The sequence below is a fragment of the Coregonus lavaretus genome, assembly GCF_964263955.1.
Source record: "Coregonus lavaretus genome assembly, chromosome: 9".
Taxonomy (NCBI): domain Eukaryota; kingdom Metazoa; phylum Chordata; class Actinopteri; order Salmoniformes; family Salmonidae; genus Coregonus; species Coregonus lavaretus.
In genome coordinates, this window is record NC_139996.1 from 33533036 (window position 1) to 33605124 (window position 72089).

The 72089-nt window shown below is 44.8% G+C and overlaps 3 protein-coding genes across 4 annotated transcripts in view; 1 reads left to right on the plus strand and 2 right to left on the minus strand.

The window, feature by feature from the left end:
- The window catches only part of LOC311134917 (cleavage and polyadenylation specificity factor subunit 5-like), a 6164-nt gene extending 5099 nt beyond the window's left edge, over positions 1 to 1065 (minus strand). The window contains exons 1-2 of the mRNA XM_084168683.1: positions 790 to 1065; positions 286 to 486 (exon numbers count right to left, since the gene is read on the minus strand). Coding sequence (XP_084024809.1) covers positions 286 to 486; positions 790 to 902 — 314 coding nt within the window. The 5' untranslated portion in view covers positions 903 to 1065. The remainder of the gene's footprint in view (positions 1 to 285; positions 487 to 789) is intronic.
- A 20983-nt stretch (positions 1066 to 22048) lies between these two features.
- Positions 22049 to 28415, minus strand: LOC311135251 (heat shock factor protein 4-like; the record flags this gene model as incomplete). Its single annotated transcript, XM_084169193.1, has 12 exons — positions 28287 to 28415; positions 26449 to 26557; positions 26123 to 26250; positions 25900 to 26024; positions 25224 to 25299; positions 24925 to 24992; positions 23771 to 23870; positions 23469 to 23590; positions 23142 to 23333; positions 22901 to 23009; positions 22635 to 22700; positions 22049 to 22108 (listed from the first exon to the last, which is right to left on the minus strand). Exons 1-12 carry the CDS (start codon positions 28410 to 28412, stop codon positions 22049 to 22051), a joined length of 1281 nt encoding a protein of 426 aa, XP_084025319.1. The 5' UTR covers positions 28413 to 28415.
- A 43246-nt stretch (positions 28416 to 71661) lies between these two features.
- Positions 71662 to 72089, plus strand: part of LOC311134775 (guanine nucleotide-binding protein G(o) subunit alpha) — a gene marked incomplete at its 3' end in the record, with an annotated part of 162661 nt that continues 162233 nt past the window's right edge. Inside the window, exon 1 of one of the 2 annotated variants that reach the window (XM_084168555.1) lies at positions 71662 to 72089. This exon is cut by the window's right edge and continues 27 nt beyond it. In XM_084168555.1, coding sequence (XP_084024681.1) covers positions 71999 to 72089 — 91 coding nt within the window. In that variant the 5' untranslated portion in view covers positions 71662 to 71998. The other variant, XM_084168556.1, reaches the window with a different exon arrangement.

A 72089-nucleotide genomic window follows, 5' to 3' on the forward strand; every position in this document is an offset into this window, starting at 1 on the left:
CTGCGCACACACACAAGACAATTCAGTTTCAGAAACACAGCTTGATCACTTTTTATTGACATTTTAATCTATGCTCCTGTCAGTTAGAAGTGTCAACATTTTCATTGTAAAATGCTTACACATTAGGCCTAAGTCAGTGGTTTGCCAGCAGAACAGCAACTGGTACCATGCATGAAAATGTATGCACTCACTAACTGTATGTCGCTCTGGATAAGAGCGTCTGCTAAATGACTAAAATGTAAAGCAACATTAATTCTGCAGAGGTAGGATGAGAAACCAACTCACAGTTTGAAGAAGGTTGTCCCCAACTGCAGTAGTAGAACGTGTGGTAGCCTGTGCTCGTGCACGATCAGAACCCCCTCCACTGCCCTCCTTATGCCTATCTTTTCGAACTCCTCGCGCATCCGCTCAAATCGAGCCCCCACAGAGCTGTCCTTCTCGTAAAGAGGTTCCTTTGTACCAAACGTGTAATTTGTAAGGGGATATCTGTGAGGGGCAATCACCATAACATTAAAACAGCTAAATTTGTCAACACATTGATAAGAGTTTATGCAGCTAGCTACGTAATTTTGGGTTCCGTATTAGGCTTTACTCCACAAATGGGAAATGTTTGTGTGCAACATGCAAGAGTACTGTGTGTGTGTGGTAGTTGCCCTGTTTTTTAACGTTACTGCATCACATTCAGAAACACTAACTAGAAACCCAACACTTACAATTAAATGTAACTAGTTTGTTAGCCTGTTAAATAACAGGTACAATTGCACTTCATAGCTATAGCTAGCCACGTACAAATTGATGGTTCTCTCCAGCGTGAGAGGTTTGGACAGCGGGCTCATTTCGATCTGGTTGAGTCCACGGCGTGGCCAACCGGTAGAAGATCGGTTGGGAGGTCCAACCGACATCGTTCCACTAAATTAGCAGGGTACAACTCTGTAAAAATACGAAAGCTAACAGTGCATAGAATGAAGAAAGAACATTAGATAACTGAACCAAAGATTCGGAACACTCCTCTTTCCTTCAAAACATAAACTATTTCCGGCCGCCTCAAATAATTACGACATATATGATGAGCTACGGCTGCCGGGATGCGTTCAGTTGGTTTAACATTGTGCTGCATTTTGCAACGGTACATACCAAATGACACACTTCCACAAACTCTTCTTAATCTTCTAGGTATGCTTTTTTCCGTTTGGTAGGTGTTGCGGTGTGCGACCACTGATTCTGGTGTGACCTGAAGCTGTGTAGCAGTACATGTTAGTAGTAACATTATACCCAATTGCGTCTGAGCAACTTGTTTGAAACAATTTCCATTCAATTAAACGTTGGCTATATTTCGTGCATCCTGAACGTAGCCCTGCTGTTTTAAAGACAACAGTCACTTTCCGGACAATTGAGGTATAAAAATAGAGAATGATAGAGGCCTCTATAGTGCCCAAAACGCAGTTTTAGCATGGTCAGCGCCATTGAGGGCTTCCACCATGCTTCCGCCATTTAAAAGTAGTCAAAGTATTCAACTGGGCAGGGATTCTTATGGATTGTAGCCCAGTGGAGGTCGGTGCCATTTAAGATGAGAGAGGAGGATCTTATTTTTAATGAGCATGGCCTTATTTCTATTACCGCATACTGGATGACTGTCATTCATATTCCATTCACCCAACTCAATGTACAGTAACTTTGATAGGTTTAGGCTACTACATGATACTCAAATTTTCCCTATACACATCATGAGGTTGCTACAACCTAGCCTATGAATGAAAGTTTGCAATGTAGGTGCACAGGTCTAGAGAACATTTTGAGTAATCAAGGTGAGAGACAGTGACGAATTCAATACCGCCTTGCACACTCTTGCCTTCATTTAGCCTATCTAGGGTGCAAACAAGAGTTTCTATTGGATAAATTCAGATATGTTTATCCCCATTTTGTCCCATTTGCTTCTGTTTAACCTTTTCACATGTGAGTTCCAAATATCTCTAACGGTCGCCCCAGCGTGACTTTTAAAAATGTCAGTCTGCACTCACTGTTCCAAAATGTGATTGTTACACAACAGGACAGTTAAACCGCGCTGCCCTCAAACCAAGACTTAATTTCAAATTATTTTCTAACATGTTTTATGTTCTAACAACAGTTTGAATTGATGTGTTGTCTGCCTCCTCATTATTTCACATAGAAGTAGCCCATTTCGCTGTTAAAAATTCAGACCCCTTGACCTTTTCCACATTTTGTTACGTTACAGCCTTATTCTAAAATTGATTTTAAAAATGTTTTTCCTCATCAATCTACACACAATAACCCATAATGACAAAGCGAAAACAGGTTTTTAGAAATTTTAGCAAATATATAAAATTAAAAAAACAGAAATACATTATTTACGTAAGTATTCAGACCCTTTGTTATGAGACTCGAAATTGAGCTCAGGTGCATCCTGTTTCCATTGATCATCCTTGACAGTGGAGACCCGTCATTCAGGGCTGGTCACCTGTTTTGAGCACACATCTTTAGCTAAAAAATTAAAAATATATATATATATATTTATTTGGCTTGCCTGTTTTGCATGTTATTTTGCCATTAATACGTGTCACACATAAGTTAGCAAACAATGTAAAAAAAAAGTTATTGAGTTAATGAAGTGCCTTCTTTGCTTTCTTGAGTAAGGCAGCTCCAAATGCAGGTGTTTCAGCCTAGCTCAGTGCTTTCTGTGGTGGTGGGGCAGCCAGTGGAAAATACAGAGCATAGGTGTCACTCATGGGGACACAACGTCACCGCCAAGTCTAAGGGTAGAGCTCGAAAATTCAAGCCCCTTGGGTGCTGCCATAGAGTTACAGTTGAAGTCGGAGATTTACATACACCTTAGCCAAATACATTTAAACTCAGTTTTTCACAATTCCTGACATTTAATCCTAGTAAGAATGCCCTGTTTTAGGTCAGTTAGGATCACCACTTTATTTTAAGAATGTGAAATGTCAGAATAATAGTAGAGAGAAAGATTTATTTCAGCTTTTATTTCTTTCATCACATTCCCAGTGGGTCAGAAGTTTACATACACTCAAATAGTATTTGGTAGCATTGCCTTTAAATTGTTTAATTTTGGCCCATTCCTCCGGACAGAGCTGGTGTAACTGAGTCAGGTTTGTAGGCCTCCTTGCTTGCACACGCCTTTTCAGTTCTGCCCACAAATCTTCTATAGGATTGAGGTCAGGGCTTTGTGATGGCCACTCCAATACCTTGACTTTGTTGTCCTTAAGCCATTTTGCCACAACTTTGGAAGTATGCTTGGGGTCATTGTCCATTTGGAAGACCCATTTGCGGCCAAGCTTTAACCTCCTGACTGATGTCTTGAGATGTTGCTTCAATATATCCACATAACTGTCCTTCCTCATGATGCCATCAATTTTGTAAAGTGCACCAGTCCCTCCTGCAGCAAAGCACCCCCATAGCATGATGCTGCCACCCCTGTGCTTCACGGTTGGGATGGTGTTGTTCGGCTTCAAACATAACGATGGTCATTATGGCCAAACTGTTCTATTTTTGTTTCATCAGACCAGAGGACATTTCTACAAAAAGTACGATCTTTGTCCCCATGTGCAGTTGCAAACCGTAGTCTGGCTTTTTTATGGCGGTTTTGGAGCAGTGGCTTCTTTCTTGCTGAGTGGCCTTTCAGGTTATGTCGATATAGGACTAGTTTTACTGTGGATATAGATACTTTTGTACCTGTTTCCTCCAGCATCTTCACAAGGTCCTTTGTTGTTGTTCTGGGATTGATTTGCACTTTTCGCACCAAAGTACGTTCATCTCTAGGAGACAGAACACATCTCCTTCCTGAGCGGTATGACGGCTGTGTGGTCCCATGGTGTTTATACTTGCGTACCATTGTTTGTACAGATGAACGTGGTACATTCACGCATTTGGAAATTGCGCCAAAGGATGAACCAGACTTGTTGGAGGTCTACAATTTATTTTCTGAGGTCTTGGCTGATTTCTTTTGAGTTTCCCATGATGTCAAGCAAAGAGGCACTGAGTTTGAAGGTAGGCCTTGAAATACATCCACAGGTACACCTCCAATTGACTCAAATGATGTCAATTAGCCTATCAGAAGCTTCTAAAGCCATGACATCATTTTCTGGAATTTTCCAAGGTGTTTAAAGGCACAGTCAACTTAGTGTATGTAAACTTCTGACATTATATGGAGTAATACATTATATGGAGTATAATGTATTTACAGTTTTATTTACATGTTTTCAAGTACTGGTGACAAATCATCCATTCCGATTATTGCATAGATTGTAATGGACACATATGATGTGTGTAAAATACTTTGAGCTAATGCTAAGCTATTTGCCAGCTATATGTGCCGCCATGTTTGTTGACATTATATAATGCATTCTGGGTGTCACATAAACATCTGTCAGACCAAAGATGTTATAACAAAATGAGGAGAAGTGATGGTTCGCTCACCTTTCGGGTGAACTTCCGGAAGTGAATGAAAGGAATTGAATGATGGTAGACAACACACCCCCTTCAACATGCAAACTGCAAACAGACCAAACTCATCTTGTCTCCACTTCTTATCTTTGGTTGACGCAAATAAACAAATATGGCGGTGCGCACAAACTACCCATAGTCGGATTACATTAGATTTTTAGAAAGTGTTTTACTCAATCACTTCGTGCAATGGTGAGCTCACCTGTGATGCGCTGAATTGTAAATAGTAATTGCTATTAGCTAATTCATATTATGGTTTCTGTCAGTCGAGAGTTAGCTAAATATGACCCCTTGTGTTACGTCAATCTTTCCTCAGTTAGTGCTAGGACTAATGTAGCCTACATTTTCCGGTTTGGATGATTGTGTTATGCTGTCGCTACTTCTGTGAATGACTGAACATTGCATCCCAAAAATAAACTGGTCACATTCAGGACATAACGTTGTAACGACTGTGTTTGTGCAAAATGTTTCTGTGAAAAAGCAGTTTGGCAAGCTCATATATTGCTGCTGCGTCAATCGAAACTGGATGTTCTAAATAAGCATTCTAATCACACCGGTTTAAGCATGCGCTGCAGGGACCACTGTAGAATGGTCACACCCGTGTGTTGATACATGTCAAAGGGTTAATGATCTTCTTGGCCTTTGTTCAACACCAGGCACTGTAGATGTCCTGGAGGGTAGGCAACGTGGCCCTGGTGATGCGTTGGGCTGCTTGCACCACTCTATGGAGAGCCATGCAGTTGAGGGCGGAGCAGTTGCCGTAACAGGCAGTGATGCAACCCGATAGAGTGCTCTCAATGGTGCATCTGTAGAAGTTTGTGAGAGTCTTAGGGGCCATGATGAATTTCCTCAGCCGTCTGAGGTTGTAGAGGCACTGTTGCACCTTCAATGTCAGTGTGACAAGACCATTTCAGGTCCTCAGTGTTGTGCTTGAAGCTTTTGACCTGCAGCCCTGTCGAAGAGGATGGGGATGTGCTCTCTCTTCTGTTTCCTTTAGTCCACGATAAGCTCATTCATTTAGTTGACGTTGAGGGAGAGGTTATTTTCCTGGCACCACCCTGCCAGGGCTCTAACATCCTCCCTGTAGGCTGTCTAGTCGTTGTTGGTGATCAGGCCTACCGACAGTGTCGTCAGCAAACTTGATTATTGAGTTGGAGTTGTGCGTGGCCACGCAGTCATGGGTGAACAATAAGTACAGAAGGGGGCTGAGCACACACCCCTTGGGGGCCCCCGTGTTGAGGATCAGTGTGGCGGAGGTGTTGTTGCCTACCCTCACCACCTGGGATCGGCCCGTCAGGAAATCTAGCTTCCTGTTGCACACAGAGGAGCTCAGACCCAAGGCCCCAAGCTTAGTGACGAGCTTGGAGTGCACTATGGTGCGGCGACAGGTGTGGTAGTGTCTTCCAACATTTGCCCTGAGAGTCCTACCAGAGATGATTTTGTACCGGTAGAACTGCGATTTTTGGAAAGAATGGATTCCTGCTTTTTGGCCGACCCCATACATTATGTCAAGCTGGTTAAAGGACAAACTGGGAATGGTTACATCTGTGAAAATGTCAAGAAGTGGAATTGTTTAGATTTTTTGTGTATCTGCCTCCCAGAGGAAGCGGCAGCTTGGTGCTCAAGCTGTATTTCTGTCTGCAATAAAGCCATTTTGTGGGGAAAAACTCATTCTGATTGGCTGGGCCTGTCTCCCCAGTGGGTGGGCCTGGCTGCCAAGTGGGTAGGCCTATGCCCTCCCAGGCCCACCCATGGCTGTACCCCTGCCCAGTCATGTGAAATCCATAGATTAGGGTCTAATTAATTTATTTCAATTGACTGATTTCCTTATATGAACTGTAACTCAGTAAAATCTTTGAAATGATTGCATGTTGCGTTTATAATTTTGTTCAGTATACTTGACTCGCCGTTTGACGATGACTGCTATAATATGTTCAGTATACGGTTGTCATAATATTTTTTTTAAACAATGTTTTGATCATCAATCTTTTTAGTTTAGGGTGACCACATTTAAAATACCCAAATGCGGGAAAAGAGGATGATTTTTGCAGGACAGTGTAGCCTGCATTAATATGTTTTATTTACATTTTACATTTTACATTTTAGTCATTTAGCAGACGCTCTTATCCAGAGCGACTTACAGTTAGTGAGTGCATACATTTTTCATACTTTATTCTGTTGATGAATCATGCTGTTTGTTCTCGATAATTGGGTGGTTTGACACAATTCGCTTCAAGAGGGTTTTTTCAAAGTCACTGAAATTCTCAGAACGTTTTATTTTACCTCTGTCCATTGTTTGGTTTAGGTGACTCCTCAGGTCAGCTCTAATTAGGCTTCACAAATATTAACTGGTTAGTCCTTACTTACCTTAGTCTGGGACTCCCTAGTCTAGAGCTAATTCATCTGAAGTTAACCTCTACGGGATCGGTGTCCCTATACTGGGACGGTTGCTGCTCAATATGCGATATGTGACTAGAACTTTCCGGGACATAGACATGTCTTATATGGGCAGAAAGCTTAAATTCTTGTTAATCTAACTGCAGTGTCCAATTTACAGGAGCTATTACAGCTAAAAAAAAGACCATGCTATTGTTTGAGGATAGTACACAACATCAAAACACTTTTGTCATGGCAACTGGTTTGATACATTCACCTCTGAAGGTAAATAATGTACTTACATTCAGTAATCTTGTTCTGATTTGTCATCCTGAGGGTCCCAGAGATAAAATGTAACATAGTTTTGTTTGATAAAATCCAATTTTATATTAAAATGTAGGAACTGGGTTCTACAGTTTGACCCCCTGCTGTCTCTGGCTTCAAAGTGTTTCCTTTCAAATGGTACCAAGAATATGCATATCCTTGCTTCAGGTCCTGAGCTACAGGCAGTTAGATTTGGGTATGTCATTTTAGGCTAAAATTGAAGAAGAAAAAAGGTACGATCCTTGAGATGTTTAAGCAAATATCTCAGAAAGCTATTTTTATATCTGGATGAATTTAAATAGAATTAGCCTAGTCTTGACTTAAATTAAACTCAGTCCGGGTAACCACCACTCCATGTTTAGCTGGAATTTAGCCCAAAGGATTTGAGAAATGTGATTGGTTGACGATAGGCCTATGACATTGGCATACGTCTCATCTTGCGCTGCGCAGAATATCAGATCTCAACAACGATTGGAGAATTGTTTAACATCACCAATACCACATCCTTATTATTTATATATTTTCATAAGTGCAACATGATGGCAAGAGACAGGTTGGAATGTCTGACTGGAATACAGGACAAATCTACCTTTTTTTTTCTAAGTTTGAATTTGTTGATAAAATGTGAGACATGATTGTTTGGTTGCAGGACAAAGGGCCAAAATGCAGGACTGTCCCGCACAATCTGGGACATTTGGTCACCCTGGACTGCAGTTGTGGAGTGCCATACGATCTGCACCCACCTCAAAAGACGAGGCATCCATTCGGCTTTGACTCAAAGCCATACATATGAATAAACCCCCAAAACGACCTTCATTTGCTCTTTTCACTTTGTGGACAGGAAACCTACAGAGTAGCACCATATTCCAGAAAAGTATCTTGGCTACGATACCCCGGTAAAGAAGAGAAGGCAACTACTGGTCAGGACGTCATCAATTCAAACAGGTATTGTGTGTAACATTACAGCTAACACTAGCTAGCTAGCTAGCCAAGTGGGAAAGGGGCTAACATGTAATCAAATAATATACTTACATACAGTAGCTACTCTAGCTATGTAAACATGATCCAACTCTGTGAACACATTGACCATACTAGTAGGCCAGCTACAATTAATGTTTGTCACGTGGTAGCCTATCAGTTTACTTTCTTTGCCAACAACAAGTTGCTAGTCAGTGTAGATATGAGAATATGCAATCAGGTTAGAAGAGGTAGCTAGCTACCTAATTTATTTGAGACACATTGTTTTGGTGGTATTTAGCTAGCTAGCTAACATAGCTAACTTACTTGTTTTTTATGTTTGAGTGTTGTGCCACGTTCATGTGATGACTGAGTGATCAGAGGTACGATTTGTCTACTTCAGAGGAAAAAATGTGGAGCATTCAAGTTCTCTGAGTTTGGAAGGAACGCAAGAATCCTTCTCAATCAATCAATCAATCAATCAAATGAATTTATAAAGCCCTTTTTACATCAGCAGATGTCACAAAGTGCTATACAGAAACCCAGCCTAAAACCCCAAACAGCAAGCAATGCAGATGTAGAAGCACGGTGGCTAGGAAAAACTTCCTATAAAGGCAGAAACCTAGGAAGAAACCTAGAGAGGAACCAGGCTCTGAGGGGTGCTGGGTGGAGATTATAACGGTACATGGCCATTAAGGCCAGATTTATCTCACCATTGACAGCCAAAATCGCTGCAATGTTTGTTGCCATTTTCAGTGGTGCGTGACGTCAGAGTTCAGCACGTGGGACAGATAAGGGTCCAGAGATCATACCCGAGTTTCCTAGTCATAATTATGAGTTGGATGGGCGTTCACATGCATTTTCCCAGTAGGAAGGATGTATTTACGAGTTCCCAACATGACCTGAATGCGGCATTGGTAAAGTTAGCAAAATAAGTAGTTGACATTATTTACATTTTTACAGATGATCGTCATGGTGATAGTTTACCGCAAATCTGTAACTTTACTAAAGATGAGGATGACCAGATCCAGATGCAAACTGCGGAGACTCTAATCAAATGGGAAGATTCAGCATTATCTGATCCCTGCTACACGACAAAATTGCCTCCAAACAAATCCACCTGTCATAAACAAATCCAATGTAACGAAGTGGCCTCAAATACTGATGACCTGATGAGGCAGAATCTCAACCTAATCCAATGAGATCTTGCAGAGAGTTTTTTTTCTGTTTCCCAGAGTTTTGTTAGCAGAATCGTATCCCACTGGATGAAGGTAATGAAGGAGCAAAAATACCTAGAATCTGTACTTCTTGTTAACTGCCTTGCAAAAGTATTCATCCCCCTTGGCATTTTTCCTATTTTGTTGCATTACAACCTGTAATATAAATTGATTTTTATTTGGATTTCATGTAATGGTCATACACAAAATAGTCCATATTGGTGAAGTGAAATGAAAAAAATATATAACGTGGTGCGTGCATATGTATTCACCCCCTTTGCTATGAAGCCCCTAAATAAGATCTGGTGCAACCAATTACCTTCAGAAGTCACATAATTAGTTAAATAAAGTGTGTGCAATCTAAGTGTCACATGATCTCAGTATATATACACCTGTTCTGAAAGGCCCCAGAGTCTGCAACACCACTAAGCAAGGGGCACCACCAAGCAAGCGGCACCATGAAGACCAAGGAGCTTTCCAAACAGGTCAGGGGCAAAGTTGTGGAGAAGTACAGATATGGGTTGGGTTATAAAAAAATATCCGAAACTTTGAACATCCCACGGAGCACCATTAAATCCATTATAAAAAAAATGGAAAGAATATGGCACCACAACAAACCTGCCAAGAGAGGGCCACCCACCAAAACTCACGGACCAGGCAAGGAGGGCATTAATCAGAGGCAACAAAGAGACCAAAGATAACCCTGAAGGAGCTGCAAAGCTCCACAGCGGAGATTGGAGTATCTGTCCATAGGACCACTTTAAGCCGTACACTCCATAGAGCTGGGCTTTACAGAAGAGTGGCCAGAAAAAAGCCATTGCTTAAAGAAAAAAATAAGCAAACACGTTTGGTGTTCGCCAAAAGGCATGTGGGAGACTCCCCAAACATATGGAAGAAGGTACTCTGGTCAGATGAGACTAAAATTGAGCTTTTTGGCCATCAAGGAAAACGCTATGTCTGGCGCAAACCCAACACCTCTCATCACCCCGAGAACACCATCCCCACAGTGAAGCATGGTGGTGGCAGCATCATGCTGTGGGGATGTTTTTCATCGTCAGGGACTGGGAAACTGGTCAGAATTGAAGGAATGATGGATGGCGCTTAATACAGGGAAATTCTTGAGGGAAACCTGTTTCAGTCTTCCAGAGATTTGAGACTGGGACGGTTCACCTTCCAGCAGGACAATGACCCTAAGCATACTGCTAAAGCAACACTTGAGTGGTTTAAGGGGAAACATTTAAATGTCTTGGAATGGCCTAGTCAAAGCCCAGACCTCAATCCAATTGAGAATCTGTGGTATGACATGACTTAAAGTTTGCTGTACACCAGCGGAACCCATCCAACTTGAGCTGGAGCAGTTTTGCCTTGAAGAATGGGCAAAAATCCCAGTGGCTATAGGGGGGGGGGGGGGGGGGGAATAGTTATGCACGCTCAAGTTTTCTGTTTTTTTTGCCTTATTTGTTGTTTGTTTCACAAATAAATTAATTTTGCATCTTCAAAGTGGTAGGCATGGTGTTTAATCTAATGATACAAACCCCCCAAAAATCCATTTTAATTCCAGGTTGTAAGGCAACAAAATAGGAAAAATGCCAAGGGGGGTGAAGACTTTCGCACGCCACTGTACATTTGAAAATACTATAATTTCATGATAGGCCTCTTTTTGGTAAAATATTCCACCCCTCCCTCTTCCCCACACGCAAACGAGAGCGCTTGTAAAATGCTCACTTTTATTTTTTAACAACTTCTGTTGTCATTGCATACGTAGCATACAATTTTTGTTTCATTGTGACTTTTGTCCAGTTCTGCCCATGTACAACACTGTAATTGCAAAGCCATAGACAATGATGCATTATGACCATGGATTTATTTTGTTACAGCAATGATGATTCCTCAAAAAAATAAAAACACTTTGATAAGTCTGCAATCTTGATAAGCATTATGTATATTTAAAACATCCGATCGTCAACATCCGATCAGTGCAAATGAATAAAAATGAAATAAAAATACACCAATTGAATGTAAAGTATCACTCCTTGCAAATCAGAGAAACACTCATATTTCAGTAATAAAGAAAACACTGATAAATACTAAGTCTAAATTAACACTGCTAAATCTAATACAATGATCATTCTTAGTGCAATTTCAATTATACGCCACCTTACATTTTCCTCTTCTAAGATTATAGCCTACAGGTGTTACTTATCATGATGCAGCCTCTGATACAGTTACTTTCTACATTCCAGTGGTCATTGATGTATTGCAACCTTGTGAATTCTCACAACTCTGTAATATTGCACAGTATAGTATTATCAGTTCAAAAGGAAGATTGTTAAGACCTGGGCTGTTTTCCATGTGGATGTGTCCTCCACAGTCAAAGGAAGTTCACTGGTGTTTTTTCAGATTCTAATGGTTTTCAGAAATTCCATATTATCTGAGGAATATGGGAATATAGGATGTCTATCAAAATCATATGAGCCTGCTCAGATCATTGAGAAAGAGGGTGGGGGTTATTGCACCCCTCTCCTACCATCAGTCCACGTCCATACCTTCTGGAGTTTGTATAAGAGATATACACTACATTACCAAAAGTATGTGGACACCTGCTCGTCGAACATCTCATTCCAAAATCATGGGCATTAATATGGAGTTGATCCCCCCCTTTGCTGCCATAACAGCTTCCACTCTTCTGGGAAGGCTTTCCACTAGATGTTGGAACATTGCTGCGGGGACTTGCTTCCATTCAGCCACAAGAGCATTAGTGAGGTCAGGCACTGATGTTGGGCGATTAGGCCTGGCTCCCGTTCCAATTAATCCCAAAGGTGTTCGATGGGGTTGAGGTCAGGGCTCTGTGCAGGCCAGTCAAGTTCTTCCACACCGATCTCGACAAACCATTTCTGTATGGACCTCGCTTTGTGCACAGGGGCATTGTCATGCTGAAACAAATGTTTGTCTATGGAGATTGCATGGCGGTGTGCTCGATTTTATGCACCTGTCAGCAATGGGTGTGGCTGAAATAGTCGAATACACTCATTTGATAGGGTGTCCACATACTGTTGTATATATAGTGTATAATCCCAATATGGGATTTGGCCTGTCTCTGAAACAAATGGAGGCATCGTAGAGTCCAAATGCTCTAGAGAGGCTCTTCATCTGTCTTGAAATCAAACCTTGCTTTGCCTCTATCCACCACTAAAATCAATGGAAGGTCATAAAGTTTATGTATAATAAATAATGTTAAACTAGTCAGAAAAAAAGAGAGATGTGGTAGCTAGAAAGTTATATGGATGGAAGAAAAAAATACACAAATAGATGGACATGGGTTTAGTGACACCAGAACATCTCTTTCCTCTCTGTTTAGCGAGTCTACACAGTGATCTTATCTAAACTCCAGCTGAAGTTGGCTCATCTACCTCTTGTTCTAATTTTACTAATGCACAGTATGAGTTATATACATCCTAGTAGTCATCATAGACAAATTGATAAATATCAAAGTTACTCTTGTGCACAGGAGTGCACAAAAGCACTGTGTTTCAAGGGAAATATATGGATTGTGATTAAGAATAAATTGTGCAAAACAGCAATATATGGTGTCTTCATTGTTTTTTCAAATGGGAAGTCTATCATCAAATATTTCCTAGACCTCTCACATTAAAACATACAGAAGATACATTTCTTTTGAAATACAAATATAGTATTTGCCATAGGAATATAATAAAAATATGATTTTCATACAACCAAATGGGCTATTTAGGAAATAAATCAGCGACACAAGCAGAAACTCTCCCACACAGACTAAAGTGCTTACAAACTTGGGCCACCGTGGTATGAAGCATATTACCGCTGGCATGATGGCAGAGAATAGTGGAACTTGGTGGTTGTACTCCAATTCTGTGCTAGGAATTTATCCTTGAAATGTCACCTGTTCGGTTGGTCTTTCATGAGTTGAAGTCCCTCAGTCAGGCACTCCAACTGTAGCTCAGTCCAGCTTTAGGAGAGAAGCCATTGCTTATGTCAGGATGTCCTGCAGATCAGCCTTTGAAGTGACAAGTGCCAGGGTCTCCACCAATAATACTGTTGAACTTCAGTGAAGGAAGTCTGAATAATTCCAAATAGATTCAACTCTGGTTCTCTGAAAAGCCATACAGTGCTTCTGAAAACAACTCCCCAGAGCTGGAAGGTGGGCCCACAGAGCTCTGAGTGACAGGAATCCCTCCTGCTCTGCTCACATTGGGTCAGGTGCGTTGGATCTAAGACGTGACGACCGGCAATGGAACACATCTGAGAGCCTTGAGGAATGTCTTGTTTTCTGGCCAAAAGCGGAAACACAAAAGAAAGAAAAGTCAATATTTGCTATTATTGCCACACACAAACTGAGCTGTCCATCAGTAGCGGTGTGTGTGTAAAATCACCGGGGAAGCCAAGCCAGGAAAAAAATGCCATATTACAACTTATGTGTTGTGATAATTGCGTTGTTTGCTCTATAACCTGTTAGTTCATATGCCTTCATACTGTGAAATATAGGCCTAAGGCCGAGAAAATAAGAAGACACAATGGCAGAATAAATTCAACCACACCTTTGTTTCATCACAAAACCAGAGAGCAACATCTGTCTGGTGAAGTCCACAAAACATATTGCATGTAACAAACAGTTATGACCTACAGGATGGTCAAGCAAGTTCATGTTTTTGACATTTTCGGACTACTAAACAACTATTGATTTAGAACCACGAGTTACCGCAAGTCGCAAAGAAAACAGGCGCTGTACAGTTGAACAATATATGGCAAATAGAAATCCAATATGGATGGTGTTAAGAGATAGATGGGAGGGGTTGAATGGAGCTGAAGGTTGGGACTAGTAACAACTAATAACAACAAGATAACTAATGTAAAACATACTGTGTCCATAATAGGTATATAGGTTATAGGTTAAGAACTTTTGTGAAAGAAAACAGTTTGAAAGATATGGCATATAGAAGCAAACCGGATGGACATCATGAAACTGATCGGAGAGGTTGAGGGTAGAGGAAGTTCAGGAGCAAAAACAAACAAAATAGAACTATTGTAAAATTGACTGTGTCCATAAAATGTATATAGTATGACATTTCACATTCTTAAAATAAAGTGGTGATCCTAACTGACTTAAGACAGGGAATTCTTACTATGATTAAATGTCAGGAATTGTGAAAAACTGAGTTTAAATGTATTTGGCTAAGGTGTATGTAAACTTCCGACTTCAACTGTACATTTTATGGACACAGTCAATTTTACAATAATTCTATTTTGTTTGTTTTTACTCCTGAACTTCCTCTACCCTCAACCTCTCCGATCATTTTCATGATGTCCATCCGGTTTGCTTCTATATGTCATATCTTTCTAACTGTGATCTTTCACAAAAGCTCTCAACCTATAACCTATATACTTATTATGGACACAGTATGCTTTACATTAGTTATATTGTTTTTATTAGTTGTTGTTAGTTGTTATTAGTCCCATCCTTCAACTTCATTCAACACCACCCATCTATCTCTTAACACCATCCATATTGGATTTCTATTTGCCATATATTGTTCAACTGTACTGTGATGTTTCACAAAAGTTCTGAACCCTTCTATTCTCATTGTTTCTACAGATTGTAAATAGAAAATAAACATTTTTGCTAAAAGTATTATTATATTATTGATCGATTGACTATGACTTTTCAGATCACCCAGTAGTGCTATCTGCAGGGTTAGCTCCAGGTAAATATTGCAATCCTTCAGCCATTCCTGGACCTCTAACCAATAACAAGCTACAAATGGACAGTACCAAAACAAATGATCTAATGATTCTGTCTCTTCGCAGCAAAATCTGCAGAGCTGGGAATATTGTATCCCCCATATAAATAACATTCTATTGGTAGCAAGAATTTTGTATAATGATTTAAATTGAAAAATTCAAAGTTTTGAATCCGGCGTCGTTTTGCGTATCAGTTCATAAACCATTTGCCATGGAATCGGTACGTCAAAAATCTCTTCCCAACTATTTTGCAATCTATATGGGACGGCTGTCAATCCTTTGGTCCTTAAATGAAACTGGTATACTTTTTTATTTATCACCATTTTCTTTAACCAATTATGGTCTTTAATGCAGGGCCGACAGAAAAGTTCCTTACTTTTTCCCCCTTCCACTTTCCTCTACCATTTTTGCGGTAATGCTGCAATTATTTTGTTGTAATTTTGGGTAGAGCAGACATTTCCAAATGTTTTTGTTAGCTGCATGTGTGACATAACTCCACCAGTCCTACCTACGATATTATTTATAAAGATTATACTTTTATTTTTATTTTTATAAAAAATATAATGGGTTTTTATCAATTAGTATATTTGAGTTTAACCACAATATTTCTTGCATTATTTGTTCTGTCGTTTCTGGAGGATTAAATTGAAATTGCAACCAACTTTCTATGGCTTGTTTTAGAAATAGTGATATTTGGGAGATTATTTCCTTTTCAAATAGCTGAAAGTGAGAGGTTGTAATCTGTATAAAGGGGAGAAGGTCATTCTTGAACATGGGGTGAGACAATCTTACTAATTTGCTAGAGAACCAGTTCGGATTTAAGTATACCTTTTGTATGACTGAAGCTTTAGTGATAGGTCTAATGCTTTAATATTTAATGATTTATGTCCTCCGAATTCATATTCATTATATAAATAGGCCATTATTTGACTCACCCTACTTGTTGAGAAACGCCAATGCCATCCTCCTCTTTAATGTTGCCTAAACGGTCTATGACTTTGTCATACACGCTTTTAGTTTTTGTTGTCCTATGCTACCTGGCTAAAATGCTTGCTCGCTAGCCTAACTTCCTTTCATGGGCAACGTTGCGCCAGGCCAGCTAGTATTTGACTAACGTTACTACATATAGCTAGCAACATGTTGAACTTCCATCCTCTCAGGCAATGGGCACAATGTATGCATTTATGGTTGGATCATAATCACTGTTATAATCATTGGCCAGTACGGAGAATTAAGTAAAAACACAAGTCCAAACCCCTATCTCCATCCATGGCTAATTTAGGAAAGGTACGATTTTAGCTAGCTAGCTAGCCACCGGAGGACAATGACACAACGAGTTGTAACAATTCAAGTTTTATGTCAATGTCATTTGGCTTCAAATGGGATGAGATAGGTGTGAAGCCAAATCCAAACTGGCTTCCCTTGACACTTTTTGTTTGGTGCGCCAGGACCATTCACAGCTGAGCTCACTCAGTTTAGTGCAATGCTGAATGGCTATTATTTTATTTTAAAAATTATAAAGGGAGGCCAAATGCTTGTTTGGCTTCCCTTGCATTCAATGCTACAGACGGCAACCATGTCATACTCTTTTTGATCAGACAGCATCAGATAGATGGGCTACACATACAGAGACAGAGGGTCGCTGTTTCATTCGCTTGGATGCTTCCTCTGGTTAGATACATTCATCCTCTTGCGAATTTAAGGAAATGTATGAAACACCGAGAGAATAAATATAAATTATTTTGTATGTTTTTTTCTTTTTTTCTAGGTCATTTTTTTGGGGAAGCCTGGCTTCCCTTGGCATCCACAAATACACGCCACTGCTGCCCATATGATCATTCAACTATGCACAAAGATCTAGTTCGAGATATGGCCTGTGGTTGAAAATGTACCCAATTGTCATACTTGAGTGTCACGAATTCAGCCGAGGCTGCCCCTCCTCCTTGCTCGGGCAGGTTTCAGCGTTCATCGTCACCGGCTTACTAGCCACTACCGCTCCATTTATCATCACTCCTTTGGTCTTGTCTTGTCTTGTCTTGTCAATCACACACACCTGGTACTCATTCCCTCATTAGTCTGTGTATAAGTGTTCCCTCTGTCCCCTTGTCCTTTGTGAGTGATTGTTCGTTGTGAGAGTGAGTAGCTCGGTTGAGCTACTCATTACTTGTATGCAGCCAAGGTTGATTTTCCCTTGTGCTAGTTTTGTTCTGTCGCTATATGCGCTACATTATTGTACACTGAATAAACTCTTGATTTCTGTGTTTTACCTCCTGCGCCTGACTCCGTCATTCACACCTCATCACAGAATCACTCACCCGCTATGGAGTCAGCGGGAGAGGAACGCACACCTGGAATCGTGGCAAGGGTCCAGGAGCAGTCCAGGATGCTGGCCAGCTTGGGGGAAGCGATGGATCAGGTTCTTCAGGTCGTCCAACGCCTGGAGAGAAGAGGAACCAATCTGTCGAGACCAGCTGGCCAACCGGATCCAGCCACCTACATCACAGCACCCGGAGGGATCCAGATATCCCGACCTCGGGCGTTCGATGGGATGCCGGCTCTATGTCAGGGATCCCTTCTCCAACTGGAGCTGTACTGCTACAGTGTCAGGCACGCGCCATCAGATCGAGAGCAGGTGTCCATCCTCATTTCCTGCCCCTCGGGGAAAGCCCTGGAGTGGGCCAACGCGGTTTGGAGAGAAGGAGGAGCCGCGTTGGAGGACTACAGGGAGTTCGCCCGCCTATTTCGGGCGGTGTTTGATCACCCGCCCGAGGGTCGAGAGGCGGTTGAGCAGCTGGTCCACTTGAGGCAGGGGACGAGGACAGTACAGGAGTTCGCGCTGGAGTTCCGGATCCTGGCAGCAGGGTCCGGGTGGAACGAGCGGGCCCTGATCAACCAGTTCTGGTGCCATCTACGGGAGGACGTCCGACGGGAGCTAGCCTGCCGTGACACCAGTTTGTCTTTTACCGAACTGGTGGACATGGCCATTCGTCTGGATAACCTGGAGGAGGTCTGCCCGTTCCCGCCCGACCGATGCGGATCCAGAGCTCATGGAGCTGGGTGGTACCATGCACCGAGAGAGCGGAGGACGACAGCGCCAGTGCGACTCGGATGGCATGAAGGGACATTCCACCACACGTTGTCGTCAGCGTTCTTTTGGGTCAGGAGGCGGCCGGCAGGGCACTCTCGCATCACCCCAGGTATTGAGCACCCACTCTTGTTCAGAGCCCTCTGCTGAGCACTGTACTGTACCCATATACTTCCCTGATCACATGAGAGTTCCCCAGTGTAAGGCGCTAGTCGATTCAGGCGCAGCTGGGAACTTTATGGACAAAACTTTCGCACGCTGCCAGGGCATTTCATTAGTTCCCCTATCAATTCCACGCCCCATCAGAGCACTTGATAGTCGACCATTAGGGTCTGGGTTGATAAAGGAAGTCACGGTACCAGTCACCATGATCACACAGGAGACGCATTGTGAGCAGGTCACTTTTTCCATCATTGAGTCTCCTGCTTTCCCTGTGGTGTTAGGTATTCCATGACTAGCACTCCACAACCCCACTTTCCCATGGCCGCAGAGGGTTCTCACGGGGTGGTCGCAAGAGTGTCAGGGTAGGTGTATGGGTGTTTCCATTGGTGCAACCACGGTGGAAAGTCCAGACGGTGCCTCCACCGTGCGCATTCCCCCCGAATACCATGATCTGGCACAAGTGTTCTCTAAAAATAAAGCGACTAAATTACCACCTCATCAGGCGGGGGATTGCGCAATAAACCTTCGGGTAGACGCTGTACCTCCCAGGAGTCATGTGTATCCCCTGTCGCAGGCGGAGACGGAGGCTATGGAGACATACGTCACCGAGTCACTGCGCCAGGGGTACATACGTCCCTCCACTTCACCGGCCTCCTCAAGTTTATTTTTTGTGAAGAAGAAAGACGGCGGTCTGCACCCGTGCATTGACTATCGACCACTGAACAAGGAGACGATTAGATTTAGTTATCCTCTCCCCCTCATTCCGTCAGTGGTTGAGTCATTGCTTGGAGCGCGTTTCTTCACTAAATTAGATCTCAGGAGTGCGTACAACCTGGTGCGTATCCGAGAGGGAGATGAGTGGAAGACAGCATTCAGCACAACCACGGGGCATTATGAATACCTGGTGATGCCCTATGGTTTGATGAATGCTCCCTCAGTCTTCCAGTCCTTTGTGAATTAGGTGTTTCAGGACATGCTTGGTCACGGTGTAGTGGTCTACATCGACGACATCTTGGTGTATTCCGCTACGCGCGCCGAGCATGTGTCCCTGGTTCGCAAAGTACTGACCCGACTGTTGGAAAATGACCTTTATGCTAAGTCAGAAAAGTGTAAGTTTTTCCAGCAGTCCGTCTCCTTCCTCGGATACCGCAATTCTACCACAGGTGTGGAGATGGAGGGCGACCGCATTGCAGCCGTGCGTAATTTGCAGACTCCATCCACGGTAAAGGAGGTGCAGCGCTTCCTTGGCTTCGCCAACTATTATTGGAGGTTTATCCGGGGCTTTGGCAAGGTCGCAGCTCCCATTACATCTCTGTTGAAGGGTGGGCCGTCCCGGCTCTGCTGGTCTGCTGAGGCTGACAGGGCCTTCAGTAACCTGAGGGAACTGTTCACCTCGGCCCCGGTACTGGCCCACCCCAGTCCATCACTACCGTTCGTAGTGGAGGTGGATGCATCCGAGGTTGGGATGGGAGCAGTCCTGACTCAACGCTCGGGCACGCCACCCAAGCTCCGCCCCTGTGCGTTCTTCTCAAAGAAGCTCAGCCCAGCGGAGCAGAACTACGGCGTTGGTGATCGGGAGCTGTTGGCTGTGGTCCAAGCTCTGACAGTGTGGAGACATTGGCTTGAGGGGGCGAAACACCCATTCCTCGTCTGGACGGACCACCGTAAAACCTAGAGTACATCCAGGCAGCGAGGAGGCTGAACCCTCGCCAGGCCAGGTGGGCCCTAGTCTTCACCCGGTCTGATTTCACACTGTCATACATTCCGCGTACGAAGAACGTGAAGGCAGACGCACTGTCCCGGCTGTATGATACAGAGGAAAGGTCCAGAGACAATACCCCCATACTGCCAGACTCCTGCATTGTGGCGCCGGTAGTATGGGCGATGGGCGTGGATATAGCGCAGGCATTACGCACAGATCCATCTCCACCGCAGTGTCCAGCTGGGCTGCAGTACGTGCCTGCGCTTATCCGTGATCTTCTGATCTACTGGGCACACACGTCACCCTCCTCTGGTCACCCAGGTATCGGTCGTACAGTGCGCTGCCTGACCGAAAAGTACTGGTGGCCTACCTTGGCTAAGGAAGTGAGGGTGTATGTTTCCTCCTGCTCAGTGTGCGCCCAGAGTAAGGCACCTCCCAGCGGGTATGTTAAAACCTTTACCAGTTCCACAACGACCATGGTTGGCAGGTAGCTTAGTGGTTAGTGGTTGTGCCAGTAACCGAAAGGTCGCTGGTTCTAATCCCCTAGCCGACTAGGTGAAAAATCTGTCGATGTGCCCTTGAGCAAGGCACTTAACCCTAATTGCTCCTGTAAGTTGCTCTGGGTAAGAGCGTCTGCTAAATGACTAAAATGTAAATGTCTCATTTGAGTGTTGATTTTTTAACTGATCTGCCTCTCTCTCAAGGGAACACCACCATCCTGGTTGTTGTGGACCGCTTTCCGAAGGCCTGCCATCTCCTTCCTCTGCCCGGTCTCCCCACGGCTCTGCAAACTGCGGAGGCCCTGTTTACACACGTCTTCCGGCACTAAGGGGTACCAGAGGACATAGTGTCTGACCGAGGTCCCCAGTTCACGTCAAAAGTCTGGAAGGCCTTCCACCCTGAGAGTAATGGGCAGGTGGAACGGGTTAATCAGGATGTGGGTAGGTTCCTTAGGTCCTATTGCCAGGACAGGCCGGGGGAGTGGTCGGTGTTCTTGCCATGGGCAGAATATGCCCAGAACTCTCTTCCCCACTCCTCTACGAACCAGAGCCAGACCGAAGCTCCTGCAGTGAGGCCCCCGTCTTTGTACTGGGGGATCTGGTCTGGCTCTTGACCAGGAATCTGCCCCTCCGCCTGCCCTGCCTGAAGCTGAGCCCGCGGTTTGTAGGGCCGTTCAAAGTCCTGAGGAGAATCAACGAGGTCACATATAGGTTATTACTCCCCCCTGATTACCGTATTAACCCCTCGTTTCATGTGTCTCTCCTCAGGCCGGTGGTGGCTGGTCAGCTCCAGGAGTCTGAGGTGCGGGAGGTCCCTCCACCTCCTTTGGACATCGAGGGGGCGCCGGCATACTCTGTCCGGTCCATAAAATACTATGCCACCCAATAAAATACTACTTGAGTAAAAGTCTAAAAGTATTTGGTTTTAAATATACTTAAGTATCAAAAGTAAATGTAATTGCTAAAATATACTTTAGTATCAAAAGTAAATGATATAAATCACTGAAAAATTCCTTATATTAAGCAAACCAGACAGCACGGTTTTCTTGTTTTAAAAATGTACGGATAGCGAGGAGCACACTCCCACACTGACATAATTGACAAACAAAGCATTTGTGTTTATTGAGTCTGCTAGATCAGAGGCAGTAGGGAAGACCACATGTTCTCTTGATAAGTGTGTGAATTGGGCCATTTTCCTGTCCTGCTAAGCATTCGAAATGTAGCGAGTACTTTTGGGTGTCAGGGAAAATGTATGTGAGTAAAAAGTTTATATTTTCTTAGGAATGTAGTGGAGTAGAAGTAAAAGTTGTCAAAAATATAAATAGTAAAGTACAGATAACCCCCCAAAACTACTTCAGTAGTACTTCAAAGTATTTTTACTTCATTACTTTACACCACTGGATATGGCTGTGTGTACATACTGTGCCTTTCTTTGTCAGGACTAGCCTGTGCCAGCTGATTTGTCAAGCCGTTACTGTTCCTCACAACCAGCATTGGGGTAAGCCTCTGCCTCCTGGCTCTGAAACATGTACTGGAACACAGCAACACAGAATGGGGGGATTAGATACTACTTAAGATAACACTGACCAGTACTATTAACCAACTACAGAGAGGCTACCTGCACAGCACGCACTGATTCATCCTCCCAAGAAGTGATAAGGTCAGATGTTGACAAATTGTTTTCCCATTACCTGCCCTTGTCTGACTAAAGCCACAGTCATTTATGGCTGACACAGTAATGGTGGTCACTAGTTACCACAAACAAAGTCAAACCCAGCCTATTTCTACAATTTATCTTCTTAAAATCCGATTTCGAACCTAATCTTAACCCTAACCTAAACCAAACCGCTAACCTTATGCCTAACCTTAAATTAAGACAGATTTGTACGATATATACAATTTTGACTTTGTGGCTGTGGCAACTAGTGGAAAATCACAGTAACTCATAACTTGTGCTGACTTTACTGACTGGTTGATTGCACTGAATATAAAACTAGACTTCAAGATATAATATCTGTGCAGAGCTAATTCATACACCATAAACATATTCTACTCACTGATTTCAGGTTGGACTCCATATCATTAAAGTTCCACTCACTCAAGGGCAGGTTGAAATTGAATGGCTGTAAAGACAGAACAGCGTCATATCAGTATGAGCTGCTGTGATCACTGTCTGACTCACTCCTATCTAGTGAGGAGAAACTAGAGATCTTCACATGGGAGCTATTATGTCTGTTTCTGCAGTAACTTTGTTCCTCATGCTTCCGGGAGACAGGCTTTAAACACACTCTGTGTCTGCCAAGCTTTGGAGGGTCCTACTCACATCCATGACAGCAGCGGTGGGCTCCACACTTTGCTGGTGGGTCCTCAGGAGAAGCTGCAAGTCCTCCAGACTCATGTCCACATTCTCTACAGCATCAGGTACTTCTGGTCTACAACACACATCATCATATCACACTACTTGGGCTTCACTGGAAAACAATAAATTAATATGTAATAATATAAAACAATGTAGAACTGTTTATCTGTGTGTGTGTGTGTGATGTGTGTGTGTGTGTGTGTACCGTTCCAGAGCAGGTCTCTTGCTCCTCCTCTCTGCTCCAGACCCTCTGCCCTCCAGTACAGACTGTACCATGGCAACATGGAGGACAGGGGGTTCAGAACACACCTCACAGGAGCCCAGTGGAACACCCTCCCCCCGGCCTCGAACCCCTGGGCTCACTGGCTCCTCTTTGATCAGCATCATACACTTATCCCTGTGTGGGGACAGAAACACAGCAGACTTATTTGTTTATACCAGTCCTACTGAATAAGGCTAGATACTGGATTTTGTTGCTTTGGAAGCCACTACAGGATAAAAGGTGACTTTGCTTTTGATCTTTGATCCTCACCTTGTCTCCTCTGTTTGCATTTGAATAGTGATGTTGCTGGGTTGTGACATTTCTGTAATGTCTGATATGATTGGTCCTCCTGTCATTGCACTATTGGAGCAAGAGGCAGTTTCTGTGGATGGCTGTGGAGAAGGAGCAGTAATAGAGTTTGATTAAAGGTTTGTGAAGCTCACAGCCTGACAGTCACTATGCAGTTCAAAATATAAAGGATAATCATAATGTCCCAATGCTAAATGGAAACTATCAATTCAGTACAACTAGCAAAAAGTAGTGTAATGGTGAAAGTTAGAGTGGGTTCTCACCGACTGGATATAGAAGGGCTCATGCAGGGGCTCCATCTGGTGGCTACGGCTGAACTTGGAGGCTGGGGGCGTGGTGGAGCCATCATCCAACATGAGGGGACTGGGAGGGCCAGGCATCACCATGAGGGGGAATATAGAGAAATGAAAAGTGAATCAATGGAAATACTCTCTTCTCTTGTGCAATGACATGCCTTGGAACTGACTGCGAGCCATAGAGAGCTGTGTCTGCTCATCCTTACTGGATGAGAGCCAATGATAAGGGAAAGTAACCGTAACCTCTATTGCAAGGGAGAGTGAAGCAAGCAGTGGTAGTTTTGAGAAACAAGATTAGCTTGTATAGAACACGTAGGCCTTAAAACACTGAATAACCCACTTGCTTTTCGACCACTGAAAAAAGTCAATACGGTATGTTAGTAATTACACTATGTAATTGACTTTTGTGATATTTTCTTTCATTCATCTTATACCAACCACTGCTGTTTCTATTTTGCCAAGGCTGTGTACACATAATGCCATATCTCTATCAATTGAATTTACTGCAACCAATACTAAGCACAAACAGCAGGGCACAATGACAGCATTAATTGTATTGTAGAACACAGCTATGCCACAGTGTTATGAATGTTATTGGAAAGTGTATAAACAGATATGAAAAATGTCCAGTTAACATAGAGTCAGTATTGACTGTAAATCTTTAGGTGTTATGGACATAACAGCTGTAATGAGGGAAAATATGAGTGTGGTATGTGACTGTGCCTTGTCCTTTGACCGATTTGTTCACACGGGTCACACAAGCTGACAGTGCATTTCTCATAGAGGGTCATGCGCCCTGGTTAAGTGGGGTGGTGTGGGTGTGAGAGGATGGTGGGGAGCTCAGAGCTCAGTAGGTCTGATTCAGCATTTAGCTCCATTCATCCCAACTGTGATTGTGCAGCGCGTCAGCTGACCACATCCAGCTGAGTTGGCCGTTCCCACTGTTGTGTTTGTGTTACTATTGTCGATTTGTTAGTATAGTGTGTTAATGAGTGTATGTACATACAGGTGTGTTTGTGTGTGTGTTTTTGAGTGCATGTATTGTTAATCTTAGCCTTTGTGTGTGTGTGTGCGTGTACGTGTGTGCGGGCACGCACTACAAAGCGTGGAAGTATACTCACAGCTTTCTCTTCATTCCTACAGTGCTGGGTGTATTTGATTGCATCTGGCTGAAGAGGAACTGAATCAGCTATAATGGAGCAAAACACAGAGAATGATTCAGCACCAAAGTAGTCTCTCTAGACAGACGGGTTGCCTCCCACAATGTACCAATGTTCCGCGGACTGGGTTTCTGAGACAAGCACCAAAGTAACACACTTTGACTCTCTCTCTTCCTCTCTCTCTCTAATTCAAACACACACACAGGCTCTCACACACGCGCACACACACTGTATTGTCATGTTTGGTCAGAGGTTCTCACCTTGTTCATGATTTTCTGCTGCTGGGTGTGGTTCTGTCTCAGTGAGACCACCTCTCTCCACAGCACCTCATTCTGTCTGGAGGAGTAAGACAGACCACTGTGACATTCACCACTTTACTATCAACCCCCTCACTCACCACCCCGCATGTCCCAAATGTGTGTGATCTATGTGTGATTAAATGGTGTGACAGGGCGATGCTCTGATTTCAGCCCGTTCACCCTGATGTGTCCTATCTGAGGGCTCAGCCATATGTCATCCACCTATTCCAGATCAGACAGAGACATGTGACAAGATCACCTGTACTGCTAGAGTACCTGACGCATGCACCTGACCAGCACATCTGACACTATTATAGGGTGCAACGGTCAGGTGAGCAGCTGAATGTTCTCTTCAACCAATGTAGACAATAGACCAAACCATTGGAACATACAATGAGGCCAGGGACAATGCATGGACTACTGAGGATGGACTATGAGTTGCTTTGACTCTGTTGCATATGGCTTAGTATGATTAGTAATACGTTTTCTCCCAGTTCAGTGCCTCAAACTACATTTCACAGCATTAAACCACTACAGTACTGATTATAGTAACTGTATTGATTTAGCATGTGTCATACATTGTCGATGTAGTTATGATTGATGCGGTGTATTAGCACACATTGTTCTTCCTACTTACTGTTTCATGTCTTGCATCTGACACTCCATGTTCTCTTGTTGACTGCGCAGCACCTGCACCTCATACAGCAGCTTACTCAAGTCCTCCTGTCGTACTTTAGTCTCTTCACTCTTCACGATTGAGACCTAAACACACAGACAAACACACACAGAGGTCTTACCATGTGTACTTTGTTGGTGTGTGTGTCTGTGTGTGTGTTTTATTTCCTAGGTTTCTGCCTCACCTTCCTCTTGATGTGCTCCAGCAGGTGTTCGTGGCCTTGCAGGAAGTAGAGGTGCTGGAACTCTGTGTCGTCTCTCTCTGGCTTCACCAGGCCACTCTGCTCTATGTTCACCACCTTCCTGAAGCCATCTGCACACCATTCCACAGTTAGCGGCACACAGCAACACACACACCTCCAGAGGCACAAACACTCAAAAACACAAAGGAATGCATATCCTACCTACACATAAACAATACACAAGTCATTCCTACACAATTGTCTTCTAAATACTGCTAAATATCCGAGAGGGCTTTCTCTATTCTCTAGTGATGAGGAGAGGTACTCACACATGTTGAGCTGACGGACAAAGCTGGCCATGTTGTTATGTTTGAAGTACTTTGGCAGCACCTCCTTGGCAAACCTGCCCTGGTCAAAAACATGGAAGCTGGTTCCAGTCTGAGGGACAGACCAAAATAGGGGTTTGTGTTCAAGTTCTATTAACCACTGATTGGACATTGACTACCTCAATTCAACATTCAGGGCCAGTTTCCCAGACATAGATGAATGCTTTGTAGTCCAGGACTAGGGTGTCTGGAAAACCAGCCGTTAGTGTCAAAACCATATAAGGCTCAACCCTATAAATCAAGTGAAGGTTGATCAAGTAGGAGGTGTATTATTTGCTTTATAACAAGAAGTCCATACAAAATCTTTACTTTGCATATCCTAGTTTTCTTTTTGAAAAGACTAGCTGAATTCGAGCGGAAAGGGGAAGCTTAGCCACTTCCATTGTTCATTTCTTAGAATTCTAAGTATCCTAAAAGCTGAAATGAAAGTTGAGGGAAAATCAAATGTATCAGCAAGCTGTACCCAACCTCTTTGACAGTAAATCAATGACAACCTCTTTCACATTAAATCATTGACAAGCTTATGGACTGTTGTCACTACGTCATTGTCCAGTAATCAACCTGGGGTCAGCGAAAATATTTGTAGAAAATTCCCCCCAATGTCTTCATGAATATTGCTAGCAACGACAGAATAAATACATTTTCAATTACAAGCCTACAGTAGAAAAGAGGAGAATATCTTCTTTCTAACTTTCTAATGATAACAACTTTATTTATTGACTTGGATATTAATTTTTTAGCCAACCTATGGCTAATCTTTGTTTAACCAGCTAAACAGCTGCTATCAGCGAAAAGGTGTTACCTTTCTAGCTCAGTGTTGGGGAGTAGCCTCGTGAACTACATGTAGTTCAACTAGTAATTAAACTACTTGGTGGTAGTTGAAATAAATTCAAATCTTGGTAGTGTTTTAAATAGTTCATAATGTTTTTTGCCATGTAGCGGTGTAGCTAATCCTGCGTTCACGTGCTCATCGGAAATTCCTATTTCCTAGTTGTGATGTTGGAAATACAACTTTGTTTCATTCTGTGCTTTTTGGTCGGAAACAATTCTTCAACCAACCAATTTGGGTTGCCGGTTTGCCTTGGCGGGGGTCACTGTGCAAAAAAAGGTTGAAGAGCCCTGCAGTAGCACATTATTTTAGTGTTAAACAGGTTGGCCAAATTATTTAGATTATTTTTGTAATCGTTCATATTTCTGTCCCAATATGAGTCCAGTCCGCAAAATCAGCTAATGAACATGATGAAATCATACTTAATTCTCTCAAAGATGGCTACTCACTTACATTTTGGGGACTCTGTAAACCAGATTGTGGAGTCTTCGGCATAACAGTAACACTAACAGGTACAAAGATAGAGATGTCGAGGGGTGCTTAGTGTGTGGTCTCACCACTCCTTCATAGACAATGCTGACATACTAGTCAGAATGTTTTATTACATTTTCCATACTTTTATAAAGGGAACAACACACAAAGGCATTCTCTAATTTCACTGATGAATGCAAGGCAGGCACGTTTTTTTTTTTTTTGTTAACCAATGGTTTAAACATATTACTTTCTTTGTTAACTCGGGTATATATGGTCACCAATTAATTTAATGTTCAAACATAGAACTATCTTTGAGTAATAGACAAGTAGAATCTTCACTAAACCATTACTTATCTTCTCTATCTTGTAATTTCTATCAAACACATTACATATATTCCACTGTATGAAAGACCTAAAGACCTCTAACTCTCTTTAACCAACTTAAACAACCAGAAGTGTCAGTCCTTCAGGTACTCACAGCACTCCAGCAGATGAGGTGGTTGGTGTCCGGGTCCTCTACCAGGGTCCACAGTTTGGTGAGGAAGGCAGGCACATTACTGGCATAACCTCCATCCACACCAACAGTGCCAAGAGATTCCTGCATGGCTGAGCTTCAGTTGGATCAAGGAGTTGTTATTAAGAATGTGTATGAGAGTGTGTGTGTACGTGCACAGGTCCTACTCCATCTCTGAGCTGCTTTGCTGCTGACTCTCAATCTCTCTCTCTCTCTCTCTGGACCACTCATTCGGCCATATCAGGCCCTGTCATCCCTACAGGCCATCGTCAGCACAAACCTGCCCCTGCAGCATCACCATAGCCCTCCAACACAACAAAAGACCCCACTGGGGAACAATACAGGCCATCACAAAGCCTAAAATAATACCACACTGTCATGCCAAACAGCACAATTCAGCACAGGAGCGCTGGTGAATACGTGTGTGTGTGTGTCCAGATATAAACACTCCCATAAGAACAACTTTTCAGGATCAGGGCCAAGAGAAGGAGAGTCGTTGTCTTGAAGACCGCACATTCATCACAATTCATAAAGGCCATGATACACTGACCTATACTCACAGACTCCTCAATTACTCATCTTCATAGCTCAAGGACAAACACATAAATATCATATAACATGTAACCCTTACAAAGAGTACATAGAACAGTATGTGGTTTGTACGAGTTTTGTATCAATGACCACTGGTTTTGTGTCACAAAGATTATTGTTTTCTGAGAAAATTGTTTGTTATGTTGTCTGAGTGTCATTGAAAAATCTGATGAGTTTAAACTTCAAATCCTGGTCAGAAATATAAATGAGTTCCTATTTGTGACCATGTTATTTTAATTATTGTTTGCATCCCTGGAGAATGCTCATTTTATGTATCTTGATCTGTGGTTAGTCACATGACAAATAGACAGAACAATAATATAAACGCAGCATGTAAAGTGTTAATCCCATGTTTCAAGAGCTGAAATAAAAGATCCCAGAAATTTCCATACACACAAAAAGCTTATTTCGCTCAAATTTTGTGCACAAATTTGTTTACATCCCTGTTGGTGATAATTTCTCCTTTGCCAAGATAGCTGATTAAACAGCATGATCATTAGGTGCACCTTGTGCTGGGGACAATAAAAGCCACTCTAAAATGTGAAGTTTTGTCACACAACACAATGCCACAGATGTCGCAGGTTTTGAGGGCATGTGCAATTGGCATGCTGACTGTAGGAATGTCCACCAGAGCTAATGCCAGAGAATGTAATGTTCATTTCTCTACCATAAGCCGCCTCCAACGTCATTTTAGAGAATTTGGCAGTACGTCCAACCAGCATCACAACCGCAGACCACATGTAACCGCGCCAGCCCAGGACCTCCACATCTAGCTTCTTCACCTGCGGAATCGAGACCAGCCACCCGGACAGCTGATGAAACCGTGGGTTTGCACAACCGAATAATTTCTGTAGAGATTGTCAAAAACCGTCTCCGGGAAGCTCATCTGCGCGCTCGTCATCCTCACAAGGGTCTTGACCTGACTGCAGTTCGGCGTCGTAACCGACTTCAGTGGGCAAATGCACACCTTCAATGGCCACCTTCAATGAATCACGGTTTCAACTGTATCGGGCAGATGGCAGACAGCATGTATGGCGTCATGTGGGCGAGCGGTTTGCTGATGTCAATGTTGTGAACAGAGTGCCCAATGGTGGCGGTGGGGTTATGGTATGGGCAGACATAAGCTACAGACAACGAACACAATTGCATTTTATTGATGGCAATTTGAATGCACAGAGATACCGTGACGAGATCCTGAGGCCCATTGTTTTGGCCATCCATCCGCCGCAATAACCATGTTTCAGCATGATAATGCACGGCCCCATGTCGCAAGGATCTGTACACAATTCCTGGAAGCTGACAATGTCCCAGTTCTTCCATGGCCTGCATACTCACCAGACATGTCACCTATTGACCATGTTTGGGATGCTCTGGATCGACGTGTACAACAGCGTGTTCCAGTTCCCGCCAATATCCAACAACTTCGCACAGCCATTGAAGAGGAGTGGGACAACATTCCACAGGCCACAATTAACAGCCTGATCAACTTTTTGCGAAGGAGATGTGTCGCGCTGCATGAGGCAAATGGTGGTCACACTAGATACAAACTGCTTTACTGCTCCACTTCCCTACCTTTTTTTAAAGGTATCTGTGATGAACAGATGCATATCTGTATTCCCAGTAATGTGAAATCCATAGATTAAGGCCTAATGAATTCGTTTCAATTGATTGATTTCCTTACATGTACTGTAACTCAGTAAAATCTTTGAAATTGTTGCAAGTTGCGTTTATACTTTTGTTCAGTGTAGTTAAGTTCCTTAGGTGCTAAACATTTGTAAACATCTTTTTTTAACATGAAAACAAATAATGAAATACAAATAAAATCAAGCCTAGAATTGGGAAAACACAAGACATGATTAAACAAAACAGAAGGCAAATCCAAAAAGAAACACCAAAGTGCAAAACATAAAATCAAATCAGATTTTATTGGTCCATACACATATACATGAATGCAAAATAGTGACATGAAAAAATATAAATTATATTTAAGGCTGACCTATAGGCTACCTTTCAAACTAGCAGCAACCTTTGTACAGCACTTGCCCACTTCCTCTGAAACTAGACATCAGAGTTCAATGAGTAATGAATAATCACTCACTCAGTACTCTTTTTCCATCTCACATAAGGGATATTTAACTTTGTTCTGGCCTACAACGTTAAAATAATGGACTTTGCATTTTGATTAGTCTTTTAATGTATTGTGCCGCCATCTAGTGTTTAGATTTATGGACACCAAAATCACATACTACGGATGGCCAGGTTATAGTCACTGCACATAGAACAGGTCACCACTGTAATAACAAGGCATCTCATATCCTTTTTCATTTGAATGTGATCTTCCAGGTGGACCAACAGGATGTCTCCAACAGCTAGCCAGATTCAGAGGCTTCATGTAGGCAGGCCAAAAATGCCCTCTCCGCCCTGCAAGGATAAAACATGAGGAGCGCTGGTACATAATTTAAGCAACAGTAAGTGTAATATCCCAAAACAACATTTATCTTAAGATTTCTGAAAAACAGAGAATAGTTGAGATAGCCCTACTTGTCCTGATAATTTATTTATCCAAAATAAAACATTTAGGCTGAGAGAGACTACAAAGCTGTAACAATTTGTCCTTTTGTCTAAATGTGAAGCAGGAAATCACTTGCATTTGCATTTAGACGCATTTTACCCGCCATGTGCCTGGGAGAGATCTGGCTGAAATACCTGTAACCGGCTCCACGAGGGGGCTAAAGGGGGCTTACTTACAGTTTTAGATTTATGCCCCAATATAAAATTAGCAAAAAAGTTCAAATGATTGAGTGACAGGTTGGCTCCCAAAAAATATGTATCTCTGCTGCACTGTCAGCACAATGGACAGAGCGCGCAGCGTGTGTGTACGGGGAAAGCAACTGGGGCGGTTAGGTATGACTCCTTTGGGTTTCCATAAAAAACGGGAAAAAACCCTTGTCATCTCTGTGGTAGGTTAAGTGAGTAGCGTGATAGGCCTCTCTGCCTGTAATATTTGATTTTGATTTATAAGTTTACCAGTCAGGCCCTGGTGAGGACGTCGTGTTGGAGGCCGAACTGTTGCCTTACTGCTCCTCTGTTATTCCTATGGGGGGAGCTCTACAGGAGTATCTGTCCTATGATTGGGTGTGTGAGGTTTTCATCCTGACTGACACTGAATTGATTATGACCGAGCTCTTTCCGGAGCCTAGAGAGGAGAAGGAGACCTCTGACCCTTTCCCTGGGCTTGGAGAGAACATTTCTGCACCGCAAAATGTTCCTGGGTGTGGCACAAGTTGTGTCACTGCTGGGGGTCTGGAGACAACCCAAGTGTCCACTGTGCATCATTTGAGAGATAATGCTCCCTTACCTGATTTAACAAAGGCCCATCTGGGAAGTTTGTGCCCCCGCATCACCAAAAGATTAGTGGACAGTGTTTAGGGCCTGGGCAAAGTGTTCATCAGCCTCGGGGCAACTGCATGTGTCCGGTTTCTCCGTCATGTTTAATGTTGTGTGAAGGCTGCATTTTAGCATGCATAGATATACCTGCCCTGCGCATCAAGAATAGGTGTGGCCAAATGTATTTAAGTGCCCATTTGGGGATGTTGTAGTCAGTGAACTTTTGGGTAACTCAAGGGGTGGCTGTATCTGAGCCTGGCAGACCCCACCTGCGCTTTAATGGTTAAGACAGGTTTTGCCTGATGAGAGGCTTTTTTCTTTGGAATGCTTTGGAATGCTGACGTCAGAACTTTGTATATGTACAGTTGAAGTCGGAAGTGTACATACACTTAGGTTGGAGTCATTAAAACTCGTTTTTCAACCACTCCACAAATGTCTTATTATAATTTTTTTTATTTTTTTTATTATTAACAAACTATAGTTTTAGCAAGTCGGTTAGGACATCTACTTTATACATGACACAAGTAATTTTTCCAACAATTGTTTACAGACAGATTATTTCACTTATAATTCACTGTATCACAATTCCAGTGGGTCAGAAGTTTACATACGCTAAGTTGACTGTGCCTTTAAACAGCTTGGAAAATTCCAGAAAATGATGTCATGGCTTTAGAAGCTTCTGATAGGCTAACTGACATCATTTGAGTCAATTGGAGGTGTACCTGTGGATGTATTTCAAGGACTACCTTCAAACTCAGTGCCTCTTTGCTTGACATCATGGGAAACTCAAAAGAAATCATCCAAGACCTCAGGAAAAAAACTGTTGACCTCCACAAGTCTGGTTCATCCTTGGGAGCAATTTCCAAATGCCTGAAGGTACTACGTTCATCTGTACAGACAATAGTATGCAAGTATAAACACCATGGGACCACGCAGCCGTCATACCGCTGAGGAAGGAGACGCGTTCTGTCTCCTAGAGATGAACGTACTTTGGTGCAAATCAATCCCAGAACAACAGCAAAGGACCTTGTGAAGATGCTGGAGGAAACAGGTACAAAAGTATCTATATCCACAGTAAAACGAGTCCTATATCGACATAACCTGAAAGGCCGCTCAGCAAGGAAGAAGCCACTGCTCCAAAACCGCCATAAAAAAGCCAGACTACGGTTTGCACATGGGGACAAAGATCGTACTTTTTGGAGAAGTCCTCTGGTCTGATGAAACAAAATTAGAACTGTTTGGCCATAATGACCATCGTTATGTTTGGAGGAAAAAGGGGGCGGCTCACAAGCCGAAGAACGCCATCCCAACCGTGAAGCACGGGGATGGCAGCATCATGCTGTGGGGGTGCTTTGCTGCAGGAGGGATTGGTACACTTCACAAAATAGATGGCATCATGAGGAAGGAAAATTATGTGTATACATCTCAAGACATCAGTCAGGAAGTTAAAGCTTGGTCGCAAATGGGTCTTCCAAAGTTGTGGCAAAATGGCTTAAGGACAACAAAGTCAAGGTATTGGAGTGGCCATCACAAAGCCTTGACCTCAATGCTATAGAACATTTGTGGGCAGAACTGAAAAGGCGTGTGTGAGCAAGGAGGCCTACAAACCTGACTCAGTTACACCAGCTCTGTCAGGAGGAATGGGCCAGAATTCACCCAACTTATTGTGGGAAGCTTGTGGAAGGCTACCTGAAACGTTTGACCCAAGTTAAACAATTTCAAGGCATTGCTACCAAATACTATTTGAGTGTATGTAAACTTCTGACCCACTGGGAATGTGATGAAAGAAATAAAAGCTGAAATAAATCATTCTCTCTACTATTATTCTGACATTTCACATTCTTAAAATAAAGTGGTGATCCTAACTGACCTAAGACAGGGAATTTTTACTAGGATTAAATGTCAGGAATTGTGAAAAACTGAGTTTAAATGTATTTGGCTAAGGTGTTGTGATGCGTGTGATAGAAGGAGTCAGGCGCAGGAGAGTAATACGCATCCAAAAAGTTTATTCCGTCGATAAACAGTTGCGCAAGCATGCGACAACAAAACTCAGGCACATGGGAAATATCTACGTCATTCGTCATTTTTTTTTTGCAGACGCTCTTATCCAGAGCGACTTACAGTTAGTGCATAAATTATTTTATTTTTTTAACTGGCCCCCCGTGGGAATCGAACCCACAACCCTGGCGTTGCAAACGCCATGCTCTACCAACTGAGCTACCTCCCTGCCGGCCATTCCCTCCCCTACCCTGGACGACGCTGGGCCAATTGTGCGCCGCCCCATTGGTCTCCCGGTTGCGGCCGGCTACAGCAGAGCCTGGATTCAAACCAGGATCTCTAGTGGCAGAGCTAGCACTGCGATGCATTGCCTTAGACCACTGCGCCACTCGGGAGGTCAACAACAAGGTAAGGGTAGCTCAACCGAGCTACACACAGCTCACTACAGACAAGGAAGCAGAGGGAACCCTTATACAATGACTAATTGGGAATAAGGACCAGGTGTGTGTGATTAATTAGACAAGACTAGTGGAGTGATGATAAATGGATCGGCAGCAGCTAGTAAGCCGGTGACGACGAACGCCGAAACCTGCCCGAACAAGGAGGGGAGGCAGCCTCGGCGGAAGTCGTGACAGGTGTATGTAAACTTCGGACTGACAACTGTATAGTACAGTACAAGTCAAAAGTTTGGACACACCTACTCATTTCTTTTATTTTTTATTTATTTTACCTTTATTTAACTAGGCAAGTCAGTTAAGATCAAATTCTTATTTACAATGACGGCCTACACCGGCCAAACCTTTTCTACATGATTCCATGTGTTATTTCAGAGTTTTGATGTCTTCACTATTATTCTACAATGTAGAAAATAGTAAAAATAAAGAAAAACCCTTTAATGGGCTCCGGAGTGGGTCAGTGGTCTAAGGCACTGCATCTCACTGCTTGAGGCGTCACTACAGACCCCCTGGTTCAATTCCAGGCTGTATCACAACCGGCCGTGCTTGGGAGTCCCATAAGGCGGTGCTTAGTGGGACTATTATTTGTTTTTCAACAGGACAATGACCCAAAACACACCTCCAGGCTGTGTAAGGGCTATTTGACCAAGTAGGAGAGTGATGGAGTGCTGCATCAGATGACCAGGCCTTCACAATCACCTGACCTTAACCCAATTGAGATGGTTTAGGATGAGTTGGACCACAGAGTGAAGGAAAAGCAGCCAACAAGTGCTCAGCATTTGCAACAGCTCCCACAATCTTCTTATTATCAATGTCTTTCAACCAATCATCAGTCATATGTGTCAGTGCATGTTGAGTGCCCTTCCCTATAAGCATGCTGAAAGTCTGTTGTTAATTTGTTTACAGAGAAATAGCATTGTATTTGGTCAAACACCATTTTTTCCAACAGTTTGCTAAGAGCTGGCAGCAAGCTTATAGGTCTGCTGTTAGAACCAGTAAAGGTCACTTTACCATGTGTTTTTTCATAGTTTTGATGTCGTCACTATTATTCTACGATGTAGAAAATAGTAAAAATAAAGAAAAACCCTGGAATGAGTAGGTGTGTCCAAACTCTTGACTGGTACTGTATATATAATCAGTGGAGGCTGCTGAGGAGAGAATGGCTCATAATAAAGGCTGGAACGGAGCAATTGGAATGGCATCAAACACATGGAAACCATGTGTTTGATGTATTTGATACCATTCCACCTATTCCGCTCTAGCCGCTACCATGAGCCCATCCTCCCCAATTAAGGTGTCACCAACCTCCTGTGCAGTGGCGATTTTAGCAAAGCCACTACACAACACAACACAACACTAAACAATACATTAATTGGACTCTAACGGAGACAAACGCTGCCCACAAACTGTTAGGGCCTACATAAAGCTGTCCCAACAGCAGAGTCAACTTACCACTGTTACACCTGGCTATCAGCGGAGCCTTGTCTGGCAGCGAAACAGCTCCTTCAGCCTAATTTACTGCCTTTAAAAAAACATAGCTGATATGGCTGACTTGCTTGAACAAATGTGGTTTCTACTGACAATTGAGATGTACAAACTATGCCATAAGGGGACGACGAGCGGCTAAGAGGCAATCCGTAATTTCAATTAAGACCTTAATGAGCGAGCTAGGATGGACGTAGTCAATATAACTTTGTTCAGCACTTTTGAAATGTACAGCGGCAGAATTCAGAACATAGGCCGTTCTTACAGTATTCTCCCTGTACACCAAGTCAGAACCGTAGGATAAATAAAGGGGGCATATAAGCAGACAATGAAAGCTCTTACAATATTCGACGATGACATTTCTCTAAAATAGGCTATAGGCTACATGTGCACCACCAAGTCAGAACAGTGGGCTAAATTATGAGGGGAAAAGGGACCAAATTATTAGGTTGAGGGCGGCACATGGGCTACTATCAGCTTACTACACAACATACACTTAGTATTACTTTCTTAGCTACAGTATACATATCTCACTGGCATATTACATCATTTATGCAGCAGCATACAATACATTTGACTCACCTTGCTGTGCTGTGCTCACTTGAACAGGAAGGTGGCACAACGGTCCTTCGTGGGCAAATTTTTTCATCAAACTTAGTCATCAAACAAAATATTGGTTCCAACCTGATGATTAGATATGATTATGATTATAAAATTTTTTACTCAGAACATGCTATACTCCTATACTGTCTATTGCTGTGTGAAGGAAGTTAATCTGCATTGAGTTGTGTCCAGACACTTTGTGCATGGTTTACATCAGGGGTGGGAAGAGTACTGAAACATAATGAATGAGGCCAATGTATTGACATGCTTTTCAATGTCTTATTCTTTCCCAGGTGGAGGATTTGTTTGGATTTCTCTTATCTCATTACTCCCTAAACACACACAGTAAGTACTTCTTTACACCAGGGGAAGGTTGAAGGTCACACCATGGTCAAGTCTAGCGGGAGCATTAGAGGATGTATGATAAGCTGACTTGCAAAGCCAAATCCTGTTTGCTCTGTACAGTTTGGATTTACACCTGTCATGTTTCTAAAGGCTTATTACACTGTTATATCAGACATATCTGTTCCACCTAATTGAATCCAATGATATCCATCTTTCTGTATTGTTCCCTAAATCTATGGCAGGCAGTCACTTACCATTGGTTATACAATCCTGGACTTGTCAACCGCCAGGAAGTACTAAAATAAGATGAAGGATTAAAACACTCATCTGTGGTTGCCAGTGCAGCCTCTGGGTCATGATCTAGTAATTCATCAAGTTAAAAGCCTCATGTAAGCTGCTAACATGGTGTCCCCCAGCAGCAATACCCAGTGAAGTGCATCACCATTTACATAGCATTATGCTCATGCTAATCCCAAGAAACACATAATCCATGACCTATGTCTTGTTCAGCCAGTGGATTTATTTGTATATGTATTAAAAGTGTATTTTGCAAAACAGTAAATCAATTGTAAATGTTTGTGTTTTTCTTTTTTCAGAAATATGTATGGAGGAAAATACATCATTCCTAAATGGAGAATAGAGGTATGGAGACAGACACGGGAGAGTGGGAGGGGATGGATAATCAAAGATGAAGGGAAAGGGCAATAGGAACCCCATGGTAAATAATGAAGAAGGTCATGAAAAACGAGATGACAGGTTTTTAGACATTTCTGCACAAAAGAAACAAAACCCCCCAGGAAATATCACGTTTACATAAGTATTTAGACTCTTTACTCAGTACTTTGTTGAAGCACCTTTGGCAGCGATTACAGCCTCGAGTCTTCTTGGTTATGACGCTACAAACTTGGCACACCTGCATTTGGGATTCTTCTCTGCAGATCCTCTCAAGCTCTGTCAGGTTAGATGGGGAGCTGCACAGCTATTTTCTGGTCTCTCCAGAGATGTTCGATCGGGTTCAATTCCGGGCTCTGGTTGGGCCACTCAAGGACATTCAGAGACTTATCCCAAAGCCTCTCCTGCATTATCTTGGTTGTGTGCTTAGGGTCGTTATCCTGTTGGAAGGTGAACCTTCGCCCCAGTCTGAGGTCCTGAGCACTCTGGAGCAGGTTTTCATCAAGGATCTCTCTGTGCTTTGCTCCGTTCATCTTTCCCTCGATCCTGACTAGTCTCCCAATCCCTGCCGCTGAAAAATATCCCCACAGCATGATGCTGCCACCACCATGCTTCACCGTATGTATGGTGCCAGGTTTCCTCCAGATGTGACGCTTGGCATTCAGGCCAAAGAGTTCAATCTTCGTTTCATCTGACCAGAGAATCTTGTTTCTCATGGTCTGAGAGTCCTTTAGATGCCTTTTGGCAAACTCCAAGCGGGCTGTCATGTGCCTTTTACTGAGGAGTGGCTTCCATCTGGCCACTCTACCATAAAGGCCTGCTTGGTATAGTGCTGCAGAGATGGTTGTCCTTCTGGAAGTTTCTTCCATCACCACAGAGGAACTCTGGAGCTCTCTCAGAGTAACCATCGGGTTCTTGGTCACCTCCCTAACCAAGGCCCTTCTCCTCCGATTTCTCAGTTTGGCTGGGTGGCCAGCTCTATGAAGAGACCTGGTGATTCCAAACTTCTTCCATTTAAGAATGATGGAGGCCACTGTGTTCTTGGGGACCTTCAGTGCTGCAGAAATGTTTTGGTACCCTTCCCCAGAGCTATGCCTCGCCGCAATCTTGTCTTGGCGCTCTACGGATAATTCCTTCGACCTCATGGCTTTGTTTTTTCACTGACATGCACTGTCAACTGTGGGATCTTATATAGACAGGTGTGTGCCTTTCCAAATAATGTCCAATCAATTGAATTTACCACAGGTGGACTCTAATCAAGTTGTAGAAACATCTCAAGGATGATCAATGGAAACAGGATGCACTTGAGTTACATTTCGAGTCTCATAGCAAAGGGTCTGAATACTTATGTAAATAAGGTATTTCTGGTTTTTATTTTTAATAAATTAGCAAACATTTTTAAAAAACTTTTCACTTTGTCATTATGGGGTATTTTGTGTAGATTGATGAGGAAAAGTTTCATCCATTTTAGAATAAGGCTGTAACGTAACAAAATGTGGAAAAAGGGAAGGGGTCTGAATACTTTCAGAGGGTGAGGATGAGACGGAAAAGAGAACTTCTGCCTAAAATATTTAGCTTCCTCTTTTAAAATATAATTCTGAGAATCATAGATGACTCTGTCTTTAGTAACGAGTTTCTGCAAATTATTTTTGGTAGTGTCAGGGTTGAGTGTAGATGTGGTGTGGAATCATGCGCAGGACACACAGAGGCTTCGTACTGACGTCTTTAGTGAAGACAAAAGAACAAGCCAAACACGGCAACAGGCAACCAGGCAGGCAAGCGAACTTTACGCAACTCGGTAAAGTGCAAAAACAAAGGCGCACAAAGTGCGGAACTCTCTCTAAACAAAAATACAGAGAGAACATAAACGAACTAGCACACAACGTGACAACGAACAATTACACACAACACATGACAAAACTCAAGAGAACTATATAGGACGCATAATGAACACTAACAAGGAACAGGTGTAACAAAACAGACAAAACCAATCAAACATCGAAACATAGAACGGTGGCAGCTAATAGTCCGGAGACGACGACCGCCGAAGCCTGCCCGAACAAGGAGAAGGAGCAGCCTCGGCCGAAACCGTGACAGTACCCCCCCCTTGACGCGCGGCTCCAGCCGTGCGCCGACCCCGGCCTCGGGGACGACCAGGAAGACGCGGAGCAGGGCGCGTGGGATGACCACGATGGAACTCGGTCAGAAGAGACGGGTCTAGGATGTCCCTCCTCGGCACCCAGCACCGCTCCTCCGGGCCGTACCCCTCCCACTCCACGAGATATTGGAGACCCCCCATCCAGCATCTCGAATCTAGGATGGACCGAACAGTGTACGCCGGAGCCCCCTCGAAGTCCAGCGGGGGCGGAGGAGTCTCTTCTATCTCATAGTCCTGGAGTGGACCAGCTACCACCGGCCTGAGGAGAGACACATGGAACGAGGGGTTAATATTCTTGTAATCAATTGGCAGTTGTAACCTGTAACACACCTCGTTCAATCTCCTCAGGACCTTAAAAGGCCCCACAAACTGCCGACCCAGCTTCCGGCAGGGCAGGCGGAGGGGCAGGTTTCTGGTCGAGACCCAGACTCGATCTCCGGGTGCGTACACTGGCCCCTCACTGCGGTGGAGATCGGCGCTCGTCTTATGTCGACGGATGGCTCGCTGCAGATGGATGTGTGCAGCGTTTTACGTCTCCTCCGAGCGCCGCACCCACTCATCCACTGCAGGGGCCTCGATCTGGCTCTGATGCCAAGGTGCCAGAGCCGGCTGGTACCCTAACACACACTGGAAAGGGGTTAGTTTAGTGGAGGAGTGGCGGAGAGAGTTCTGTGCCATCTCGGCCCAGGGAACATACCTCGCCCACTCCTCCGGGCGGCCCTGGCAATACGACCTCAGAAACCTACCCACATCCTGGTTGACACGTTCGACCTGCCCATTACTCTCCGGGTGGTAACCCGAGGTAAGGCTCACCGAAACCCCCAAACGCTCCATAAACGCTCTCCAGACTCTGGAGGTAAACTGGGGGCCTCGATCAGACACTATATCCTCTGGTACCCCGTAATGCCGGAAGACGTGGGTGAATAGAGCCTCAGCGGTCTGTAGGGCAGTAGGAAGACCCGGCATGGGAAGGAGACGACAGGCCTTCGAGAACCGATCCACAACGACCAGGATGGTGGTATTCCCCTGAGAGAGGGGAAGGTCTGTAACAAAATCCACCGAGAGGTGAGACCAGGGTTGTTGTGGAACGGGCAGGGGTTGTAACTTACCCCTGGGCAAGTGTCTGGGCGCCTTACACTGGGCACACACCGAGCAGGAGGAGACATAAATCCTCACATCCCTGGCTAACGTTGGCCACCAGTACTTTGTGCTAAGGCAGTGCACTGTCCGGCCAATACCTGGATGCCCAGAGGAGGGTGACGTGTGAGCCCAATAAATGAGTCGATCCCTGACCTCGAGCGGGACGTACGTCCGACCCACCGGACACTGTGGAGGGCTAGGGTCGGTGCGTAACGCCCGCTCGATCTCCGTATCGACCTCCCACACCACCGGTGCCACCAGACAAGACTTAGGTAGTATGGGAGTGGGCTCAACGGACCTCTCCTCCGTGTCATACCGCCGAGACAGGGCGTCTGCCTTCCCGTTTTGGGACCCAGGGATGTAAGTGATCTTAAACACGAACCGGGCTAGAAACATAGTCCACCGAGCCTGGCGAGGATTTAGTCTCCTAGCTGCCCGAATGTATTCCAGGTTACGGTGGTCAGTCAAAATGAGAAAAGGGTGTTGAGCCCCCTCAAGCCAATGCCTCCACACCTTTAGGGCTTGTACCACGGCTAACAGCTCCCTGTCCCCTACGTCATAATTACGCTCCGCCGGACTGAGCTTTTTCTAATAAAAAGCACAGGGGCGGAATTTAGGTGGTGTGCCGGACCGTTGCGAGAGAACGGCCCCGATACCGGCTTCTGACGCGTCCACCTCCACTTGGAATGGTAAAGCGGGATCCGGGTGCGCCAGCACCAGAGCCGAAGTAAACAGGTCCTTCAGTCTCCCAAAAGCCCTGTTCGCCTCAGCTGACCACCGCAAGCGCACCGGACCCCCCTTCAGAAGGGACGTTATGGGAGCTGCCACCTGTCCAAAACCCCGGATAAACCTCCGGTAGTAATTCGCAAAACCCAAGAACTGCTGCACCTCTTTAACCGTGGTTGGGGTTTGCCAATTACGCACGGCTGACACACGGTCAACCTCCATCTTCACCCCTGACGCAGACAACTGATAACCCAAAAAGGAGACCGACTCCTGGAAGAACAGACATTTCTCTGCCTTGACATACAGGTCATGCTCCAACAGCCTCCTCAACACTCGGCGCACCAGGGCTACATGCTCGGCTCGGGTAGAACTGTACACCAGAATATCGTCTATGTACACGACTACTCCCTGCCCCTGCATGTCCCGGAAAATCTCATCCACAAAGGATTGGAAGACTGATGGAGCATTCATTAACCCGTATGGCATGACGAGATACTCGTAATGACCCGAGGTAGTACTAAATGCTGTCTTCCATTCATCGCCCTCTCTAATGCGCACCAAGTTGTATGCGCTCCTGAGGTCCAATTTTGTGAAGAACCGTGCCCCGTGTAATGACTCCGTCATAGTCACAATCAGAGGGAGTGGATAACTATATTTCACAGTAATCTGATTGAGACCGCGTTAATCAATACATGGGCGCAAACCTCCATCCTTTTTCTTCACAAAAAAGAAGCTAGAGGACGCAGGGGAAGTGGAGGGCCGTATGTATCCCTGTCTCAGAGACTCGGCAATGTATGTCTCCATCGTCCTCTTCTCCTCTTGTGACAAAGGATACACATGGCTCCGCGGGAGCGCAGCTCCTGCCTGGAGGTCTATCGCACAATCCCCCTGTCTATGAGGCGGCAATCGCGCCGCCCTCGCCTTGCTAAACACGAGTGCCAAATCCTCATACTCGGGGGGAACGTGCATTGCGGGCATTTGGTTTGGACTCTCCACCGAGGTCGCCCCTACGGAAACACCCAGACATAGCCCCACACACTGGGCAGACCAACCCTTAAGAGCCCTCTCTCGCCACGAAATAGTAGGATCATGAGTAATCAACCAGGGAAGCCCCAGCACCACCGGATACGCAGGAGAGTCGATCAGATAGAGCTGAATCGTCTCCTCATGACCCCCCTGCGTCCTCATCCTAAGTGGCACTGTGACCTCCCTAATCAACCCGGATCCTAACGGACGGCTATCTAGGGCATGTACAGGGAAGGGATTATTAACCGGAAGGAGAGGGATCCCTAACTCTACACAGAATTTACGATCTACAAAATTCCCAGCTGCGCCTGAATCTACTAGCGCCTTATGCTGGGAACGAGGTGCAACCTGTGGAAAACAAACAGGTATGGTTATGTGCACGACAGAAAGCTCTGGGTAAGTAGGGCGCCTACTCACCTGGGAGGACTCCCCAATGTGTGGCCTGCCTTCACTTCCTCCAGGAGACCCTCCCCAGCACCTAGCCGTGGTGTGCCCTCCACGGCCACAGTTGGTGCAGGGGACGGCCCCCCTCGGGCTCCTTCTCCTCCGTTCTCTAGCGCCAGCACCGCCGAGCTCCATAGGACTTGGCTCGGAGGTGCTGGAGGGTGGAATGGGCGACCCCCACCCGGGACGCCCGCGGGTGGCGAGCAGGGTGTCCAGCCGAATGGCCATGTCAACCAATTGGTCAAACGAAAGCGTGGTATCCCTGCACGCCAACTCTCTACGGACGTCCTCCTGGAGGCTGCAGCGGAAGTGATCTATGAGAGCCCGCTCATTCCACCCTGCATCTGCCGCTAGAGTCCGGAACTCCAGTGCAAACTCCTGAGCGCTCCTCATCCCCTGCCGGAGGTAGAATAGACGCTCCCCCGCCGCCTTCCCCTCAGGTGGATGGTCAAACACTGCACGGAAGCGGCGGGAGAACTCCGCATAGGTGATTGTTGCGGCGTCTATTCTCCTCCATTCGGCGTTGGCCCACTCCAACGCCTTGCCGGTGAGACAGGAGATGAGGGCGGAAACGCTCTCATGTCCCGAGGGCGCCGGGTGTACGGTGGCGAGGTAGAGTTCAACTTGCAGCAGGAAACCCTGACACCCGGCAGCGGTGCCGTCGTACGCCCTCGGGAGCGAGAGCCGAATCCCACTGGGTTCCGGAAGTTGGACAGGTGGACTGACCGATGGTGATGGTGTGGTAGGTGGGGGCGTGGGTACCCCGCTGGTCTCCCATCGATGGAGGGTGTTCATGACTCTATCCAGAGCGTTCCCGATTTGGTTGATCCTGTCCTCCTGTCCACGAAGGCGCTCCTCGATAATCTCGGTAGGTGCGGTTGCTCCTGCTGATTCCATGGTGGAAGGTGTGTAATTCTGTCAGGGTTGAGTGTAGATGTGGTGTGGAATCATGCGCAGGACACACAGAGGCTTCGTACTGACGTCTTTAGTGAAGACAAAAGAACAAGCCAAACACGGCAACAGGCAACCAGGCAGGCAAGCGAACTTTACGCAACTCGGTAAAGTGCAAAAACAAAGGCGCACAAAGTGCGGAACTCTCTCTAAACAAAAATACAGAGAGAACATAAACAAACTAGCACACAACGTGACAACGAACAATTACACACAACACATGACAAAACTCAAGAGAACTATATAGGACGCATAATGAACACTAACAAGGAACAGGTGTAACAAAACAGACAAAACCAATCAAACATCGAAACATAGAACGGTGGCAGCTAGTACTCCGGAGACGACGACCGCCGAAGCCTGCCCGAACAAGGAGAAGGAGCAGCCTCGGCCGAAACCGTGACAGGTAGCGTTCCTGTGTTGGAGATTCAGGAAGAATTTGGTGCATTTTTCTCCATATTCCATCCAGTTTGCTTTATTTTTGTAATAGATTACATTAGATCGTTGTTGAATAAGTTCCTACAGTTCTTTTTGTTTTTCCTCCAACTTATTTTGTATCTCTGTAGTATCGTTTTTATTGCTATCTGCCTGTACTATTAGTTCATGTATTTCCCTTGTTGGTCTTGTCTCTTTAGACAGAAATAGCTTTTTTATTATTGATGAATATTGAATCGAATGACCTCAGAAGGTACATTTTAAGGTATCCCAAACAATAAGGGGATTTGCTGAACCTACAGTGCATTCGGAAAGTATTTAGACCCCTTGACTTTTTCCACATTTTGTTACGTTACAGCCTTATTCTAAAATAATAGAGGCCTGATTGGGGACCTCAGTGCTGCAGAAATGTTTTGGTACCCTTCTCAGATCTGTGCCTCGCCACAATCTTGTCTCGGAGCTCTACGGACAATTCCTTCGACCTCATGGCTTTGTTCTTGCACCGACATGCACTGTCAACTGTGGGACCTCATATAGACAGGTGAACTGTCCAGTAAACTTTAATTACATTTCCAAAATCCCCATCCACGTGGAAATTCTGTAAGAGTTATGTGAAGGCCAATTAGATGATGATCCGATCGCATTCTGTCTCCTATCAATACTTTTTTAAACCTTTGATGCAAGAGAGAAAGAGACAAGAAAGTAGTCAAGACGACTAGCTTGATTAAGTCTCCTCCATGTATATCTCACTAGGTCAGGGTTTTTTAGTCTCCAAATATCCACTATTTCTAATGTGTCCATAATATTTGTGATTTCCGTAAGGGCACGGTGATGGTAGTTTGTAGAGTGATTTCCTTTACGGTCCATTGAGGTACTTAACACTGTGTTATAGTCTCCAACCATAATGATTTGATCATTTGTTGCCTGTAAGTTCAATAAATTGGTATGGATAATCCTGACTTGGACGATATAGATTAATGAGCCGAATCAGTGTTTCATCTACTTTCATATTCAAAAGGATCCACCTTCCTTGCAAATCATTCCTGACTATTTGCACATTTAGATTGAAATGTTTGTTAATTCATATCATCACACCATTCAAGATTGAGTCAAGATATTATGTATGTGGCAAATCTGAGAAGGTGTGTGATATTGGATGTGATTTAGTGAGAGTGTGTATGATGTCTGGATAAGAGTAAGACTATAATGTTTGATGTCCAAATAAATAATAGCCCAGCCAGTTTGCAAGGTTGAGTGTCTATGTGTGTAACATGCAGTGAGTATAGCCATAATATTGAGGATGATCATTGTAATCCATATCGTATCACCATCATAGTTGCATCATAATTACATTTCACATCATTTTCATAGAAAAACACATCCCAGCATTTCCATAGCAATTGACATTTCACATGATTATGAAGAGACCTTGCATTACTATGGAGACGGCTTCACTGCAGTACAAATGTGTCCCGTACAATATGTTATTATTCCCCAACATCCCTGTTCTGATATCTTCCCATTGCTTGTTGTACAGATAGATAAACATGTAGACAAAGACATAGAAAAGATAGACAAACAAAAAACATTAAATTATAGAAAAATTCTCGACAATAGAGAGCGAGGAGAGAGGGAGAGAAGAGAAGAGAAGAGAGAGGGAGAAACGAGAGAGAGATCAAGTGTGTGTGTGTATGTATGCGTCCATATGTGTAAGCGAGCGTGTAATTGAGTGCGTGTGTGCTCATATCAACTTCATAGTGTTCAGATATTTTTACAGTTCCCATAATTTGTTTCCGTAGCCTGACGTCCCCGTAGAATTTTGTACTGTGGCGTAGCGGTCTAAGGCACTGCATCGCAGTTGCCGTACCAAGCGGTGATGCAGCCAGTCAAGATACTCTCAATGGTGCAGCTGTATAACATTTTGAGGATCTGAGGGACCGTGCCACATCTTTTCAGCCTCCTGAGGGGGAAGAGGCACTGTCATGCCCTCTTCACAACTGTGTGGGTGTCTGTGGAACATGTTAATTCCTTAGTGATGTGGACACAGAGGAACTTTAATCTCTCAACCTGTTCCACAACATCCCCGTCGATGTGGTTGGGGGTGTGCTCGGCTCTCCGTTTCCTGTAGTCCACGATCAGCTCCTTTGTCTTGCTGACGTTGAGGGAGAGGTTGTTGTCCTGGCACCACACTGCCAGGTCTCTGACCTCCTCCCTGTAGACTGCCTCATCGTCGTCGTTGATCAATTCTACCACTGTTGTGTTGTCAGCAAACTTGATGATGGTGTTGGAGTTGTGCGCGGCCAGGCAGTCGTGGATGAACAGGGAGTACAGGAGGGGACAAAGCACACTCCTGAGGGGCCCCCGTGTTGATGGTCAGCGTGGTGGGTGTGTTGTTGCCTACCCTCACCGCCTGGGGGTGGCCCATCAGGAAGTCCAGGATCCAGTTGCAGAGGGAGGTGTTCAGTCCCAGGGTCCTGATCTTAGTGATGAGCTTGGAGGGGACTATGGTGTTGAATGCTGAGCTGTAGTCAATCAACAGCATTCTTACATAGTTATTAATTTTGTCCAGGTGGGTGAGGGCAGTGTGGAGTGCAATAGAGATAGCGTCATCTGTGGATCTGTTGGGGTGGTATGCGAATTGGAGTGGGTCGAGGGTGTCTGGGATGATGTTGTTGATGTGAGCCATGATCAAAGCATTTCATGGCTATAGATGTGAGTGCAACAGGACGATAGTCATTTAGGCAGGTTACCTTGGCTTTTTGGGGCACAGGGACTATGCTGGTCTGCTTGAAACAAGTTGATATTATAGACCGGGTCAGGGATAGGTTGAAAATGTGAGTGAAGACACTTGCCAGCTGGTCAGCGCATGCTCTGAGTACGCGTCCTGGTATTCCCTCTGGCCCCGCAGCCTTGCAAATGTTAACCTGTTTAAAGGTCTTACTCACATCGGCTACAGAGACCGAGATCACACAATCAACCGGAACAGCTGATGCTCTCATGCATGGTTCAGTGTTGCTTGCCTCGAAGCGAGAATAGAAGGCATTTAGCTCGTCTGGTAGGTCGCGTTGCTGTGCAGCTCGTGGCTGGGTTTCCCTTTGTAATCTGTGATAGTTTGCAAACACTGCCCACATCCATCAAGCATCAGAGCCGGCATAGTAAGATTCGATATTAGTCCTGTATTTACACTTTTCCTGTTTGATGGCTCATCGGAGGTCGCAGCAGGATTTCTTATAAGCGTCCGGATTAGTGTCCTGCTCCTTGAAAGCGGCAGGACGTTAGCTCAGTGCGGATGTTGCCTGTAATCCATGGCTTCCAGTTGGGGTACGTACGGTCACTGTGGTGACGACATCGTGGATGCACTTATTAATAAAGCCGGTGACTGATATGGTAAACTCCTCAATATTATCGGATGAATCCCGGAACATATTCCAATCTGTGCTAGTGACACAGTTCTGTAGCTTAGCATCCGTTTCATCGGACCACTTCCGTATTGAGCCCCTCACTGGTACTTCCTGAGGTAGTCGCCTGGAATGCATTTCAATTAACAGGTGTGCCTTCTTAAAAGTTAATTTGTGGAATTTCTTTCCTTCTTAATGCGTTTGAGCCAATCAGTTGTGTTGTGACAAGGTAGGGGGGTATACAGAAGATAGCCCTATTTGGTAAAAGACCAAGTCCATATTATGGCAAGAATTGCTCAAATAAGCAAAGAGAAACGACAGTCCATCATTACTTTAAGACATGAAGGTCAGTCAATACGGAAAATGTCAAGAACTTTGTACGTTTCTTAATGTGCAGTCGCAAAAACCATCAAGCACTATGATGAAACTGGCTCTCATGAGGACAGCCAGAGGAATGGAAGACCCAGAGTTACCTCTGCTGCAGAGGATAAGATCATTAGAGTTACCAGCCTCAGAAATTGCAGCCCAAATAAATGCTTCACAGAGTTGAAGTAACAGACACATCTCAACATCAACTGTTCAGAGGAGACTGTGTGAATCAGGCCTTCATGGTCGAATTGCTGCAAAGAAACCACTGCTAAAGGACACCAATAATAAGAAGAGACTTGCTTGGGCCAAGAAACACGAGCAATGGACATTAGACCAGTGGAAATGTGTCCTTTGGTCTGGAGTCCAAATCTGAGATTTTTGGTTCCAACCGCTGTGTCTTTGTGAGACGTGGTGTGGGTGAACGGATGATCTCTGCATGTTTATTTCCCACCGTAAAGCATGGAGGAGGAGGTGTTATGGTGTGGGGGTGCTTTGCTGTGACACTGTCAGTGATTTATTTAGAATTCAAGGCACACTTCACCAGCATGGCTACCACAGCGTTCTGCAGCGAGACGCCATCCCATCCTGTTTGGGCTTAGTGGGACTATCATTTGTTTTTCAACAGGACAATGACCCAACACACCTCCAGGCTGTGTAAGGGCTATTTTACCAAGAAGGAGAGTGTTGGAGTGCTGCATCAGATGACCTGGCCCCTGACCTACACCCAATTGAGATGGTTTGGGATGAGTCGGACCGCAGAGTGAAGGAAAAGCAGCCAACAAGTGCTCAGCTTATGTGGGAACTCCTTCAAGACTGTTGGAAAAGCATTCCAGGTGAAACTGATTGTGAGAATGCTAAGAGTGTGCAAAGCTGTCATCAAGGCAAAGGGTGGTGTCACGCCCTAGCTCTGGGGACTCTTAAATGTTGAGCCAGGGTGTGTAGTTTCTATGTTAAGTTTTCTATGTTGAGTTTCTAGATCGTGTAGATCTATGTTGGCCAGGGTGGTTCCCAATCGCAGTGCTAACTATGTTGAGTTTCTAGATCGTGTAGATCTATGTTGGCCAGGGTGGTTCCCAATCGCAGTGCTAGCTGTGCCACTGGTTCGAATCCAGGCTCTGTCGTGGCCGGCCGCGACCGGGAGACCCATGGGGCGGCTCGCACAATTGGCCCAGCGTCGTCCAGGGTAGGGAAGGGAATGGCTGGCAGGGGATGTAGCTCAGTTGGTAGAGCATGGCGTTTGCAACGCCAGGGTTGTGGGTTCGATAAAATAATGTATGCACTAACTGTAAGTCGCTCTGGATAAGAGCGTCTGCTAAATTACTAAAATGTAAATGTAAATGTAATCAGAGGCAGCTGTAGCTCGTTGTCTCTGATTGGGGACCATACTTAGGCAGCCTTTTGGCACCAGTCTGTGTGGGATCTTGTTCCGTATAGGTATGTTATTAGTCTACCTTGGACTTCACGTATCGTTTGTTTGTTGTTTTTGCTCGTGTTCAGTATGTTAATAAATATGTACGCTTATCACGCTGCGCCTTGGTTCCACGAATCTTTAAACGATCGTGACAGAAGATCCCACCAACTAAGAACCAAGCAGCGTGTCCAGGAACAGACAGCCTGGACCTGGGAGGAGATCCTGGACGGGAAGGGATCCTGGACTTGGGAGGAGATACAGGCCGGAATGGATCGCCGTCCTTGGGAGGAGACTGTGGAGGCGCGCTATAGAGAGGAGCAGCGGCAACGCAGAGGGTGCCGGCCGAGGAGGAAGCCCGAGAGACAGCCCCAATAATTTTTTTTGGGGGGGCTAAAAGGGTGGTTGGCGAAGCCTAGTGTTAGAGCAGAGCTAACTCCCCGTACTCATGCAAAGAAGCGTGTGACTGGGCAGGCTCCGTGTTATGCGGAGCCACGTACTGTGCCGCGAGTGTTCCGGCACAGTCCTGTACGTCCTGTGCTAGCACCACGCACGTGTCGTGCGAAGATGGGCATTCAGCCAGGACGGGGTGTGCCGGCTCAACGCTCGTGGTCTCCAGTACGCCTCCTCGGTCCCGTATATCCTGCGCCGGTGCTACGTGCTGTATCGCCAGTACGCGTGCACAGCCCCGTACGTCTTGTGCTAATGCCTCACACATATTGTGTGGAGGTAGGCATTCAGCCAGGACGGGTTGTGTCAGCTCTCCGCTCCAGACCTCCAGTCCGCCTCCACAATCCGGTACGGCCCGTTCCTGCTCCCCGCACTAAGCCAGTGGTGCGTGTTCCCAGTCCGGCCCGGCCCGTTCCTGCTCCCCGCACCAAGCCAGTGGTGTGTGTCCACAGTCCGGTACGGCCCGTTCCTGCTCCCCGCACCAAGCCAGTGGTGCGTGTTCCCAGTCCGGCCCGGCCCGTTCCTGCTCCCCGCACCAAGCCAGTGGTGCGTGTTCCCAGTCCAGCCCGGCCTGTTCCTGTCCCTCGCACCAAGCCAGTGGTGCCCGTCGCCAGCCCAGTCCGGCCTGTTCCTGTCCCTCGCACCAAGCCAGTGGTGCGCGTCGCCAGCCTGGTCCGGCCTGTTCCTGCCCCTCGCGCCAAGCCAGTGGTGCGCATCGTCATCCCAGTCCGGCCTGTTCCTGCTCCCCGCACCAAGCCAGTGGTGCGCGTCGTCAGCCTGGTCCGGCCCGTTCCAGCTCCCCGCACCAAGCCAGTGGTGCGTGTCGTCAGCCCGGTCCGGCCCGTTCCTGCTCTCCGCACCAAGCCAGTGGTGCGCGTCGTCAGCCCGGTCCGTTCCTGCTCCCCGCACCAAGCCAGTGGTGCGTGTGTCCAGTCCGGCACGGCCCGTGCCTGTTCCACCGGTGCCTGGTCCGGCACCGGTCAGCTGCTCCACTCCGGAGCCAGAGCAATCCGCTCCACTGGGGTCCGGTCCAACTCCAGTCAGCGGATCCACTCCGGAGCCAGAGCAATCCGCTCCACCGGGGTCCAGTCCAGCTCCGGTCAGCCACTCCACTCCGGAGCCAGAGAAGTCCGCTCCACCGGTGCCTAGTCCAGCTCCGGCCAGCGGCTCCAGTCCGGAGCCTGTACAGTTCGATCCACCGTCGTCGGGTCCAGCTCCAGTCAGCGGTGCCAGACCAGACCAGGGGCGCAACAGGGAGGTGGAGAGAAAGTGGTGGTCACGCCCGGAGCCGGATCCGCCTCCGAGGCGGAATGCCCACCCGGCCCCTACCCTGTTATGTTTATGGGGTCCGCACCTTTGGGGGGGGGGGGGGGGGGGGGTACTGTCACGCCCTGGCTCTGGGGACTCTTAAATGTTGAGCCAGGGTGTGTAGTTTCTATGTTAAGTTTTCTATGTTGAGTTTCTAGATCGTGTAGATCTATGTTGGCCAGGGTGGTTCCCAATCAGAGGCAGCTGTAGCTCGTTGTCTCTGATTGGGGACCATACTTAGGCAGCCTTTTGGCACCAGTCTGTGTGGGATCTTGTTCTGTATAGGTATGTTATTAGTCTACCTTGGACTTCACGTATCGTTTGTTTGTTGTTTTTGCTCGTGTTCAGTACGTTAATAAATATGTACGCTTATCACGCTGCGCCTTGGTTCCACGAATCTTTAAACGATCGTGACAGGTGGCTATTTGAAGAATCTCAAATATAAAATATATTTTGATTTGTTTAACACTTTTTTGATTAATACATGATTCCATATGTGTTATTTCATAGTTTTGATGTCTTCACTATTATTCTACAATGTTGAAAATAGTAAAAATAAAGAAAAACCTTTGAATGAGTAGATGCGTCCAAACTTTTGACTGGTACTGTACATTTAAAAACATTAACATGTAGTGTGTATGTGTGTGTGCATCTATCAGTTACACATACACAACAAGTAGGTCACAAGGGGGAGAGGCGTTGTGCCGTGAGGTGTTACAATATTTGTCTTTTGAAACCAGGATTGCTGTTCACTTGCGCTATATAAGATGGAAGGGAGTTCCATGCACTCATGTACATTTCCTTGAATTTATTCTGGACCTGGGGAATGTGAAAAGTCCCTGGTGGCATGTCTGGTGGGGTAAGTGTGTGTCAGTGCTGTGTGTAAGTTGACTATGCAAACAATTTCCAACACATTGTTTCTTGTAAAAACAAGAAGTGACACAACTCTTAGCCAAGAGAGACTGGCATGCATAGTATTAATATTAGCGCTTCTGTGGGTGGAATATAGGTGATCTAGAGTCTTGTCACCTCTAGTTACACAGGTGACATATTGGTAAAAATGAGGTAAAATGGATTTAGGCTTCCCTGCATTAATATCACTGGCCATGAGAAACTCTGCATCTGAATTTGCATTTTCTTGTTTGCTTATCTAGTGTAGACTAAGGTCCAGCTGTGTGAAAGTGAAAGAGAGACTGTTAAGAGGACTGCTCCTGTGTTCACAGTGAGACAGATTCTCCTGACTATATTTTTTCCTTTTTCATTTAGTGAAATACTTTCCTCCATTACTTTCCTCCTTCATGTAGCTGGCATTCGATCTGGGTGGCATTTGAATTAGATTTAAACCCTTTTATCCAGATATTGGTCTGAGAGGTTTCCTGTGGCTTTTATAAGCTATATATGGTAACAACCAGCTTTTCTCTTACACACCTACAGTAGCCTACCTATGAAAAAATCTTGAATCAGAATGATATCATAGGATCAAAATGATGTTATGGTCGAAGATAATATGTTGACAATTTGACAGCTCTTCAGCAAACCAGAGTTTACAGAAAAGTTTTTTGTGAAATTTTTATGATGGTGGTTATTGCATTCCGTGACTGTTTTATATGTTCATATTTTGTACACATTAAATGAATGTCAGATATTTGTCCCTCTGTCTCTCGTTCTCCATCCACCTTGTTCCCTCCCTGATTCCTCCCCCAGTGTAGTTGAATGTCATTTCAGTGTGTAATTCAGAAAAAAGCTGGCAGAGGCAGTCCTTTCCTCTCCTTTAACTTCCTTGCTCCTCCTCTCTTCCTCTCAGCTCTCTGCATTATTCAGAGACTGAGCTTTTAAAAGTGTGGGCCCCAAAGGGCCTTTCCTTTCCTCATGCTCCACAGAGCTGCTCAAGGAGCTCACCCCTACTGGAACTCCTCGCTGCGTCAGGGCCGCCCATTCATACACACTCTCCCCCAAATATGGGAGGCTGGAAACACATCATGGTGTCCTCCGAGATCACTTAAGAAGCAGTAGCACACAATACAACAGAGAACCTCACTTTAGCTACGAGCTACAGAGCACACCACTGGAGGACGCAGAGCAACAGACATTGGACATTGTGGAAGTGGTTTAAATTGAAAATGATTTCAGGGAAATATGCAGCATTGTCATAACAAATTACTGGTCCTCCCACTTAACACCAAGTTTCGCTAAAACTATTTATATAGCTAGGTACAATGCAGGTACACATTGTTACATAGGGCTTTCACTGTACCTGCACATGGAAGTACCATGTGAAGCCATAGATTTAGCGATGCATGATATACTGTAAAGTGGGACCAGATGACACTCATACACTCACACAGTGTGATTTGCACTGTGACGTATAAGGTTGCATTTTTCATATAGTTGCTTTTTATAGACAAGATATGATTCTAAGCATATCCTTTCTGGCTTACAACTGGTTTACACAGCGCTAAAGGTGGCAGGCAACGGCCAAGCATGAGTTTTTCCAAGCTAAACCTGGCGTGTGTAAAAGCCATGAAAACAAGGAAAGGAGAAACAACAAACATCCTCCAAAATATCTGGTCTATAGGTATTTAGGTCCAGTCCAGTCAATGGTGTCGACGTAAAGGTAACCATTTTCATTGTAGTTGTTATGAAACCCTCTGAAACATTCTGACTCCATTTCCAGGGGCTGCATGTGTCATTAAAAAGTACATCCAGAGCTATATATATATATATATATATATATATACAGTTGTCGGAAGTATACATACACTTAGGTTGGAGTCATTAAAACTCGTTTTTCAACCACTCCACAAATTTCTTGTTAACAAACTATAGTTTTGGCAAGTCGGTTAGGCCATCTACTTTGTGGATGACACAAGTAATTTTTCCAACAATTGTTTACAGAAATATTATTTCACTTATAATTCACTGTATCACAATTCCAGTGGGTCAGAGGTTTATATGCACTAAGTTGACTGTGCCTTTAAACAAATTCCAGAAAATGATGTCATGGCTTTAGAAGCTTCTGATAGGCTAATTGACATAATTTGAGTCAATTGGAGGTGTACCTGTGGATGTATTTCAAGGCCTACCTTCAAATTCAGTGCCTCTTTGCTTGACATCATGGGAAAATCAAAAGAAATCAGCCAAGACCTCAGAAAATAAATTGTAGAACTCCACAAGTCTGGTTCATCCTTGGGAGCAATTTCCAAATGCCTGAAGGTACCACGTTCATCTGTATAAACAATAGTACGCAAGTATAAACACCATGGGACCACGCAGCCGTCATACCGCTCAGGAAGGAGACGCGTTCTGTCTCCTAGAGATTAACGTACTTTGGGGGCGAAAAGTGCAAATCAATCCCAGAACAACAGCAAAGGACCTTGTGAAGATGCTGGAGGAAACAGATACAAAAGTATCTATATCCACAGTAAAACGAGTCCTATATCGACATAACCTGAAAGGCTGCTCATCAAGGAAGAAGCCACTGCTCCAAAACCGCCATAAAAAAGCCAGACTACGGTTTGCAACTGCACATGGGGACAAAGATTGTACTTTTTTGAGAAATGTCCTCTGGTCTGATGAAACAAAAATATAACTGTTTGGCCATAATGACCATCGTTATGTTTGGAGGAAAAAGGGGGGTCTTGCAAGCCGAAGAACACCATCCCAACCGTGAAGAACCAGGGTGGCAGCATCATGCTGTGGGGGTGCTTTGCTGCAGGAGGGATTGGTGCACTTCACAAAATAAATGGCATCATGAGGAAGGAAAATTATGTGGATATATTGAAGCAACATCTCAAGACATCAGTCAGGAAGTTAAAGCTTGGTCCCAAATGGGTCTTCCAAATGGACAATAACCCCAAGCATACTTCCAAAGTTGTGGCAAAATGGCTTAAGTACAACAAAGCCCTGACCTCAATCCTATAGAAAATGTGTGGCAGAACTGAAAAAGCATGTGCGAGCAAGGAGGCCTACAAACCTGACTCAGTTACACCAGCTCTGTCAGGAGGAATGGGCCAAAATTCACCCAACTTATTGTGGGAAGCTTGTGGAAGGCTACCCAAAACATTTGACCCAAGTTTAACAATTTAAAGGCAATGCTACCAAATACTAATTGAGTGTGTGTAAACTTTTGACCCACTGGGAATGTGATTAAATAAATAAAAGCTGAAATAAATCAGTCTCTCTACTATTATTCTGACATTTCACATTCTTAAAATAAAGTGGTGATCCTAACTGACCTAAGACAGGGAATATTTACTAGGATTAAATGTCAGGAATTGTGAAAAACTGAGTTTAAATGTATTTGGCTAAGGTGTATGTAAACTTCCGACTTCAACTGTATATATATATATATATACACAGTACGTTTGGAAACACCTACTCATTCAAAGGTTTTTCTTTCTTTTTACTATTTTCTACATTGTAGAATAATAGTGAAGACATCAAAACTATGAAATGACACATATGGAATCATGTATTAATCAAAAAAGTGTTAAAGAAATCAAAATATATTTTAGATTTTGATTCTTCAAAGTAGCCACCCTTTGCCTTGGTGACAGCTTTGAACACTATTGGCATTCTCTCAACCAGCTTCATGAGGTAGTCACCTGGAATGGATTTCAATTAACAGTTGTGCCTTGTTAAAAGTTAATTTGTGGAATTTCTTTCCTTCTTAATGCGTTTGAGCCAATCAGTTGTGTTGTTACAAGGTAGGGGTGGTATACAGAAGATAGCCCTATTCGGTAAAAGACCAAGTCCATATTATGGCAAGAACAGCTCAAATAAGCAAAGAGAAACGACAGTCCATCATGACATGAAGGTCAGTCAATCCGGAAAATGTCAAGAACTTTGAAAGTTTCTTCAAGTGCAGTCGCAAAAACCATCAACCACTATGATGAAACTGGCTCTCATGAGGACCGCCACAAGAATGGAAGACCCAGAGTTACCTCTGCTGCAGAGGATAAGTTCATTAGAGTTACCAGCCTCAGAAATTGCAGCCCAAATAAATGCTTCACAGAGTTCAAGTAACAGACACATCTCAACATCAACTGTTCAGAGGAGACTGCGTGAATCAGGCCTTCATTGTCTCTACCCCGTGTAGCTCAGTTGGTAGAGCATGGCGCTTGCAACGCCAGGGTTGTGGGTTCGTTTCCCACAGGGGACCAGTATGAAAATGTATGCACTCATTAACTGTAAGTTGCTCTGGATAAGAGCTTCTGCTAAATGACTAAAATGTAATTGCTGCAAAGAAACCACTACTAAAGTACACCAATAAGAAGAAGAGACTAGCTTGGGACATGAAACATGAGCAATGGACATTAGACCGGTAGAAATCTGTCTGATGAGTCCACATTTGAGATTTTTGGTTCCAACCGCCGTGTCTTTGTGAGACGCAGTAGGTGAATGGATGATCTCTGCATGTGTGGTTCCTACCGTGAAGCATGGAGGAGGACGTGTTATGGTGTGGGGGTGCTTTGCTGGTGACACTGTCTGTGATTAATTTAGAATTCAAGGCACACTTAACCAGCATGGCTACCACAGCATTCGGCAGCAATACGACATCCCATCTGGTTTGCGCTTAGTGGCACTATTCTCTCAACCAGCTTCACCTGGAATGCATTTCCAACAGTCTTGAAGGAGTTCCCACATATGCTGAGCACTTGTTGGCTGCTTTTCCTTCACTCTGCGGTCCAACTCATTCCAAACCATCTCAATTGAGTTGAGGTTGGGTGATTGTGGAGGCCAGGTCATCTGATGCAGCACTCCATCACTCTCCTTCTTGGTCAAATAGCCCTTACACAGCCTGGAGGTGTGTTTTGGGTCATTGTCCTGTTGAAAAACAAATGATAGTCTCACTAAGCGCAAACCAGATGGGATGGCGTATCGCTGCAGAACGCTGTGGTAGCAATGCTGGTTAAGTGTCCTTTGCGAGGCATTGGAAAACCTCTCTGGTCTTTGTGGTTGAATCTGTGTTTTTAGTTCACTGCTTGACTGAGGGACCTTGCAGATAATTGTATGTGTGGGGTACAGAGATGAGGTAGTCATTCAAATTCATGTTCACTTTCTTTAAAGTCTCACTGCCTCCTTCTCACAAATGATCCCAAAAATATAAAAATTAAATAAAGTTGGTTCAACACAGTGGCGGGTCATTTTGACCCTAGGACAACGGGAGGGTTAAACACTATTATTGCACACAGAGTGCAACTTGTTAAGCACATTTTCACTCCTGAACTTATTTCGGCTTGCCATAACAAAGGGGTTGAATACTTATTGACTCAAGACATTTCAGCTTTTCATTTTTTATTAATTTGTAAAAATGTCAAAACATAATTCCACTTTGACATGATGGGGTATTGTGTATAGGCCAGTGACACAAAATCTAAATTTAATCAACTTTAAATTCAGACTAACACAACGAAATGTGGAAAAAGTCAAGGGGTGTGAATACTTTTTGAAGGCACTGTATAGCATCAACATAACCTAATTTGATTTGCCCTATAATCACTGCATTTAATTTAGCAAATGTTGAAAGTAACTTTGAATGATCCCATTGTTATATTTTATGATGAAAAGATCTGTGATGCATTAACATAAAATATAAGTAGCTTGTTTCTGTCGCTCTCCCCCTTCTCTAGTCACCCCTTTCTCAAGCAGTATGCCCATGTAAAGCTGTGCTGGATGGATTACTTAGTTTTTTTTTTTTATTGTGCTGTCAAATCAGTTCTGTGCTTTGCATTCCTTTCAGACATTTTATTAAATTATTGTTGATATATTGTCAAATAGAGGGCTTAGTTATTAAAGCTAGGATCCTTAGTTGCTACCTACAGTGGGGAGAACAAGTATTTGATACACTGCCGATTTTGCAGGTTTTCCTACTTACAAAGCATGTAGAGGTCTGTAATTTTTATCATAGGTACACTTCAACTGTGAGAGACGGAATCTAAAACAAAAATCAAGAAAATCACATTATATGATTTTTAAGTAATTAATTTGCATTTTATTGCGTGACATAAGTATTTGATACATCAGAAAAGCAGAACTTAATATTTGGCACAGAAACCTTTGTTTGCAATTACAGAGATCATACGTTTCCTGTAGGTCTTGACCAGGTTTGCACACACTGCAGCAGGGATTTTGGCCCACTCCTCCATACAGACCTTCTCCAGATCCTTCAGGTTTCGGGGCTGTCGCTGGGCAATACTGACTTTCAGCTCCCTCCAAAGATTTTCTATTGGGTTCAGCTCTGGAGACTGGCTAGGCCACTCCAGGACCTTGAGATGCTTCTTACGGAGCCACTCCTTAGTTGCCCTGGCTGTGTGTTTCGGGTCATTGTCATGCTGGAAGACCCAGCCATGACCCATCTTCAATGCTCTTACTGAGGGAAGAAGGTTGTTGGCCAAAATCTCGCGATACATGGCCCCATCCATCCTCCCCTCAAAACGGTGCAGTCATCCTGTCCCCTTTGCAGAAAAGCATCCCCAAAGAATGATGTTTCCACCTCCATGCTTCACGGTTGGGATGGTGTTCTTGGGGTTGTACTCATCCTTCTTCTTCCTCCAAACACAGCGAGTGGAGTTTAGACCAAAAAGCTCTATTTTTGTCTCATCAGACCACATGACCTTCTCCCATTCCTCCTCTGGATCATCCAGATGGTCATTGGCAAACTTCAGATGGGCCTGGACATGCGCTGGCTTGAGCAGGGGGACCTTGCGTGCGCTGCAGGATTTTAATCCATGACAGCGTAGTGTGTTACTAATGGTTTTCTTTGAGACTGTGGTCCCAGCTCTCTTCAGGTCATTGACCAGGTCCTGCCGTGTAGTTCTGGGCTGATCCCTCACCTTCCTCATGATCATTGATGCCCCACGAGGTGAGATCTTGCATGGAGCCCCAGACCGAGGGTGATTGACCGTCATCTTGAACTTCTTACATTTTCTAATAATTGCGCCAACAGTTGTTGCCTTCTCACCAAGCTGCTTGCCTATTGTCCTGTAGCCCATCCCAGCCTTGTGCAGGTCTACCATTTTATCCCTGATGTCCTTACACAGCTCTCTGGTCTTGGCCATTGTGGAGAGGTTGGAGTCTGTTTGATTGAGTGTGTGGACAGGTGTCTTTTATACAGGTAACGAGTTCAAACAGGTGCAGTTAATACAGGTAATGAGTGGAGAACAGGAGGGCTTCTTAAAGAAAAAACGAACAGGTCTGTGAGAGCCGGAATTCTTACTGGTTGGTAGGTGATCAAATACTTATGTCATGCAATAAAATGCAAATTGATTACTTAAAAATCATACAATGTGATTTTCTGGATTTTTGTTTTAGATTCCGTCTCTCACAGTTGAAGTGTACCTATGATAAAAATACAGACCTCTACATGCTTTGTAAGTAGGAAAACCTGCAAAATCGTCAGTGTATCAAATACTTGTTCTCCCCACTGTACATCACTTTGACTTATAAATAAACATATAATTATATATACCCATTGATTCCTGAAGACTATAACTTATAAATGCCTCATGAGCTTAGTTCAACTGTCGTACCCCACCAGAACCCAAAATATACACTTTTTGTTACTCCCAATGCTTGTAAACAACGTAAATGTAAACAAACACTGTATATCCTCAAAACATGGTTACAACTATAATTGATATCGTAGTTGGGCAGTCCTTGCATCCATAGCTCTGTAGTGGTTACATTTCTCCAGACCCATCCCTCAGCTTTTTTCAACTGCGAATTCTAGCTTTAATACTCACTGAGAATGCGGGCATATTTATAGGAAGCTAAATTAAATGAATTTGATTGTGCTGAAGTGCAGAGATGCCCTGTACAGTAATTCTGGCCTTGGAACGGACCTTGGTCTTCAGCTGTGTCTGTCTGGGAGAATGCCTCAGACACTAATTATAGGTTACAGTTCCATTATGTGGTTTGATGCTTTGGCTGAGTTGTAAGGAGGGCTAATGATAACTTAATTTCATCAGATGCTCTGAAAAGTAACTCAATGACTTTGCTAACTGTCATTCTGTTTGTCTCTCAATTTCTCACACCTCTCTCTGTCTGCCTCTAGATATAGTAATGAAGTTACTCCATTCTCTCTGTAGCTGCTCAATTTTCCTTGGCTCTTTCTCCTCCTGCCTCGCTACAGCTGTGATTATGTGTTAATATACAGCACATTCGGAAAGTATTCAGACCCCTTGACTTTTTCCAAATTTTGTTACGTTACAGCCTTATTCTAACATGCATTAAATAAATAAAAATCTTCAATCTACACACAATACCCCATAATGACAAAGCGAAAACAGGTTTTTAGAAATGTTTGCAAATGTATTTAAAAATGAAAAACAGAAATACCTTATTTACTTAAGTATTTAGACCATTTGCTATGAGACTCGAAATTGAGCTCAGGTGCATCCTGTTTCCATTGATCATCCTTGAGACGTTTCTACAACTTGATTGGAGTCCACCTGTGGTAAATTCAATTGATTGGACATGATTTGGAAAGGCACACATCTGTCTATATAAGGTCCCACAGTTGACAGTGCATGTCAGAGGTCGAAGAGAGAAGTTTACAGATGAGGTTGAAGAATTTAGGAAAGGACAACAATTATGAATGTTCAGACTGGAGCTTTCTGACAATTCATTAAAAAACGTATCTGGGAGAAGCCTCAATGGTCTGGAGATAATTACACTGCCTGTTACTGTCACAAGCTGGGCTTGAACTCAGGTCTCAGATGGGGAGAGTTGGGTGTTCTACCCCTTAGCCACAGAGGAGGTATAGTAGGACCCAAACGAAACACCCAAGGCAATACTCCAGGCAAAGTAGATTTAATATAAAAAAAGGTATTTTTTTGCACTTCAAAAATAATCCAACAAAAGTTCTTCTCAGAAAGAGGTATACTAACAGAGGTACAGTAAACAAAACAGGAGGACCAAACAAAATAACTCCACGAGGGGAGAAAAACAAAATAAAGATAACTTAGAAAAGCTTACTCGGAAAGACTCTGTGGGACACAGCAGGAGACACATAGCCAGGACTCAAAAACCAAGTGAGGAACAAGGGGAAAAAACACAGCTAAAATACTCTAGGGGAAACAAGGCACAGGTGACCTGGATAAAGCTAATAAGGACACACGAGGAAGAACTAAGGCAGAGGGGAACACAGATGACCTCTAGAGGCCCGGAGACAAACAGGAGGCAGGAAGCTGACAGGACCCCCTCCTCTAGGAACGACTCCTGACGTTCCTTCCAGAACACCCTGGCCTCAGGGTGCGAAACTCTCGGATCAAACCTGGGTCCAGGATGTCCTTGGCTGGAACCCAGGAGCGCTCCTCTGGCCCGTAGCCCTCCCAGTCCACCAGATACTGCAGAGAGTTCTGGACCCTCCGGGAGTCCAGTATCCGGCGCACTGTGTAGGCTGGCTGGCCGTCAATGATCCTGGGAGGTGGCGGGGGTCTGCGTGGGGGGGCAAAGGGAGAAGACAAGACAGGTTTTAGTAGTGAAACATGGAAAGTGGGGTTAATTCTAAGGGAGCGAGGGAGAACCAAACGATAAGAAACAGGGTTAACTTTCCTTGCTATGCGGAAAGGGCCGATGTATTTCTGGGAAAGCTTCTTGGATTCGACCCGGAGGGGCAGGTTCTTGGTGGCCAACCAAACTCTCTGACCAGCTCGGAAACTAGGGGCCGTCCGGCGGCGGCGATTAGCCTGACTTTGGTATCTCTGGGAGGTCCGAAGGAGGGTACGCCTGGCCTTCTTCCAGGTCCGCCTACAGCGTTGGACAAAGCGCTGGGCCGAGGGAACACCAACTTGCGCCTCTTCCTCTGGAAATAATGGAGGGGTGTATCCGAACTGGCATTCGAAGGGGGACAATCCGGTGGCTGAGGACTGGAGGGTGTTGTGGGCATATTCCGCCCAAATGATATAGGTGGCCCAAGACGTGGGATTACTGGCCGCCATACACCGCAGGGTGGTCTCCAGATCCTGATTAATCCGTTCCGTTTGGCCATTAGACTCTGGATGGAACCCAGACGATAGGCTGGCTGTGGCCCCAATAAGCCTGCAGAAGGCCCCCCAAAACCGGGACGAGAATTGGGGACCTCGGTCGGAGACAACGTCCAGGGGAATTCCAAATATCCGGAAGACATGGTTCATGAGGAGCTCAGCAGTCTCCTTGGCCGAGGGCAGCTTGGGCAGGGGAATAAACCGGGCAGCCTTAGAGAACCGGTCAACAACCACTAGGATGACTGTGTTGCCCTGGGATGGAGGAAGTCCCGTAACAAAGTCCAGAGAAAGGTGTGACCATGGCCTGCGAGGAACAGGTAAGGGATGGAGCAGTCCCTGGGGTCGCTGACGTGTCGACTTTCCCTGGTTGCACACAGGGCAGGCCTCAACATAGACCTGCACGTCCTTTTTGATGGACGGCCACCAAAACCGCCGCTGGAGGAATTCCAGTGTGCGAGCACTACCCGGATGGCATGTCAAGGGCGACTCATGACCCCACTGCAAGACGCGGGCCCGAACAGAGAGAGGAACGTACAGGCGTCCGGCAGGACCACCGCCTGGATCGGGCTCATGGACAAGGGCCTCTCGTACCCCTCTTTCTAGTTCCCACTGAAGAGGTGCGACGATCCTAGACCTCGGAATAATCGATGCCAAGGGCTTCTCTTGTATCTCGGGAGAATAGGCTCGAGACAGGGCATCCGGCTTGACGTTCTTGGTGCCAGGTCTGTAAGACAGGAGAAACTGGAATCGATTAAAAAAAAGGGACCATCGTGCTTGCCGAGGGTTCATCCGCTTTGCCTGTTGGAGATATTCCAGGTTCTTGTGGTCTGTGAGAACCTGGAAAGGATGCTGAGCCCCCTCAAGCCAATGGCGCCACTCTTCCAAGGCCAGTTTTACCGCAAGCAACTCTCGATCCCCCACGTGGTAGTTGCGCTCGGCCTCAGACAGGCGGCGAGACATGAAGGCACAAGGGTGTAATCTCCCATCCTCACCCCTCTGTGACAGGACGGCTCCCACCCCCACCTCTGAGGCGTCCACCTCCACCACGAAAGGTCTTTCTGGGTCAGGGATCACCAGAATCGGAGCAGAAGTGAAGCGGCGCTTGAGATCCTCGAAGGCCCCTGCTGCTTCCGGACCCCAGTGAATCTTGGTCCCTCCTCCCTTGGTAAGCGTCGTCAAGGGGGCTACCACAGAGCTGAAATTCTTAATGAACTTCCGATAGAAGTTAGAAAAGCCAATGAACCGTTGAACCTCCTTGACCGTGGCAGGTGTGGGCCAGCTGTGGACCGCTTTGACCTTCTTGGGATCCATCTCTAGGTGGCCGGGAGTGACAATAAACCCGAGAAACTGAGTCTGGGAAACATGAAATTCACACTTCTCAGGTTTAACGTAGAGGTGATTGTCAAGGAGCCTCTGGAGAACCCTGCTAACATGCCCCTCATGCTCCTTCAGTGACCTCGAGAAGATGAGGATATCGTCCAGGTACACGAAGACGAACAGATTAAGCATATCCCGGAGAACATCATTAATCAGGGCTTGGAATACTGCGGGGGCATTGGTGAGCCCGAACGGCATCACCCGATATTCATAGTGCCCCGTGGGCGTGTTGAATGCCGTCTTCCATTCGTCTCCTGGCCGGATCCGCACGAGATGGTAAGCATTGCGGAGATCCAGTTTAGTAAAAATGGAAGCCCCTTGAAGCAGCTCAAAAGCAGTGGCCATGAGAGGAAGGGGGTATCGATTCCGAACCGTGATCTTGTTGAGTCCCCGGTAATCAATACAAGGCCTAAGACCCCCGTCTTTCTTTTCAACAAAAAAGAAGCCCGCCCCAGCCGGGGAAGTAGAGGCACAGATGAGGCCGGCTGCCAAGGACTCCTTAATGTAGGTGTCCATAGCTGAGTGCTCGAGGGAGGATAAGGAAAAGATCCGACCTCTATGAGGGCAGCAACCAGGGAGTAGATCAATGGCACAGTCATACGTGCGGTGAGGCGGTAAGGAAGTAGCCCGGGACTTGCTGAACACTGCCTTGAACCGATGGTAAACACTGGGGACTCGGGAGACGTCAACAGACTCTTGAAACTGGGTACTAGGGGCTGAGGGACTCTGAAGCATGCAGGTGAGTTGGCAAGTGGGACCCCAGCTTAGAATGGTGCCAGTAGGCCAGTCGATCTGGGGATTATGTCTGCATAGCCAAGGGTGACCCAGGATAATAGGATACTCGGGGGAGTCAATGAGATAGAAGGTCTCCTCCTGCTGGTGTTGAAAGATGGTAAGTCGCAGGGACTGAGTCGCCTCTGTAACCTTTCCTGGTTCCAGAGGTCTGCCATCTAAGGCTGTAACTGCCTGGGGTTGAGGAAGTAGTTGGGTAGGGATCTTAAGTTCCTTAGCCAAGGTTAAATCCAGGAAATCACCTGCGGCACCGGAATCGATCATAGCCTGGACCCGATGCTGGTGGCCCTTCCAGGACAGAGTGGCTGGAATAGCTAAGACAGCGTTAGTAGGAGGAGCTCTAATTTTCCCCATCACAGCCCTCCTGTAGCTAGGCGGGGACAGGCGTTTCCCGAAAGCTCGGGGCAAGTGGAGCGGAAGTGGCCGGCAACCCCGCAGTAGAGGCACCGACGCTCCCTCATGCGACGTTCCCTTTCGTTGGGAGAAAGCCTGGAACGGCCTAACTGCATGTTCTCCGGGGAATCCTGGAGCAGTTCAGGAGCCGGGGAAGCTCTGAATGACGGAGCCCAAACAGGAGAAACAGAGCTGCTCAGAGGAACTTGGGACTGAGACACCTGGCGGCGAGCCGTTCTCCGCTCTCTTAGACGATTGTCCAGGCGGATGGCCAAGGCTATGAGGGACTCAAGATCCCCAGCTGGTTCTCGGGTGGCTAACTCATCTTGAAGGGGCTCAGATAACCCTCCCTGAAAACAGACCCTCAGCGCTTCATCATTCCATCCGCTCCTTGCTGCTATGGTCCGGAATTCAATGGCAAAATCTGCCGTGCTTTGGGGACCCTGACGGAGAGACAGTAGGCGCTTGGAAGCTTCCCGCCCACTGACAGGATGATCGAACACCCGCTTGAACTCTTCTACAAATGCAGCGTAGGAGTCACAACAGGCCTCCTGGGACTGCCACACCGCAGAGGCCCAGGAGAGCGCCTTGTCTGAAAGAAGGGTAATGATGTAGGCAATCTTGGAACGGTCTGTGGGAAAACTTGAGGGTTGGAGCTCGAAGGTGAGGGAGCATTGGGTGAGGAAACCCTGGCAAGAGCTTGGATCCCCAGAAAAGGGCTTGGGAGGTGGTAGTCGGGGCTCCGCCAATGGAGAAGGCCTGTCGTCACTGGGGGGTGACCTGGAGTAAGGGGAAGGACCAGGGAGGCGTTCAAAGAGCTGGCGGAGGGAACTCATCATATCGGCCAGGAGTTGAGAATGACTAGCCATCAGCTCTTCCTGTCGGCTGAGAACGGCTTCATGGCGCTGGAAAGATGCCTCATGTCGAGCGATCACCGCCAACAGGTCCTTGGAACTGAGTGTTTCTGAGTCCATGATTGACTTGGTTTTTCTGTCACAAGCTGGGCTTGAACTCAGGTCTCAGATGGGGAGAGTTGGGTGTTCTACCCCTTAGCCACAGAGGAGGTATAGTAGGACCCAAACGAAACACCCAAGGCAATACTCCAGGCAAAGTAGATTTAATATAAAAAAAGGTATTTTTTTGCACTTCAAAAATAATCCAACAAAAGTTCTTCTCAGAAAGAGGTATACTAACAGAGGTACAGTAAACAAAACAGGAGGACCAAACAAAATAACTCCACGAGGGGAGAAAAACAAAATAAAGATAACTTAGAAAAGCTTACTCGGAAAGACTCTGTGGGACACAGCAGGAGACACATAGCCAGGACTCAAAAACCAAGTGAGGAACAAGGGGAAAAAACACAGCTAAAATACTCTAGGGGAAACAAGGCACAGGTGACCTGGATAAAGCTAATAAGGACACACGAGGAAGAACTAAGGCAGAGGGGAACACAGATGACCTCTAGAGGCCCGGAGACAAACAGGAGGCAGGAAGCTGACAGTTACAGAAGGGAGATTGTCACTCCATGACCATCCCACTCTCAGGGACACTGCTGCTCATCTGGCAAAGGCTGAATGTTGCTCATCATGCCCTCAGAGATCTATTACAGCGCTCCTTCAGACACTGCCGCTAAAGTTACAATCCTCTGGTCTGATTTAATTTCCAAAGATTGAACAAGTAGGCCTAGGCAGGATGTTGAAAAAGTAAATTGTTGTAAATTAGCACTTCCATCCACTTTGAAAATAGAGATGGAGATATGTGATCAAATCTGACCTCTGGCACTTTCACAGTGAATAGGTCAAATTAGTAACTGTTAGGATGTCATTATTTTGGATTGGGCTGCTGCTGAGAACAGTATGTGATGAACTCCTTAGAGTGAATTATTTTGAATAAATCTGTATTGAGGACACTATATTACCAAAAGGCTGGAATATATGGTGACTATGATGCATTAACATGATAAGTTCTGACTGTTAACCAATATCCTTCCATGCCGCACACACACACACACACACACACACACACACACATTCACCCCTAGGAAATAATCCTTCCATCAATACAAATGTATATTTGATTACTTATGAAAAAGGCATATCATATCAGAATAAAGGATCATTTTCATCTAATGCACTGAATCCGTTTAATCGAGTGTTGTTTAGCTCCCTTTTATCTGCCCGTGGCTGCCTCTTGCATGGTTCCTGGAAACCTTGCATCATATCAGATGTATTCATTGTGTAACAGGATCAAATATATTACCAAAGCTTGTTACACAGATTTGTTTTTGAAAAGGGGATTTTTCATAAGAACTCTTACTCTGTCCAATTGTTCTGTATGAGTATAGATAAAGATGATTGGCATTCACTCACAGTCAAGACAATTTTTTTGTAATCATACCCCTTCACTTATCATCACTAAAGTTGGCCATTCCAGCTATCATGTGGTAGCCTACCCTCTCACACAATTGTCTAATGTAATGCAGAGAGCATAATACTCCTGTCTCCTTCCTTCCTTATTACTTTGCTCTCTTGCCTGCTGTTTATATCAGCTTCCCAGTCTTGTTCAATAAGTGATAATGTGTGTGCAATAAATCAAAAGGATACTGAATATTTTGTACACTATGTATTTTTCATATTGATAAATCACATACAATGTATATCCACAGGCAGATGTAAGCTGGCCTAGATCACTGTGAAAGTGTAAAGCTCCTTTTCATTCTCTCTGAGAGTAATCTTGATAGCATCTATTAATTGATTTAAGGAAGACGCTGTCAGCAGCATACCAGCAATATCCACACAAAGATAAAATGGTGTTCCATAGAAATATTGAGGTTTTTCATGGGGACTAATAGTGTATGAGAAAATCAAACAAGAGAAAAATACCTCTTCATCATTAAATCAGCTTTCTTTCCTCTCGCATGGACCGGTCACCTGCTAATTTGTTCTATACAGGACCCCAGAGCAGGTCTCAGGTCAGCCTATTGTTGAGATCACCATGACGTAGCAGTTGAGACTCCCACAAGATAGGGGATTAAATTAAATTACAAGAAAACAAGGGGAGTGATTGGGGACATTACCCTGTGTAGGGTGCCGTCTTTTGGACGGGACGTTAAACGGGTGTCCTGACTCTCTGTGGTCACTAAAGATCCCATGGCACTTATCGTAAGAGTAGGGGTGTTAACCCCGGTGTCCTGGCTAAATTCCCTATCTGGCCCTCATACCATCATGGCCACCTAATCATCCCCAGCTTCCAATTGGCTCATTCATCCCCCCTCCTCTCCCCTGTAACTATTCCCCAGGTCATTGCTGTAAATGAGAATGTGTTCTCAGTCAAGTTACCTGGTGAAATAAGGGTAAAATAAAAATTAAATAAAAAGTCATAGGAAAGGGAAAAGGAAGATGAGGAAAATCATTGCACATATCTGTTACATCACTCTGTTTCAGAAAGAGAAGGAGAGCATAAAAGAGAACCTGAAATGTTTATGATTAAGAATCCTTGTGTGAGTGTGTATTTAGGGGCTGCACCGATATGATTGAATGCATTGTAATCTGCATAGGCTGACAGAAGACAAGCGCTGGCTGACTACTGTGTAATGATGTGTGTTGGCGGACATCCACTACCAAGTTCAATCATCGCACAGACGCTTATGTGATGTTTCAATTCTCTCTATTTTCATGATGAAAGGAACACTCACTGTCAAAATGGAGAACATAGACCAGAAATCTATGCTAAATTCACCATATGAGAACTATCAAATTGTAATACAGTGCCTTCAGAAATTATTCACACCCCTTGACTTTTTCCACATTTTGTGTTACAGCCTGAATTTAAAATTGATTACATTTAGATTGTGTCACTGCTCTACACACAATACCCCATAATGTCAAAGTGGAATTATGTTTTTAGAATTGTTACAAATTAATTAAAAATGAAAAGCTGAAATGTCTGAATACTTATAAGGTGTTTTTTATTTTTTATACATTTGCTGAGGATTTTAATTTCTTTAATCAATTTTGGAATAAGGCTGTAACGTAACAAAATGTGGAAAAAGTCAAGGGTTCTGAATATTTTCCAAAGGCACTGTATTTTCAAGTATAGTGGTGGCTGCATCATGTTATGGGTATGCTTGTCATCAGCAAGGACTGGGGAGTTTTTTTAGGATAAAAATGGAATAGAGCTAAGCACAGGCGAAAAACTAGAGGAAAACTTCGTTCAGGTTGCTCTTCAACAGACACTGGGAGACAAATTCACCTTTCAGCAGGACAATGACCTAAAACACAAGGCCAAATATACACTGGAGTTGCTTACCATGATGACATTGAATGTTCCTGAGTGGCCTATTTACAGTTTTAACTTAAATCGGCTTAAAAATCTATGGCAGGCTTGAAAATGGCGGTCTAGCAATGACCAACTTGACTGAGCTTGAAGAATTTTAAGAATAAATGGGCAGATGTTGTACAATCCAGGTGTACAAAGCTCTTAAGCCTTGTTCACACTGCAGGCCTCAATGCTCAAATCTGTTTTCTTTTTCAAATTTTGGAATACTGACTGTCCAAACAGCAAGTTACAAGTGACCAAATCGGGTGTGTGTGTTCAGACAGCAGTTATTTGCTGACATGTCTACACTAGTTGTCATAGTAATGACTGGTGTGTGCACAGTGATGTAGGCCGATTGGTGGTGGTGTTTGTGCTTCCTATCGCTCAGAAGTTATGTAGCAAGCTAAGGTGACAACAATGCGTGCCATGGACATTTCCCAGTTGCTTTGAATGTTAAAAATCATAGTTTAAGAACACTTTTAAAGCCTCAAAAGGATTAGATGATCCAACTTTAAAGACTAGTCCTTTTTAGCTAGCCACTGTAGTCAACTAGCTAGCTAGGTTGCTGTTTAGCACATTCACTAATTTGTTTGTAAAGAATTAACAAGCTAGTTAGCTACCACAAAACTGTCATAGTAGCTAGCAAGCAACAAGATATGCCAAATAAGTCTAAAAACCACTTGAGTGCAAATAAATCAGTTTAACCATTCAGACAAGTCGTATAGCCAGGAATCAGATTTGTGTCTTATTTCAAACCACCTACGAAGGTGGTTTGAAATGTGGCTTAAAATACTTGATTTCATGTGCTTTTTGGCTGTTCAGACTGCAGGAAAAAGAACAGATTCGATTCAGATATGCAAAAAATAGGATTTGAGTCACTTCAAAACTGCCAATGTGGCTTTAGAGACTTACCCAGAAAGACTCACAGCTGTAATCACTGCCAAAAGTGATTCTAACATTTATTGACTCAGCGGGTTGAATACTTATCTAATCAAGATTAGTGTTTTATTTTCCATGAATACATTTCCCCCCCCCCCACTTTGACAGAGTATTTTGTGTAGATTATTGACAAAAACAAACTATTAAATCCATTTTAATCCCACTTTGTAACAACAAAATGTGGAAAAAGTCAAGGGGTGTGAATACTTTCTGAAGGCACTGTATGTAGTGAAGTGTACCCGATGCATCAATTTGTAGCACAGGTGTTGTTCCTCAGAGACTCAGTAATGATATAGAAGGGCACTAGAGTAATATAGGAGGCCACTAGAGTAAGTTATTTTCAGTCATTCAGATGAATGTGTGTGCTGTAGGGGAGCACTGTTATGAGCAGTCTGCAAAGATCTGGCCTGCACATGTAGCCTTAGAAGAGGCTGGTTATGGCACACTGAACAGCAGGGCAACTGGCTTCAACTGGCTACTGTATTGAATAATACATTTCATGTGACCTACATTCAATGGCCTTGTAAAATAACTTAATTGTCACAACAAATAAATCATGAATGAATGCAAAATCTATGCAAAATTTGTGCTGGTGTTTCTAAACTAAATACGTGTTTCATCAAATGCTGTTGCTTATATCAGAGGATAGGCCTTATGCTTTTTTCATGATGATGTACTCCAGCCATTTACATGTACTCATTTAGCAGATGCTCTTATCCAGAGCTACTTACATGAGCAATTAGGATTAAGTGCCTTGCTCAAAGGCACATCGACTTTTCACCTAGGGGATTCGAACCAGTGACCTTTTGGCTACTGGCCCAACGCTCTTAACCACTAGGCTACCTGCCGACCCATAATTAGATGAACTGCGTGCTATTTGCATAATAAGTTAATTACAAGCCAATTATGATTTAATAAGATCACACCTAGCCCAGACAGACAATCTGTTCTGCTTCCTTTGCATATCAGAAGACATACGACACAACTGGAAATCTACAGAAATCCCTGTCCGAAAAGTTAACTCCTGTAGAATAAAGACAATTATTTTAACTTGAGACTGTCAAACAGGCAATGCATAACCGTACTCTGCCACCAGGATGGTGGCTCGAGCATGTCTCTTGCGCTGTTTGGTCCTGACGTCAGCGAGATTGCCTGAGTGCGGAGCCCAAGTGCACTCTCCCCCTACATTGTGAGCTAAGTTAAACGATGCGAGCGCTCGCAGCCGTCGCCGCCGCCCAGTAGTTTCACAGCCCGCGGACCAAGCACGACACCGACGAAAAGAGACCGTGTGAGGGCAATATACGAAGACCAGAGCTTTTTTCAAACAAGTGTCAAACGTTATCGTGGGGGATTTTTTTAATGTTTTAGCTAGTTGCCGACAGAGCGCGAGAGAGGGAGAACGAGAGCGAGTCAGCCAGCCTAGAGAGGGATAAGGTATAAAGAGGGAAAATAATTGCTGGTATATTTCGGTCCTCGCCAACCGTTACTTTGGATATCAAGAAGATCAGAGGTTGTGTAGCCATGGGATGTACACTGAGCGCCGAGGAGAGAGCGGCTTTGGACAGGAGCAAGGCTATTGAGAAAAACCTAAAAGAAGATGGAGTCACTGCCG